Source organism: Mytilus trossulus, chromosome 9, assembly GCF_036588685.1.
Source record: "Mytilus trossulus isolate FHL-02 chromosome 9, PNRI_Mtr1.1.1.hap1, whole genome shotgun sequence".
Classification (NCBI taxonomy): domain Eukaryota; kingdom Metazoa; phylum Mollusca; class Bivalvia; order Mytilida; family Mytilidae; genus Mytilus; species Mytilus trossulus.
In genome coordinates, this window is record NC_086381.1 from 26,709,042 (window position 1) to 26,781,130 (window position 72,089).

At 31.6% G+C, this 72,089-nt stretch overlaps 2 protein-coding genes across 2 annotated transcripts; both read right to left on the reverse strand.

Moving 5' to 3' along the window:
• Positions 1 to 1,620: 1,620 nt before the first annotated feature.
• On the reverse strand, positions 1,621 to 7,996 carry LOC134684429 (coadhesin-like). Its single transcript, XM_063543714.1, has 6 exons — positions 7,924 to 7,996; positions 6,594 to 6,764; positions 5,720 to 5,890; positions 4,407 to 4,577; positions 3,090 to 3,260; positions 1,621 to 1,799 (listed from the first exon to the last, which is right to left on the reverse strand). The coding sequence occupies exons 1-6, from the start codon at positions 7,994 to 7,996 to the stop codon at positions 1,621 to 1,623; spliced, it is 936 nt and encodes a 311-aa protein (XP_063399784.1).
• Positions 7,997 to 34,134: 26,138 nt separating this feature from the next.
• Positions 34,135 to 43,934, reverse strand: LOC134683749 (17-beta-hydroxysteroid dehydrogenase 14-like). The gene is made up of 9 exons (XM_063543062.1): positions 43,767 to 43,934; positions 43,232 to 43,270; positions 42,806 to 42,903; positions 40,644 to 40,710; positions 40,131 to 40,222; positions 38,784 to 38,889; positions 38,115 to 38,181; positions 36,046 to 36,142; positions 34,135 to 34,463 (listed from the first exon to the last, which is right to left on the reverse strand). Exons 1-9 carry the CDS (start codon positions 43,852 to 43,854, stop codon positions 34,284 to 34,286), a joined length of 834 nt encoding a protein of 277 aa, XP_063399132.1. The 5' UTR covers positions 43,855 to 43,934; the 3' UTR covers positions 34,135 to 34,283.
• Positions 43,935 to 72,089: the final 28,155 nt, after the last annotated feature.

Below are 72,089 nucleotides of genomic sequence, written 5' to 3' on the forward strand. Positions count from 1 at the left end.
ATGATATTTTTGATAGGTTGTTTCCTATAAGGTAAACACCCAAACAATTGCGGAAACAAAGCATATGGCAATATTTGGAAACAATAGACTTGACACAATTCGATAGATATAACTTGAGCTAATTTCAACTTGTTTATAAAAGTATTGTCTGCTGCAATTATTTTAGAGTAAGTACAAACAAGGTAACTGTACAACTAATGACAACCCTTGTTTCAATGGTTCATAAAGAGTCCCCCCAAACAAATTCAATTATTATTCATTTTGAATTTAGTATATAGTGAAAAATTTACATCGATAAGGTTGTAAATTTTGTTCAATATGGACATTCTAAGATATCTTCTGTATCTTAAAACGACTCCTACTTTTTGTATAAAAACACCTATGGATTTGAATTTCAAAAAAATAAACTGGAAAATTCACACAGTTGTTGCGTTTCTATTTACACTAATTGTATGTCATGTTTCGCTTGGTCTGTACTTCATTTACCTCTAATCTTTATGATGAATTATCTTTCTTTTTTTAAAACATTAATTATAGTTAATCAACTGGAGCTTGAATCTGATGTATAAATTATTTTGTGTTGGTGTTACTTTCGATTTATGTTTATGATATTTTAAGTTATTGATTGAAATTTTCATCATTTTTGCTTATAGTGTTAATACAAATATACATGCGCAACGTCTGGTTCGCAAGATGTACTTTTCGTCGACATGAGATTCTCAGATTGCTCTTAAACTTAAAGAGATGGAGGATATAATTAACTTCAAAAATGAAGAAAATTGCAAACAAAAATCTGAAAAAGGTTATCTAAATGTATGTCAGGGAAAATAAACTATGTGTTTCCAAGAAAATTTAACGGAAAGCTACTTAACAACAAAATGGTAGCATCGACTGTACTGATTACCTTTTTAAAAAAATCTTTAATGCTGTTAAACAACGGAAAAGGTTAACAAAACCATGAAGTATCTTTCTTACATCAATTTACATTGTTTTCAAAATTAAATTCTTGAGAATAAACACTGTATATGAACGGAGGAAATTTAGGTGGTTCACCGTACCATGTTTATTAAATCTGAACAGATATAGCACATTCTATCAATAGAATTATTCTATTCGGACAGGGTATTGACGCTGTCAAGGCTTTACAGTGTGAAGTCAGGTTTTTCTGTGTGTCGGTAGGCTTTCTTTGATGTTGACTTACATTATATTTCTACGAACCTCGTTGACGTAGTGTCAATCTTTTTGTACATAATATGTATACTGCTTCCGTTTTAGAATTGAAATAAAAAATCCAAATTATCAAAACATAATTGCTCAACTGTTCAACTGTTGACAACCCTTGTTCCAATGGTTCATAAAGAATCCTCAAAAGTGAAAATAATGTAATTATTATTTATTTTGAATTAAGTATATACTGGAAACTTAACATCGACAAGGTTGTAAATAATACTCAATTTGGATATTCTAACAGATCTTCTCAATCAATCTAAAACGACTCGTAATTTTGGATAAAATCACCTATGGATTTGAATTTCAAAATAAACTGGAAAAATCACACAATGGTTGCATGTCTATTAGCACTTAGTTTATATCATATTAGGCCTAACCTTTACATCATGATCATTTACCTGGACATGCATTAGTAGCACAGCTACGGAACTTCTTAGAGTAACCACTACATGCTGATCCACCACCTGATGGAGAGGGGTCATTGCAAGCCCTGTTTGATATCTGTCGGCCACCACCACACGTAACTGGACAGCTATTCCACGCTCCCCATCCTCCCCAATTTCCATGAACTGAAAGTTTAAATCTTTATGATGAATTATCTTTCTTTTTTTAAAACGTTAATTATAGTCAATCAACTGAAGCTTGAATCTGATGTATAAATTATTTTGTTTTGGTGTTACCTTCGATTTATGTTTATGATATTTAAAGTTATTGATTGAAATTTTCATCATTATTGCTTATATTGTTAATACAAATATACATGCGCAACGGCTGGTTCGCAAGATGTACTTTTCATTGACAGGAGATTCTCAGGTAGCTCTCAAACTTAAAGAGATGGAGGATATAATAATTATTTATTTATAAACTTCAAACATGAAAAAAAATTGCAAACAAAAATCTGAAAAAGGTTATCTAAATGTATGTCAGGGAAAATAAACTATGTGTTTCCAAGAACATTTAACGGAAAGCTACTTAACAACAAAATGGTAGCATCGACTGTATCATTACCTTTTTAAATCAATCTTTAATGCCCTTAAACAACGGAGAAGGTTAACAAAACCATGAAGTATCTTTCTTACATCAATTTACATTGTTTTCAAAATTAAATTCAAGAGAATAAGCACTGTATATGAACGGAGGAAATTTACGTGGTTCACCGTACCATGTTTATTATAAAGATATCAAAAGTAGCAGGATTATAATTTTAAACGTCAGACGCGCGTTTCGTCTGCATAAGACTCATCAGAGACGCTCAGATCAAAATAGTTAAAAGTAAACACATACAAAGTTGAAGAGCATTATTAAATATGAACAGATATAGCACATTTTTTCAATAGAATTATTCTGTTCGGACAGGGTATTGACGCTGTCAAGGTCTTACAGTGTGAAGTCAGGTGTTTCTGTGTGTCGGTAGGCTTTCTTTGATGTTGACTTACATTATATTTCTACGAACCTCGTTGACGTAATGTCAATCTTTCTGTTCATAATATGTATACTGCTTCCGTTTTAGAATTGAAATATAAAATCCAAATTATCAAAATATAATTTCTCAACTGTTCAACTGTTGACAACCCTTGTTCCAATGGTTCATAAAGAATCCCCAAAAGTGAAAATGTAATCATTATTTATTTTGAATTAAGTACATACTGGAAACTTAACATCGATATGGTTGTAAATAATACTCAATTTGAATATTCTAACAGATCTTCTCAATCAATCTAAAACGACTCGTAATTTTGGTTAAAATCACCTATGGATTTGAAATTCAAAATAAACTGGAAATTCACACAATGGTTGCATTTCTATAATCACTTAGTTTATATCATATAAAGCTTGACCTTTACATCATGATCATTTACCTGGACATTCCTTAGTAGCACAGCTACGGAACTTCTTAGAGTTACCACCACATGCTGATCCACCACCTGATGGAGAGGGGTCATTGCATGCCCTGTTTGATATCTGTCGGCCACCACCACACGTAACTGAACACCTATTCCACGCTCCCCATCCTCCCCAATTTCCCTGAACTGAAAGTTTAAATCTTTATGATGAATTATCTTTCTTTTTGTAAAACGTCAATTATAGTCAATCAACTGAAGCTTGAATCTGATGTATAAATTATTTTGTTTTGGTGTTACTTTCGATTTATGTTTATGATATTTAAAGTTAATGATTGAAATACTCTATCATTATTGCTTATAGTGTTAATACAAATATACATGCGCAACGTCTGGTTCGCAAGATGTACTTTTCGTCGACATGAGATTCTCAGGTTACACTTAACTTAAAGAGATAGAGGATATAATTAACTTCAAACATGAAGAAAATTGCAAACAAAAATCTGAAAAAGGTTATCTAAATGTATGTCAGGGAAAATAAATCTATGTGTTTCCAAGAAAATTTAACGGAAAGCTAATTAACAACAAACTGGTAGCATCGACTGTATCATTACCTTTTTAAATCAATCTTCAATGCTGTTAAACAACGGAAAAGGTTAACAAAACCATGAAGTATCTTTCTTACATCAATTTACATTGTTTTCAAAATTTAATTCATGAGAACAAGCACTGTATATGAACGGAGGAAATTTAGGTGGTTCACCGTACCATGTTTATTAAATATGAACAGATATAGCACATTCTATCAATAGAATTATTCTATTCGGACAGGGTATTGACACTGTCAAGGTCTTACAGTGTGAAGTCAGGTTTTTCTGTGTGTTGGTAGGCTTTCTTTGATGTTGACTTACATTATATTTCTACAAACCTCGTTGACGTAGTTTCAAACTCTCCGTCCATTATATGCATATTGCTTCCGTTTTAGAATTGAAATATAAAATCCGAATTATCAAAATATAATTTCTCAACTGTTCAACTTTTGACAACCCTTGTTCCAATGGTTCATAAATAATCCCCAAAAGTGAAAATGTAATTATTATTTATTTTGAATTAAGTATATAATGGAAACTTAACATCAATAAGTTTGTAAATAATGCTCAATTTAGATAATCTAAAAGATCTTCTCAATCAATCTTAAACGACTCGTATTTTTTGTTTAAATCACCTATGGATTTGAATTTCAAAATAAACTAGAAAATTCACACAGTGTTTGCATTCCTATTAACACTTAGTTTATATCATATTAAGCTTGACCTTAACATCATGATCATTTACCTGGACATTCATCAGAAGCACAGCTACGGAACTTCTTAGAGTCAGTACCACATGCCGATCCACCACCTGATGGAGAGGGGTCATTGCATGCCCTGTTTGATATCTGTCGGCCACCACCACACGTAACTGGACACCTATTCCACGCTCCCCATCCTCCCCAGTTTCCATGAACTGAAAATTTAAATCTTTATGATGAATTATCTTTCTTTTTTTAAAACGTTAATTATAGTCAATCAACTGAAGCTTGAATCTGATGTATAAATTATTTTGTTTTGGTGTTACCTTCGATTTATGTTTATGATATTTAAAGTTATTGATTGAAATACTCTATCATTATTGCTTATAGTGTTAATATAAATATACATGCGCAACGTCTGGTTCGCAAGATGTACTTTTAGTCGACATGAGATTCTCAGGTTGCTCTTAAACTTAAAGAGATGGAGGATATAATTAACTTCAAAAATGAAGAAAATTGCAAGCAAAAATATGAAAAAGGGTATCTTAATGTATGTCAGGGAAAATAAATCTATGTGTTTCCAAACAAATTTAACGGAACGCTAATTAACAACAAAATGGTAGCATCGACTGTATCATTACCTTTTTAAATCAATCTTTAATGCTGTTAAACAACGGGAAAGGTTAACAAAACCATGAAGTATCTTTCTTACATCAATTTACATTGTTTTCAAAATTAAATTCATGAGAATAAGCACTATATATGAACGGAGGAAATTAAGGTGGTTCACCGTACCATGTCTATTAAATATGAACAGATATAGCACATTCGTTCAATATAATTATTCTGTTCGGACAAGGTATTGACGCTGTCAAGGCTTTAAAGTGTGAAGTCAGGTTTTTCTGTGTGTTGGTAGGCCTTCTTTGTTGTTGACTTACATTATATTTCTACGAACTCGTTGACGTAGTGTCAATCTTTCTGTTCATAATATGTATACTGCTTCCGTTTTAGAATTGAAATATAAAATCCAAATTATCAAAATATAATTTCTCAACTGTTCAACTGTTGACAACCCTTGTTCCAATGGTTCATAAAGAATCCCCAAACGTGAAAATGTAATTATTATTTATTTTGAATTAAGTATTTAATGGAAACTTAACATCAATAAGGTTGTAAATAATGCTCAATTAGGATAATCTAACAGATCTTCTCAATCAATCTAAAACGACTCGTATTTATTTTGATAAAATCACCTATGGATTTGAATTTCAAAATAAACTGCAAAATTCACATAGTTGTTGCATTTCTATTAGCACTTAGTTTATATCATATTTAGCTTGACATTTACATCATTTACCTGGACATTCATCAGAAGCACAGCTACGGAGCTTCTTAGAGTTACCACTACATGCTGATCCACCATTTGATGGGGAGGGGTCATTGCATGCCCTGTTTGATATCTGTCGGCCACCACCACACGTAACTGGACACCTATTCCACGCTCCCCATCTTTCCCAGTTTCCATGCACTGAAACTTGAATTTCATTATATATGTTCTTTATTTTCGGACAGCGTTAAATAATGGTTATGATATTAAATCTGATCATATAAGTGTTTTGTTGTAAATTATAATTACGATTATTGTGTATGACAATTAAAAGTATTGCAATTTTCTATCATTAATGTTCGAAAGTTCAATCAAAAATGTACATGCTATCTTTTTTATACGCCAGACGTAGTTTTCGTTTACACATCCTTGGCTGTGGTTCTTAAATCAAAAGAGACGAACATTTGCATTAACATCAAATATTCTAAGACTTAACTAACTTTAACGTTGGCATACAAAACAACAGTTCGAGCACCGTTGAATTAATTGTAATCTTTCTTTCAATATATTCTTAGTTCTGTTTCGGTATATCGAGACATCAGAATAATGTTCAGAATATAAAAGTTCAACTGTAAATTATGGACAACCTTTGCTCCAAAGGTTCATAAAGGGTCATCAAACGTGCAAATTCAATGATTATTTATTTTGCATTAGGTATATGTTTGGAATTTAAAATCAATAACTTTGGGAAATTGCTAAAAATGTTCAGTATGCATAATCTAAGTGATTTACCAAATCCTTATATGACTCGTACATTTTCTATAAATATCTACGGATTTAGTGCAAACATGTTGAAATTGCGTTTCGAATGGATCTGGGTATATTAAAAGACAACTTAAGTTACCTGGACAAGTATCAGTAGCGCAAACATCGGTCTTCAGATTAGAACCAATACAATTTGATCCACCAGCGGATGGAGGGGGATCATCACAAAACCTGTATGATATACGTTGGCCACCACCACACGTTACTGGACAACTATTCCACGCACCCCATTCTCCCCAATTTGCTGGAACTAAACAAATAATATTTATGTGATAAATTCTTTGTTTTCTGGCAGTGCTCGTTGTTGTTGTTGTAAAAAATAAAAAAAAATAAACCCTGATTTGAATATTATACGTTTTCTTGTATTTGCTTATGTGCTTTTTCTTAATGGCTTAATGGTTTTGTTTGTTGACATATTTATTTGTTTTTAAATTGATTAAGACATTAACACAATGTTGACTGCTTCCCCTTTTTATACATTTTTCCCTATTATTTCTGATTGTTTTGTACGCACATCGTTGTCAATATAAAGGAATTTTTGCGACTGTCATAAAAGTGAGTTGTTTATCTAGCTTTAAACCATGTTTAATCGGTTATTTTCTACATAAGAAATCCCTATACCAAGTCAGGAATATCAGAGCTTTTATCCAGCTTTTATTTGCCATTTGATAAAGAACTTTCGTTTTGAATTGTCCTTAGAGAGGTTTATTTTGTTATTTTTACGTTTTTCTTGATGTAAATTGTACATTTATGAATATGATACTACTTTATCATTATAACTCAAAAGGTCTTTACAAAAATATATAGGCTAATAGTTTAGTCCGCCAGACGTATTTTTTGTCTACAAATAATCCCAAGCAGTTGTACATGTATAATAATTAATAATAAGTTAGAATACAAATTCTTCAGAATGTTATTTTCATCAACATTCTCAGAGAATCTTTGAAGAATCAAAATAAAGCGGATTCGCTGAAAAAAAGTGAGTACAGAAGTACTAGATTTGCTGTTACCTAAAAATTGGGACTTTAAAAGATAACAAATTGGTATAAGTTATTGTCGCGTTAACTTCACAAGCTCAAATGAACCCATACAATATTTAAAAAAAAAAGAAAACCAACAAATAGTCCTGTTTATACTGAGTAATCGTATCAAATTTGAAAAATTATCACACACAAAAATTGAAATCATCGAAAGCTTAAAAGCCTACAAGACTTGCTATTGAGAGCCGATCAATCAGCTAAATCAGAATCTTCGACAGCTAGCTTTTTTATTGGGAATAAACGATATCCTACTTGCAAACAAAAAGTAAATATCCAGTCTTTTAAAGTCACTCAAATTGGGATATGGTACAAAATAAACCACATTTTGGAGTAGTACTTGCAAAACTACAGATACTATGTATCTCTTACAGTGTAAATGGGGTGAACAGTTTGTTGGTGAGTCAAACTTGCCATTCAACAAACTTAATGTTGAAACTTCCATCGTGGTGTCTTTGAATCTTGGACAGAATAGTGCATATGCATGTAACATTGGGTATCTATTTTATGTTATGAAACATTGTGTTTATATATTCATTGTGAATTTTGATCACACCACTCTCACCGCGATCTAAAAAAAATCAGATCGTGGTGAGCTCGCAGTTTGAGCGGCATGAAAGCAACGATCCCGCTACCATTATACCACGTTCTCATCACGCTTATTCTTCGACCTCACTACATTATCAAGATCTTTATACGCTCATCACGGTATCCCTTCGATAGTAGGGATGACACGGATGTGTCAAGAATGATTGATTCGTTGCAGATAAAGGACAAAAGAGATCCAAATTACATAAAGACAAACAAAAGTAAGAGAGCTTAATTATGATATATTAATATAAATCGTATATGACGATGACAATGAGCATGATGATCGTAGTATATATAATAATAATAATAATAATAATAATAATAATAATAATAATAATAATAATAATAATAATAATAATAATAATAATAATAATAATAATAATAATAATAATAATAATAATAATAATAATAATAATGATAATATCTGTATTTAGAGAGAGTAGCTTATTCGGATTACACTAATTTTCAATAAGGCTCCCTGAATACAATAATAATTACATTACAAATAAACAATGCATCAATTATAATTATAAATAAAGATTATATATAATTTAAAATACAATAAACACATATTGTATGGCAATACAGCACGAATATGATGGTAATATTAAAAGTACATAGATTTTAATTTATGTTTAAATTCTGATACTGTATTCGATTTTTTGATTGAATTAGGAAGAGTTTGTTAAAAAAAATTACTAGAATTGTTGATGTTTTGATCTATATTAAGATCATCAGTGATATTTGTGAAATAAGCATTAAAAACAGCAGCAATGCCTTTTGGTTCTAAAATTTCCTTTTTGTTACAATCACTTATGATTTTTATACTGGTATGATTATCGGTACTGCTGACAGTATGTAGGTGCTTCCATAATTTACTGCTGTTGCCCTTTTTGTGTTCTATGATATTGGTATAATAATTTTGTTTAGAGTTTTTAATGAGGTATTTGACTTTATTTCTCCAGAGTCTATAACTATACATATCTTTTTTCTTATGATAAACATAACGTTTTTTCATGCAAACTAGAATTTCATCATAAATCCACTCATTTTAATACAAACGTTTTACTCTTTTTGTTTTAATGAGAGGAGTATGATTTAATACATTAGTAAAAATATTCAAAAAAGACAACAGTGCTTCTCCGGGGTTATCGATTTCTAATACAAAATTAAATGAACACTGTGATAAAATCATTTTCATTACAATGATTAGTAGATCTGAATGTAATGTATTCATGAATTTTCATTTTCAATTTTAACCCACTTTTGTGAGAAATGCATACTGGATAATGGTCACTGATAGAATACTTCGGAACAGATATAACATGAATAGTATCTGGTTCATTGCTAAACATATGGTCTACCAAAATGGAAGATGTTTGTGTGACTCGAGAGGGAACTGAGACTATTTGAAACAAGTTAAAAATGTGTTTCAAATTTGACCATTTAGCTGGAATTTTTCTCAACGCCAAATTAATATTCAAGTAACCCAACATAATCATTTCCTTATCTTCAATATCGACATTTGTTAACATTAATTCAAATTTTGTAACCCACTCTGCATTACTATTTGGTGGTCTATAAATGTTTCCAAGTAATATAGGTTTTTGATGAACAAAAATATTTTCGATCCACATTGATTCTATATCATCGTTTTCTAAATTATATCGTCGTATTGTGGTTAACATGTTAGAAATATAAATTAAAAACCCACCGCCTGATTTTCCAATTCTGTCTTTTCTGTTTATCACATAACCCTTAATATCATTTCTTTATTTTGGACAGAATTTGACAAAAATGTTTTACTTAAACGCAGTACATCTGTGTTAGATTTTGATAGCAAATATTTAATTTCATAAAACTATTGCAATATATGATTTATGTTTAAGTGACATATATTAAGTGACTTATGTGGAAACATAAACATGATAAAAGGGTTTGTAAATGGGGATGATTTGGAATTAGATAATAGATATGTGTTGCAGTACATAAATACAAAATAACAATATTGACAAGATATCCTAAAAACAAATACATGTTGTGGTAGTAGAAAAGTTATTGATCAAATTCTTTACCTCCAGTTCGTTTGACTGGACACATTTTGTTGTTGAGTTGTTGTGTTGTTGAATGGTATAAATCTCCTCCCTGTTGACCTCACCGATTGAAAATTTGATTATTAAGTTTCTGATGTACAATTTGAGATTGCAAACAAAGTGTTCACGCACGTGATACTACTGTGGCTTACAACTTTAGCGCCAGCAACATTTGTGTGAACATGGTCTGCAAATAAAGAAAGATTGGGCTGGTCTTCATATAGAAAGTCTAAAGTGTTGTCCTAAATTTCCACATGTTGTTCCTCTAGAGAGAATAGATGATTGTTGACTTTGTAAATTGTAAGATTAGCTTGATAATTGGTTGGCCTTGATAGAATTGAGGAAAATACCAGCCTAGTTTTTGGTAAGCTTTGCCTGTGACTGTACAAATCAAATTTTTGAACTCGTCCATAATAGCATGAACATAGTCTCCATCTGATACATTGTTAGTGCCCTCATGAATAACAATAACATCAACACAATCAAGTCTGAAATGTACTAAATTAGGCAATCTTCAATGTCTCTGATCCGTCCTCCCCGGAGAGTCTTTACTTTGGTATTGATTTGTAGAGTTGACATTTTCCTAGGATACATCTTTTTTAGAGTTGAACTCCTAATAAGAAATAAGTTTTTCTTGTCAAAAGACCGATAAAAATGCGGATAAGAAGAGTTGACTTCACGGTCCGTGTATTTTGTAGTGATTGGTGACCTTTGTCTATCCACATAGGTAGGACTTTGAGCACCATGGTTTTTACCTAGATTTGTTCTATTTAAAGAAACTGGCTTATTAGAGCTTCTTTGTAATCAACTTCTTACAGCGTTGCTGTATGTTCCATGTGTTGATTTATTTGTAGCTGAAAGTCTTTTATCTCTCTTTCGATTTGGTAGTTCTGTCAACTTCTCAATCAATCTCAAACGACTCGTAATTTTGGTTAAAATCACCTATAGATTTGAATTTCAAAATAAACTGGAAAATTCACACAATGGTTGCATTTCTATTAGCACTTAGTTTATATCATATTAAGCTTGACCTTTACATCATTTACCTGGACATTCATTAGTAGCACAGCTACGGAACTAAAATTCGATGTATTATTCTGTATTGAAACCACTGCAATTTTGATTTTTTGTAATATAAAAAGACAATACATGGATATTTTTCCAATTGAAGTTTGCATTGAGAATTATTCCCATTTTAGTTCACTTTTTTGTTAAGAATTTGACTTTTTACCATTCAAAATATTATACATATCTTTTGAACCTTTCTGGAATTTAAAAAAAAAACCTTTAACACTGAGGAACAAACTGGACCGTTTTCTCTCTTTAAGTCATTTGGACATATTTGATATTTTTTTTAATACTTTTTTATTGACGAAATTATGCCTTGATATGTGCGAAAATTAGTTTTAATATTGTATGCATTATTTAAGTGATCAAAAGTCATAAAATTTCCATCTTCCTGTAACAAGTCATTGATCAGCCAAACCCCGTTTTTGTCCAATCTCTTTATAATACTGAATGGTTACCAATCTTTATTCCATCATTTTTCCCATCCAGGTTACTTAACAACCTTTTATGTAGTTTTCAGTATTTATCATGTTTAGTCCTCCTAAACAGTGCGGTTCGGATAAGGTGTCTCTTTGACTTTGTCTGGTTTGTTATCCCAAATAAAGGAAAATACTTTTAAAGTAAAATGTTGAAGCTTTGTGCTATTTGGGCTAGGTATGGACAGGAATAGATGTTTTAATTTTGATATTATAAGTGTTTTTATCACTGTTATTTTTCTAATTGGTGAGAGTATTTGATTAGTCCAAGTTTTTATAATGTTTTCAATTTCTTTCAACCTCGGGTTATAGTTTAAATTTTCAATTTCACTAATGTCCACTGAGAAATTTATCCCGTGAAGTGTAAATCTGCTGGAACCCCATTCCAATACCCACTTAACACACATAGCTATATATATATATATATATATATACGAGTCTAAATTGAAAACTACGTTCAAACCTATGACTGCGTTGGATAAAAACCGCAATTTTTATACGTGTGCATGTCAAACAAATTTCGTTGTAGAAGGGTCTAAAAACAGCACAAACAACATTTTCCAAAAGACCAAAAGAGTGAAAAGTATATTTAAACAAAACGCATTTGACTAACAGGTCGAACAACTGATGTTCTTTAACCCTGCTGACTGCCATTGGCGATTGCCAAATAAAATTGATCACAGGTTGTAACAAAATGGATCTTATTATAAATTTAATACGTCACAGAAAAAAAAAATTGTTAACTTGTGGACAGGATGTGGACAGGATATATGTAGTTTCTTTTTCTTTCCAATCGTAACAACATTGGTCTTGTATAAGTTTATACTAAGACCTGATAAATCTGCATATTTATCTAGAGTACGGAGAAATGCATCCAAAGATTCAAGTGATCTATCAAGTATAAGAGAGGTATCATCTGCATATTGTGAGATGAGATACTCTGAGTCATCTCTAGTGATTCCTTTAACTTTGTCATTATTTCGCATAAGTATACCAAGAATTTCTGCACATAGTACAAATATATAAGGTGATAGGGGATCCCCTTGTCGGCATCCCCTCTGAATCTAAAAAAATCTGAGAGATGGCAATTTTGAGTTACTGCAGAGTGAATTTTGGTATAAAAAGTAGTGATTTAATGTTTAATAAAAGGTCCAAAATTATAAAAGTCTAATACACTTTCAATAAAAGTCCAAGAAACTGAAACAAACGCCTTTTCAAAATCAATAAGAGGAGAATACCAGGTATATCATGTTCTTCTGTATACATTAAAATATCATAAATTAGTCTAGTATTTTCAAAAATATATCTTCCAGGAATGAACCCTGTTTGATCATTATTTATGAGAAGTGATAAAATAGACTTTAAACTCTCTGCGATAAAGCTAGACCCGAGTTTATATATTGTGTTTAATCGACTTATTGGTCGCCAGTTTTTCATATAATGGCTTGGGTTATCTCCCTTTGGTATACAATTAGTTATTCCTCTTTTTGGGGAAACTGACATTTCACCCATAGTTGGTTGATCTAAGAACAAATTTACCTAAATCTATCCAAAAGAATTTAAAAAAAACTCACTGGTGTACCCATTAGATCCTGGGCTTTTGTTACTTTTCATTCTTTTAATATCAGCTGTTAATTCTGAATAGACGATTTTTTCCTCAAGGGTATCCCGTATTTTCTTTGTAAACTTGGGAACGTCTAAAAATGGAATTTCCTTATTGAGATCAACACTATTTATATCTTTCTTTGAATATAAGTTCTTATAGAATGAGAAGTTTTTAGATGATTTGAGTAAAAATTTAAATACATATGTGTATCAGTGTCTTTTGAGAAGATATCTTTGACAATTTCATTGTCTTCCGTTATAATAACCAATTTATCCAAAAACGGCATTTCCCTGACATTTCTGTTAATAGTGAAACGAAAATATATGGATTTAAAGAATTTAAATCAGAATGAAAATCTGAGACAGATATATCCGAATTCCAAATTATAAAACAATCGTCAAGAAATCGTTTCCAGTTTTGACGTGTGTAAATGGCAAATTCATTTCCGTACTTGTGATTTGTTTGTTCGTATAATAATTGTTCCAAATATCCAAGTACCAAAGTGGCATATGAAGGCGCCATTTTAGTACCCATAGCTGTTCCTTTTTTCTGATGATAGTATGTTCCGTTAAAGTAAAAAAATATTTCTTTCTAGATATATATAAAGATCACTATTATAATTAAAAACCAATTGTTCAGAGAACAATTGAAGGTCTTTCCACCAATACAATGTATTTTAATATGAAAGGTGTAAAAATAGGTTTAAAATGTCATTTCAATCGTCAAATGATAGCTTATTGTACGCTGATTCCAAAAATATATGGTTTCTAAACAATATTTTTTTAGATAAGGGAGATAATTTCTTACTTCCGGTTTGAAAAACTCTATTTCCGATAATATTTGACTATTAACTTGACACTGATTCCAAAAATATCTAGTTTTTTTATACTTTTATTTAATAAAGTACAATAAATAGCTACTTCCGGTTTACACAATGTCACTTCCGGTTGTTTTTTTTAAGTTTAAATGGTTTGATACCGTTTGTCAAAAAGTCTCATAACTTTATTATGTATACACATGGGGTAAAAGCAAAGGTCAAAATCTAGAACGTCAAATTAAGCTATGACCTTGTGATCAATTTCAAGGTCATTAACCAAGAACCTCAAATCAAAAGACCATAGGTCTTAATTATCTTTAGTTAATGAGTTATATCACCATACGCGTATTTTTAAATACCAAAGGGGAGAAAACTCCCTTTCACATTCAATGTACCCTTGCAATCAAAATTTACGTGTTACGACATGTCACAACAAACGATTTAGAAAAAATAATTTGTCGATATCTTAAATGTTTTTTGGAAATGAGTGGAAATGAGCCATATTCAAAAATTAGAATATGACCTTGACCTTTGACCTTGACCTAATTTTCATTTTTTTGGACCAAGGATCTCAAATCAAAAGATCCTAGGTCTCTATCAATTATGGTTTACCAGTTAGAAATGCAATTCACTTATATCAAATGAATAAGGGGAAATAACTCTCATATGGAGCATTCATATCACTTCGGTCAAAATTGGACAAATCATGCAAAGGATATAACGAGCAATTTTGTAAAATAAATTTGTCATAATATTTTACGTTTGCGAATGAGATGCGCTCACAAGGAAAACAGTGTTTGGGGAGATAACTCCTACAAAGAAAAGTTTTCGGTTTCGCAGGGTAAATTTCAAAAGCGCATCAATTGTTCGACATCATATACCAAATATCTAAGCGACATATTGCAAAACAAATGTTTATCGCCATAACAAAATTAGGCGGAAGAAAAAAAAATAAATTCAGAGAACAATTGAAAGTCTTTCCATCCTTTTTGATATGAAAAGTTGTGAAACTAAGATTAAAATGTCATTTCAATTGTCAAATGATAGCTCCTAGTAAGCTGATTCCAAAAATATATTGTTTCCATACATTTTTTTTAAATAAGGGAGATAATTTGTTACTTCCGGTTTGAAAAATGTTACTTCCGATTATATTTAAATATTTACTTGAAACCGATTCCAAAAATATCTGGTTCTATATACTTTTATATTAATAAAGTACAAAAAATAGCTACTTCCGGTTTACAAAAGGTCACTTCCGGTAGTTTTTTTCAAGGTTAAATGGTTTGATACATTTTTCTAAAAGTTGTATATCTTGATCATGTATACATATAGAATAAAAGCAAAGGTCAAGATATAGAACGTCAATTTAAGCTATGACCTTGAGATCAATTTCAAGGTCATAAACCAAGGACCTCAAATCAAAAGACCATAGGTCTTTATTATATTTAGTTAATGAGTTATATCACCAAACGCGTATTTTTAAATACAAGAGGGGAGAAAACTCCCTTTTACATTCAACGTACGCTTGCAATCAAAATTTAAATCTTACGATATGTCGCAACTAACAATTTAGTAAAAATAATTTGTTGATATCTTATACAGTCTTTGGATATAAGTGAAAATAAGCCAAATTCAAATGTTAGAATATGACCTTGACCTTTGACCTTGACCTAATTTTCATTTTTTGGGACCAAGGACCTCAAATCAAAAGATCCTAGGTCTCTATCACTTATGATTTAAAAGATAGAAATTCATATCACTTATATCAGATGCATAAGGGGAAATAACTCTCATATGGAGCGGTCATATCGCTTCGGTCAAAATAGGACAAATCATGCGAAGGATATAACGAGCAATTTTGTAAAATAAATTTGTCATAATCTTTTACGGTTGCGAAGGAGATGCGCTAACAAGGAAAACAGTGTTTGGGGAGATAACTCCTACAAAGAAAAGTATTCGTTTACGCAGGGTAAATTTCAAAAGCGCATAAACTGTTCGATATCATATACCAAATATCTAAGCGACATATTGCGAAACAAATGTTTATCGCAAGAACAAAATTAGGCGGAAGAAAAAAAAAAAAAAAAAATAATCAGAAGAAAAACAATAGGTCTTTCCACAGAAAAGTGGAAAGACCTAATAAATGTTTTTGTGTATAGAAATATATATAGATTACTAATAAATCCAACATTTCCGATATACATAGTTTTAATCCACTAGTACTTTCATGTTTAAATAACAATCTACAGGTAAAACTATACATGATTAACGTAACTATGTTACGATAGGTATGTAACGTCATAGTTGTCGTTGAGTATATAAAGGGAGATAAATCGTTTTACACTTAGTCTATATGTAGAAGTATGGAACGTCATGATTACACAATAGAAAATGCAAAGTTGGCATTCAATCGTGATTTAAATTTTAAAATAAAATATTTTCCTTGACTTCTCGTGTAATGTCACAACCCATATTCATTTTATAAAATGGGAATAATTTAAAAAATCCCCCGCCACATTCGTTTTTATGTTTGCTAAGAGGGATTTTTCTGTTTTGTGGCTGCCGTATCTGTTGTCTATGAATGCGCACTCTTTCTGTTACACTGTTCCCTGTTTGACCGATATAAATTTCCTGGCAAACATTACATTTAATGCAATAAATTAAATTCTCGGATTTACAGGTGATGTCTTCGTTGGTAAAGAGTGATAGACCATTAGGTATGTCCATTCCCTTGCCGACATGGATGTACGGACATGCTCCACAACGACTATCTCGACAGTTCGACACACTGAATGTTCTTTTTTGGTCGAATCGTGTTCGGGTCAATAGTCGTTAAAGGTTTTGTGGTTGCCGTTTACTTTGTAGAAGTGTTTCTGAATTTATTAAACGGCGCATCTTTTCATCCTTACCAAGAATATATAAATTTGCTTTTGCAACGGGAATAATTTTAAAGTTCCGGGGATTATGTGTAATAACAAACGGTATTTTATCTTTGTTATTACTCTGCTCCTCTCTCTATATATATATAGAAGGCATGAACGCGCTATTGACAATAGTTCAACGAACTGTTGTTATTTGATTTGGAATGTAGTCTGCGAATTTTATATGAATTCTTTTTATATAGTTGGATCTCACAAAACATGTTTTAACCCGCATTTATTCGCCTGTCCCAAGTCAGAAGTCTTTCGCCTTTGTTAATATTGTAAATTGTTTTAAGTGAAGTTCATTTATATGGATTGGAGTTACAAACAATGTGATTGTGACTTCCATTTTCATTGAACTAGTACACATGTTTGAAACCCGCCTACGGTTTCGAGATTTGTTCGCTGCGTTGAAGACCCGTTGGTGGCCGTTAACTGTTTTCTGTTCCTTGGTTAGGTTTTTTGTCTTTTTGACTCATTTCTCATTTCCATATCTATTTTAGAGATACGTTATAGGGTGCACCTAAATTTGATTACTTAGTTCAAGACGAAAATTCTTGCAGTTTATGTGTGTAATATTCTGTAAACAATATTGGGCTGAAATAACAGAAAATTTAAATTTTCAATTATATGCAATGACAAAATAAATAGTTTGTGTGTGAATGTTTTCCCTTTGGTATACGCAACAATTTGAAAAACAAGTGACGTGTCTCTTTTATTTAGTATCTGCAGTTTTGGTAATATTGAACTGATTTTTTTGTATGAAAAATACCTGCCTACAGAAGGAGTCATAAATCGTGTGCATTTTTTGTATCAATTAAGTACATACCTGCAGAAGAAATGTAGACAATAAGACTTAATACGATAGAAAATCCCAAAATATGTTTTCCCTTCATTTCTGCTAATTGAACAAGGAAGTTTATAAGTAACGAAAGAATGTTTCACTACTTACTATGGGAAATGAATATAAATAAGTTGTATCATACAGGATATATATTTATTTGTCAGTTCAACTAGAAAATAAAATACATTTTATTTTATCAAAATCAGTTTTAACCATGCATAAACATGTATTCGCAATGATATTTGTTTTAAGATAAAAACTTTAAAGTAATGTTCAAATGAACATATTGATGTGTGGATTTCAAATACGTATGTGTAGCATAAATCTCTCTATCAAACATCGTTTTTGGATTATTCGCATGCAATTTTTCGGCTAGTTGTCTTTATAAACGTACATAAAATTTGAAATGTTAGGTTTAATATAGATTATTCAACTTAATTGAGTGTGATTCGATATTTCTCCACTTAAGACAGTAAATAATTGTTTATATATATCTGTCCTGCAATTGTCAGACGAATCAGATACCCCATTGTTGGGTTACTGTCCATGAATTAGTAAATTTAAGATAATCTTGCAGTTTTTGTTTATTTACATAAATATAATTATATATAGTGATAAACTGTAAGCAGCAGTATCGTTAAGCAAATTAAGATATACGAATAAGATAGCTTGACTCAAATTGTCGATTTACCCCTTAAGGATTTATAGTCATTTATAGTATTTTTTAACAATTCATGTAAAGTGGTGTAATCTTTTACAAAAGTTTCTCCTCTGAAACTACTGAGTCAAATAAAACCAATCTTGGTCACAATCATCATTTAGGTATCTTGTTTTTCAAATGATTCCAATGACCCTTCCTACCAAACAACCTGGCTAAAAATAGAACATATGGGTAAACTGCAAATTTGTGTTTATATCCCTGAAATAAAGCATTTAGAGCTAATCTGATATGTGGTAGAAATGTTCATCAGGTGTAGATACATCAGCCTTGAAATTTCCAGACAAATCATGACCGCCATTGATAAATATATAACATAGGGGTTTACTTTACAGAAGTGTATGGGAAAATTGTTAAAAAAACAATTCCAAATGGTCACAACTTGAACACTAATTACCAGAATGACAATGGGTATTCAGTTACTATTGTAAGACTACACTAGGTGACCTACTTTTAATTTAAATACTGGGCCTTATCCAATTAAATTATCGATCATAATAGGAGTATTTTATACTATTTATTATAATTTGAACCTTTTTTACAATGATTTCCAAAAAACACAGTAGATACAGGTGAGCGATGCATGCTCTTGAGAGCCATTTTGTGACCTATTTTTGCTATATTTTAATTCATTATTGAAGTCAATGAAAACTGTTTTTTTTAATGATTTTTAAAAGATTTAAAGACGAAACAAATACTTTATCTCATCATCATTCAATTTAAACATCATCAAATTGATTGTATAGGAAAAGTGATAAATTTTCAAAATAATGTTGTTGTTTTTTAAATCCCCGAAAATAGTAAACCGGAATTTTTAATGCACTCCCTTTTTAACACACGATAGACCAAACATTATTATTTACGGAAACTGACAAAAGTCGATAACGATTGTTCATTGTTATAAATCAAAAATGGAAGATTGTTATCGAGAAATCTTCGAAAACAGGAAACCAGTAAACACGTCAAATAAAGTAAAAAAATAAATATTGTCTTTATTTTAACATGACAAACAATAAGTTATGCAATGTTGTATAAGGTATTTTTTCCATTTATAATATTGTTTTATTCATAACTCCTTTGAAACAATAAACTTATATGGATTTAAAGAGAGAACACGTTTTTCCTTAGTTCCGGGGTCATGTATGTCACTTGCTTACATTAAAGTCAACAGTATTATATCGCTGTTGAAAAGTTATGATACATCGATTTAGAGAAAACAAATCTGGACAAGTTTGTGTTATTTTTTCTTCTGCTTTCTAGATTACCCACTTTTTATATCCAAAACATTAAAAACTCAAACTCTTTTTTTTTCAGACAGAATGTTCTCTTTGTTTTTAAATCTATATATCTTTCATTCAGGTTTCTCGTTTCTGATTTTACGAACTACGTTAATTTCCCTTTGTCAGTCTCGTGCAAATTACACTAATAGTAGATTCATGTATAGATATAGGAAGATGTGGTGTGAGTGCCCATGAGACAACTCTCCATTCAAATAACAATTTTTAAAAAGTAAACCATTATAGGTCAATGTACGTCCTTCAACACGGGGCCTTTGCTCACACCGAACAACAAGCTATGAAGGGCTCCAAATTTACTAGTTTTAAACCATTCAAACGGGGGAAAAAACCGGTTTAATCTATATACAAAAAAACGAGAAAAGAGAAAAACGTAAAAATTACATAAACGAACGACAAATTCTGTACATCAGATTCCTGACTTAGGACAGGTGATAACATTTGCAGCGGGATTAAACGTTTCAATGGTACCAAACCTTCTCCTTTTTTCTGAAACAAAAGCGTAATATCACAACATAGAAAAAAAGATAAAATATCAATTGGCAGGCTTGACTCAATCAAAAAACGTAAATTGATACACTTTGAACGAATAAATTTGATCTGCGATATTTGAATGCAAATGCACAGTTAATAAAATATAAGGGACAAACATTCAAGGCCAAACAGCAAACAAACAAGTACAAACAAACAAGTCCAAACAAAGCCATGACAAGACACCACGGCGAAATATTTAACCGTTCGAAAATTATCACTTTTGAAAAAAAACGGTTTTAATAAAACAGGTAAATCTTGAAGTTTTTACAAATGTAGTAAGTGAAAATTAGAAGATATTCCAAATAATCAAATCTGGTATATAGACAAGACATGATAGTAAGATAGTGATGAGCGACTTCTATAGAGATGAAAAATTAACGTGTCTGCGTCTCTATACATCCCGCCTCAAAAGAATATACAATTTAGTTATGTTTTAATTTGCTAATATATGATTGCCAATGTAAACTATATTCAGAGATCTAATTACAATATTGGTACAATACCCTTACTTATACGTTTGTTTAAAGGTTCGATAAGTTTACACGGATCACATAGTGATTTCCTCGCTTTAAGTAAATTATTACTAAAAAATTTAGAATGTGAATTACCATTTTTAATAAGTTTTCTACAAGTACAGCCAAATTTACTAATCAAATCTTTGTATCTATGAAAGATTTTAGTAAAAGTTATAAATAATTTATGGTATCGAAATCCCTGACACAACAATGTCCCAGTGATGCATTGATTACGTTCGTTAAAATCTATGACATCAGAACACACACGGGTAAACCGAACGAGTTGGGATATATGGAGCCAAAGGCACATCGCCGTCTAAAAAAGGAAAATTAACAATAGGAAATGAAAAACTATCTCTTTTGTCGTAAATTTTAGTAAGAAGTTTCCCGTTTGAAATTGAAATGCGTAAATCTAGAAACGGACAACTGTTGCTGTTTATGTTTGAATAAGTTAAAGTAAGTTCTTTTGGGTAAATTTCGGAAGTATATTTAGAGAATTCTGGATTATTCAACGAAAAATTTCATCCAAATAACGGTAGGTATTTTTGAATGTACCAACCACATTTCCAGTAATTGTATCTAGCATACTTTCCTTTTTCGTTACAGAAAAAGGCTTTAAACGAGTTACAGCAAATGAAATTACAATGAGATTTTTCGAAAGACCATTTTATCAAATACAAAAACATTTTCTTTATAGGATTGTGTGGAAGTGTAGTGCACAAAGTAGAAAAATCATAACTGTCAACAGAATTATAAGGACCACCAAAAGCATGTATTTTATCTAATACCTCTGATTTTTAACACTCCAAAAATAATTAATACAATTATTGTCATGAGCTTAATTACAAAAGTTAATAACCAGTTATTTGATAGTAGTAAGGGAGGTAGTAAGAAGCACTGATAGATTAGTAGTAGAACACTTACTCGATTAATCAATTGTTTACTACATTGAAACTGACATGTCATGGCATGATTTTATTTTGCACAGAATTACAAAGCAATTTGAATAGACCTAATAATGTTAGAGACACATATGTCTCTGATAATATGTATTTGATTTTGATCAAATGTTCTGTAACAAATTCAATTGTAAATCTCTGGCTTGTATTATTATTTTTATCTTGTGTATTTATGAAAAATGAATATTGTATATTATTGAAATATGTATATACATTTAGAAATATAATAACTATGAGATTACAAGAACATAATAAGGTAGGCTTAATAAACATTCAAGTAAATAAAATTCTTCAAACAAAATACTTATGACATAAAACAATTCATATATGTTTTTTTAAGTTGTCAAGGTCTCAGAGTAAAAGATAAAAGACAAAGATTATATTTGTGAATGAAATATCAAAAATGTAATATTTTGTTTGTTTAGGGAAGTCATTTCACTGACGATTTAGAGAAAGACTTAATTTCTGAAATTAAAGGTCAACAATATCATAGCTTTGGAACCTCAGAAGAGTTTCAATTTTTATTGATAATGATTTAGAATGCAAATGTATGAATATATTTAAAGATCAAGAGGACAAACTACTCTTAATAAATATTGAAATTGAAGACAGTATTTACACTTTAGTAAATGTCTATGCACCAAATATACCGATTTTTTTTAATATTTTTTTAAAGTGAAAGAAGTAATTACAAAAAATAGTTTAGATGGTTATAATTGGAGGAGATATGAATGATACTTTAACAAAAATAGATAAAAAAATAAATAAAGTGTCAACACAAAAATTTAAACAAACAAAACCAGTTTTTAGCCTCAAATCTTTAATTAAAACTAAAAAACTAAGTGATATTTGGAGAGAGATTCATGACAAGGAAATATAATTTACTTGGCGACTTAAAAATAATCTAAATGAAGCATCTAGAATAGATTGTTTCTTAACCTGTCCTGAAATAAGAACTAAAATAGAATCAACTGATATTAGGCCAGCTATTATAACTCATATAGACCATCAGGAATTTCTATAAAAATAAAAGGTCGATCAGACTAAAAAGGAAAAGGATATTTTAAAATTAATAATAGTATTTAATAAAAGAAAGAATATCAAAACCTTATTAAAATTCTGATCAAACAATATGAAAAGAAAGTTTTACTCACAAATGATATTGGGGTCAAGTGAGATCTTTGTAAAACCGAGGTTAGAGACCATACTATAGCATTCTGTAAAAGAAAAGCACAAAATAATGTAAAAGATATACATATTTTAGAACACAAATTAGAGAAATTAAATGAGGGTATACATACAAAATGTAAAATGGATGATATTAACTCTCTTAAAGAGGAAATTAATATTATAGAAGAAAAACTTGGTAAACTTTATGAACCAAAAACGAAAGGAGCACAAATAAGATCCAGAAATAAATGGGTGTATTTTAAAAAAAGAAACAATGTTTATATAAGATTGATACTTATAACACTTATTAATAAAGTTGTGTACCGAAATATTAAACTTGATATATGTATTTGTTATAAAAACACGTTACGTAGTCTTATCAACCTCTAATTAAGACTCATCCATCGTCATTGCCGAACACATAATTTAATTGAAAAGGTCTTCCCGAATCGATTGGACGTACACACTGACAGATATATTTTCCACTGGTCTTGATAATTAAACAACAATTCACTCATCAATGCATTCCTGAAAAAAGGGCGGGGTTAATTGTTTGTTTGTGTAGTCTCTCAGATCTGTGAAAATACAATTAGAAATATAAAAAAAAAACATTACCTCCTCCCATTGTAAAATACTACTTAGAGAAGAATACCATATTAAACAAACAGAAAAGATAGAAATGTAGTGATCCTTATACATCGCAATTCTTTTTTTCGTCTGTAAGCACGCTGATGGCGAGCCTACGTTTTTAATGCGTTATCGAAACATATTTACACTACTTTTAATCATCCAAAATGACTGTCTTAAAGGAGCAACCACTTTAATTAAAAAGAAATAAGTGGTGAGGGGGTGGGGGGTGGGAAGAATGGTTGGGTACTGAGTCAGATTTTTTTATTCGCGCGAAAGTTTATAATTAGTTTAGATTGCACCAATTAAATATTTAACACTATAATGTACGGGGAAAATTTGGATTCAGCATATTTGTTCATTATAATCATCTGAATGACCCTATTTTATTTTAATAAAAATGTGGAAAAAATCCTCCCCCTTTTTTAAAGTCAAAAGTCAAATGGTCGTTTCCTAACTGCTAGAAAAGTTGTTCGAAGATTTGAATTCGGTTCTACGTAATAAACATTTAAATGACATATAGTTTAGAAGTGTGAACAAATCGTATATACAGATAGCTAAACAAGGTGTATAGATGTGAACAAATTTAATGTGAAACTAGTGTACATTACATTAAATCAAATGTAAACATGTTTACTGTACACGGCGTTTGGTGTGAACACGGCCTAATTCAACGTAATTCGTTCTATTGCATTGAAGCATGACGGAGGGGGAGAATACACTACATGCATTTAAAAAAAAACTACCAAGACAGAATTTAGCATGAAAATATTAAAATAATGAATTCCGATGCGAGACGGTTGTCTTTTTGTTTTGCTCTTTACAAGTTTTAACTTTGAAAGTAGATCCCAACACACCCGAATGTAAAATTTGTACTCGACTATTTGTTTTAATATTATTTTGCTATAATTTAATTAAATATAATTTGATGCGGGCAGACATTCGTACCATTGATATATTTATCAAATAGTAATGTTCGTCTTTACAAATTCTGATTGATGGGACGAGGGTTGTGTTCTTTTATACCTAAACATGCATTCGAGGATACCGGGATAGAGGGCGTACACCCCCTTTCGATCACTAAATAATTTCGAAAATCTCATGGTTTCCACAATATCTATACAACTTTTTTAGCGTATAATCGTCCAATTTACTTTTTACAACGCTCCACTCGTCAGTATATATCCAATTATCGGGAACTACATCCTATATCTAGGATTTTTTATACTTAATGCGTGATATGTACAAAAAACAAGGTGTAGTATAATTGCCAATAAGACAACACATCACAAAAAACAAATGATATAGAAATTTTAACAACTGCAGGCTACTATACGGCTTTTAACAATGAGCAAAGCCCATACCGCATAGTCAGCAATAAAGGGCCACAGAATGAAAAATTAACGGCCAAATTAATGTTATAAAAAATGAACGAAGACACAACAAACGACAAGCACTGAATTACAGGCTCCTGAATTGAGACAGGCAATCCATACTAGGACAAAGGTGAAGCAGTACGACATAACTGATCAATATTATAAACTGGACAATTATTCTCTCTTCATTAGTTGTAGTTATTATCAAGATAGTGTTCAGCAGCTGTGGATACTGTCGGATCGGTACATGAGTTCATTTGGAAATACTAGAAATTGCTGTTTGTATGCTTCGTTTCAGTCTCACGAGTGTATCCCTTTATTACTTTTTTAATTGTGACATAATAATTTGATAAACATACTTCTATGATCTCTATTGAATTATTTGTTCATTTATAAAAACTATGTAGCATAGAAATGCATGCGTAAAATAAGTTCTCGACATAAATTGGCTAAAATATATGACAAGAATAGAGCATCAATCTATAAAATAATACTCACGACGAAGAAGCCTCACGCTATATATAATACATGTTCTTATAACGGAAAATGCGTAAGTATAAAATTTTAATCCTGGTTTCTATGATGAGTTTATTTGCAACCACTGGGTCGACGCCAATACTGGTGGAGATTTATTTACCCGAGGGTATCACCAGCCCAGTAGTCAGCACTTCTGCGGTGACTTGAGTTATTATTGATATGGTTATATTTATAAATTATCTGTATAAAAAACTTTAAATTTGGGAAAAACTAAGGCTTTTCTACCTCAGGAATATATTGCCTTATTTGGCAAGACTTTTAGGAATTTTCAGTCCTCAATGCTCTTCAACTTTGTACTTTATTTGGCCCTTTAAACATTTTTTAATTCAAGTCTTTTGTAGACGAAACGCGCGTCTGGCGTAAATATACAATTTTAATCCTAATTTCTATGATGAGTTTATTAGCCTCAAGCCATATTACTTATGATGATGATAATACTGATGTAACTCTTATATCCAGCGACAAACATTCCATATATATACTAAGAATGATGAAATGATAATGAAAAATGCATATACCTTTTTGTGCATGCCCAACACTTACAGTCGCATTTTCATATGCTAGGTAACAAGAAAGCGTCACCACTATTAAGGCATACTTTTCTTTCTACGAGTAAACCAAAACCTGCTCTGACTTATGAATACTTGGTAGAGACAGCGGAGCAGTCCACAGCTTTTTAGAAAGCTCACACTTGTAATTTTCTTAGTTTTCAAAGTGTATATCACTGATGCGTTTTAATTTTAATCTGTGTCAAAAAAGCGTTTAACAGAACTTAAAAGGTATTTACACACAACTTGATAGATGTTAGGAGATCACGTAATCGATGTTTTGGTAGCACTCCACAGTTAGAAAATAAAATTAAAAATGAACCGCAAAATGTGTGATCGTCTCCTATTCCTGGGTTTCTAATACATTAACCTAACTGTTTGTGTTGTACATGTGCATATAGATACAGGAAGATGTGGTGTGAGTGCCAATAAGACAACTCTCCATCCAAATAACAATTTAAAAATTAAACCATTATAGGTTAAAGTACGGCCTTCAACACGGAGCCTTGGCTCACACCGAACAACAAGCTATGAAGGGCCCCAAAATTACTAGTGTAAAACCATTCAAACGGGAAAACCAACGGTCTAATCTATATAAACAAAACGAGAAACGAGAAACACGTATATATTACATAAACAAACGACAACTACTGTACATCAGATTCCTGACTTAGGACAGGTGTAAACATTTGCAGCGGGATTAAACGTTTTAATGGGCCCAAACCTTCTCCCTTTTTCTGAAACAATAGCATAACATCACAACATATAAAAACATAAGATAAAATATCAATGATCGGACTTAACTCAATCAAAAAAAAAAAAAAAAAAAAAAAAAAAAAAAAAAAAATATATGTATGTAATCAGTATTTTCCATAGATTTGATTTTCAAGAGTTAAAAGGGTGAAAATTGATTGCTTTTATGTGTTTCCATGGCAACATTCTGCATTTATTTACCATAAATATTGCAAAAAGGGGGGTCAACATGGCACATATATCCCCAAAAATTTGGATCAAACAAGAATTTCAGTGATAGCTTTGAGTGATACCTTTTTAAGTAACTGTTTTCATAAATCTTCCTAATGATTAAATAAAAAATGGGTGTCTTTCGCCTAATTTTTTCGTAAAATCAAATCACAAAGTTCGTGCGATAAAAAAGATAAAAAAAAACATTACAATAATTGCCGGACCATTGTATGGTAGGGACATGCAAATACGAACTGTCATACAGAAAAGAGCATATATTACATGCATTACATTACATAACCTGGATGTTCATATAAACCCAATACAAAGGCTATTTTAATACTCAGCTATCCAAAAATAAATTTTATTGCACACTAGCTCTCATATTTGAAAAATCCACAGGGGCCAACACTACACACCTAACTGTGGGGTGCTACCTAATGTAGTAGTTATCAAATGTACCAGGATTATAATAAAGTACGCTAGACACGCGTTTCGTCTACATAAGACTCATCGGTGACGCTCAAATCGATATATTTATAAAGCAAACAAGTATAAAGTTGAAAAGCATTGAGGATAAAAAGTTGTGCCAAATATGGCTAAGGTAATCTTTGCCTTGAATAAAAAGAAAAGTGATTGGACATAATGCAATAGGCATTTACAAATAACGTAAAAGGGGCTTGCACATAATGCAATAGGTTTTTGTACATAACGTAGAGATGTTTGCACAAAACCTATAAGGTTTTTTAACGTAACATTATAAGTGTTTGCACATAAAACATTTGGTGTTTGAACATAATGTAATAGGCATTTGCACATGACGTAATGAATGCTTACAGAAAGTATCAATTGTTCGGCAAAACTCATATGAGCTATACCAAGATGTATAAATGAAACATTTAAAAAGTCATCTCGGGCAAAAACAAATTGATTTGTTTTGTTGATTTTGGTACTGTTTTATAAAGTAACAACTAATAGTGTAATAAAAAACATTTGTTATGAAAAAAAACCCAAATGTTTCAATTTTGCTAATTTTTTTTATAATCCTCGAATCATCCTTAAGTGTGCAAACTTCTTTCGTTTCATGAACAACTGAAAATCAGCCAAGAACCTTATTTCATTCACTTCTCGTTTAATAAAGATATGAGATAAATCTTACCAACCGAAAGTGTCAAAATGTATTTTATTCTTAGATGTACTTTTTTCCTAGAAATTAATTCTTTACAATTCAAATACATGTGATAGGATGAATTGAAACGATATACTAAAACGTTTTCATATCGTCTCAAGAAAATTCTAAATATATCATGTTTGTAGTGCAAACAAAATGTAATATAACAAAGTAGTAGTTATCGTAAAAGTCCTATTCGTAATAGGCAAGTACTGATGATTTTTTAAATCTCTACTCTAAAAGAATTATGTTAGACAAAAACAAGTTAATATTTTTCTGTGTGTTCTAATGTAAGAATGAGTAAACATTTGCACTACATCTAACCGGTTTGTGTTGGAAGAACTGTTACTAAACAAAAACAAGCATTCTATGTAACATAGGAAGTTTTTTTCTTATTAAAATGGTACATTATTTTTTAGTTAGATCATGGTTTGCACAAAGAAGGAATATATTTTTACAAAATATTTTCCAATTTTAGAATAAATGAGGTGTATCCATGATGTTTTTTATATTTGTAATTAATGTTTCTCTCTATTTTACCTTCTTGTTTTTGGTCACACGAGTCATCCTGTTAACAAATAACAAATCGAAGACATTGTATGTTTCTGAATTGCCAAACTAACATGTAGACATTTTTCTTAATAGGCCATATAGATATTAACTGTATGAATATGAAAAGAAATTATATACTTTAATACTATTTATTGTTATGTATTGAACATATCTTTTAAAGATTTACAAGTCTTGAGTTGTAATTTGTTTTTCAGTGTGAGGCACCACACGTCAGTAAGCATTGATTTGGTTCAGCCATTTCTGCTTTCACGAATTCAAACCAGTCAAACATGTATTTCAGTGTGAGGTAACACACGTCAGTAAGCATTGATTTGGTTCAGCCATTTCTTATTTCACGAATTCAAACCAGTCAAACATGTTTTTCAGTGTGAGGTAACCCACGTCAGTAAGCATTGATTTGGTTCAGGCATTTCTGCTTTCACGAATTCAAACCAGTCAAAAACATAGTTTATTTAGATACTGTGATTCGGATGTCGATTACGATGACTATTTGATGTTTGACGATTATTATGATAATTGGTGATACTATATCTAACAGTTGACTAAACAATTACATTATATTTGATGAATTATACATTGATTTGGTATGTTAAGTAGAAGTTATCTATTGATTTTATTTGATTGAAAGTTTAAAAAATTGTACCATTTTTACATAGAATGTAAAGCAAATAATATAGTTATGGCGTCAGTTACACCACCAGAACGTAGAAAATAATATCTGCGATCTATTGTAAAAGGTTTTGACAGATTCTACATTCATGTGCATGGAATTTGTACGTATGTGTTTTTGCTTATTGCATATTACATAGTATCATATAACACGAAGAAAACTCTTCTTAAACGTCATGTGCAAATTTATTTGAAACTATTTTTATCCAGTTGATTTATGACAATTTTGTTTAATGTTATGTTTAGTATTACTTTCATAATATGTCAATAAGTCTTTTATATTCCAGTTTCTAAGCCGTTTTGTCTTTAAATCTGCCAAATGATTCATTCCACAAGGCTATCTCTTTTATGTTGGTGTCACTAAATCATTGCGGAGTCGATCAATGATATCCCTTATTTATGAAAAGGTGAACATAGATCTACGACTAAAATCTACCAGTTGTCGAGGTTGTAACTCGCTATTTCATCAAAAACCATTCAGCTGATTTATAAAATGTTGCTTCATTGGTTTCCCGGAATCTCTATATTAAACAGACATGTTATCTAGTGAAAATTCAAGAGTTATAGTAATTGTTACCAAAGGTACCAGGAGTATAATTTATTACGCCAGACGCGCGTTTCGTTTACATAAGACTCATCAGTGACGCACATATCACAATATTTATCAAGCCAAACAAGAACAAAGTTGAGGACCAATAGTAGGTATAAATGACACACTTTGTTTGTTTTTTGTTACTTTAGAATGAGATTTTTGTATCAATATAATGATATTATGGTGCAAAGTGGTACACACATGTACAGTAGGGTAGAAACATCTAAATTTTAAACGATTCGAAACCAACAATAAAAGCATACAATTTACAAACGTATACCTTTGTACTAAAGATATAAGACACCCAAAACTTGTCTCTAGTGAGATACAAACACATATCCTCACCGAGACTAATTAGCGGTTGCATACCTTTATATAATGCCAATTTAACATTTTACATCTTTTGAAAGTCATTTGTATCAGTTAAAAAAATATGTTTTTCAATGAATCAAATCATACTTGAATATTTATTGTTGTAACGTTTAGAAAATAAAATCACCGCTAGTATAAATTTTGTATTTGCGCCGGACATGGGTCTCGTCTTCTAAAGAGTCATCAGTAACGCTCTAATAAACAAATTTAAAAAGGCCAAATAAAGTACGAAGTTAAAGGGAAAATTCACGATTTTTTACTTATGGTTTAAATATGTTCATTATGACATAATATATATATTCACAAAGTTTTATCGCTATATGTGCAGTAATAAAGGAGAAATTCAATATTTAATGAAAAAATATTAACTACTTCCTGTAGGTCGTGACGTTTTCTCCTGGTTTTTGCATGCCGGGATTTAAAAAAACAATCATTAAATGTCTTGGTTTTTAATCATATTTTAACGTAATCGTAAGCGCGCTGATGACTTATGCTTTATCTAATAACCATCCGATAATAAGAAGATAAAACGCACATACGTTCAATTGTACATATTCATGAGATAAATTTTCTATGTTAAACGTATATATTCGAATTATTTTTGTAGACAACACAAAAAGTTTTAAATTGATTTTTAATTAATGTATTTTCGGACTGATAAGGTGAACAAAGCAAAGTACAATAATCTGTAAAGACAATATGTTGGTGTTCTCTTATTGACCTTTTACTATCTCTGCTATGACTTGGTTGATACGATGTGTGTATTCACGGTTCTGTAGCAATACTCGTAGATGGCTTGTTGAAAGGTAAATTGTTATTTGCACTTCGGTATTTAAACACGCCTCTCGGGCACACCTTGTCAGGTGTGACTGTCTATTCGGATCAGTAAATTATAAGACAAGGGGAGCATCCAATACACATATTTAAAATATATATTCAAGTTGGTGACAAATAAAAATTGATCGCCGTGGAATTATTTAATTATGTTTGGTGCTATTATTTATTTGAATTCAAATAAGTTAATTTACTAAGAAATACACAATTTTTGGTTAAAGACGGGAAACTTAATTCATATGTCCGATTGAAATGATTTACACCTTTTGTCCTTGATTGATGTCTAATAAAAAGGAGAACTTAGAAATTATAAATAGCTTTACCAAAGTATTTTTATTTGTCTTTATTAGGCAAATAAATGAATGAGAACACTTAGATTTAGACTTTTTAAAAGCCACGTACAAATTAATAACTGGAACTCACTGAAGATAACTCTACCGAAGCGGAATATAATATGAACGAATAAAGAAAAAATACTTTTGTACTTGAGAAGTCTTAAAACATTGACAGCAAATTTAAGGTCTTCTTGGAATGGAATCGAAACATTACGAATAGATATTCTTTATCAAGTGTGAAAAACGTCAACCAAATTTAATCATAATCGGGGACGTCCTTATTAGAGTAGTCTTCGTCTCACAACGTATAATACTTAACAACTATTTGACCAAAGATGTTTAAAAACAAAAGACAACGAATTTAATGTCATCTTTCCCTATTTTTGAATGTAATTATAAGTCTGTTCAACTGGCAAGAATATCCCTAAAGCGGACAAATATCTGACAAGCAGTTTATTCTTTAAATTTGCTGTCATTGAATATCAAGAAAGAAAATAAATCCCGAAAATGATTTGAAACTTTAATACTCAATAGCTTTCCTAGAAAATATTCACATCCCTCGGGGATTATTAGTGTACGTCCAGTTGCATATGTCGGAACAGTTGTGGTGATGACGAATTTCTTTCTTTATTCGAGAACAATCTAATTGATATATAAATCTGTGATTTTACTATGTTCATAACTTCGATGAACCAAAGCAAGTTATAGATCGACCTGTATTTAAATCAAATTGGTCCTCTTCTTCTTCTTCTTCTTTTGGTATACAATAGTCTATCGAATTGGATGATTACATACTGTTGGTATACGTGGACTAGTCTATTTACAAAACTTTTACCCCAATTTGCACAAAATGTATGTTTCTTTCTTATGTTCAATGTATACATGTATATATTTTAAATTGCGCTGTAGTTCCGTAACTTTCTATCCGGGCGTATAAACGAATCGTCGACAAGTGCGCACATTTTTTTAATCAACATTTCTGGAATGATCCAACTATGTCCTTTACTATTGACAACAAGTAAATATTACATTGTCCCAGAGACATATGTCTCTGATTTCCCAAAATTAACCCTTGGAAAAAATACGTATATTTGTATATCTTCAATTTTTTTTTTAATTTTTTTTGGTATCATTTTTTTTTTTTTATAAATAATATTCTTTAAACCAGAAATTTTATTTATAAACAAGCGTATGAGTTAAGTAATGACTAGTATATTATATCACTTTCGGACACGCAAGACAGAGATGTATATTATACATGCACCTGATAGTTCAAAATGGAAAGTTATAAGTTATCGGCCGTGTACACTGATCAATACCTACAGAAGTGAAACGATGCATGAACTTACAGGCCCGAAAGGAAATCGCTTGAATACCTGGTCGTGTCACCTTACACCCCTCACAATACCTTTGGGAGTAATACCTTAAGCCATGCGGGTGATCAGTGGAGCGAAGATCCTAATTTATTTGAATAAAGTATATTACTTTAAAGAATTATGAACGAATTAGATTTTCGAAAACAATTTTCACGGAACTCTTATTTATGATTTGAACTTTGACTTTTTAACTAATTCCAATATTAACAGTTTAAAAATAACAGACTATATGGTTATTAAAAATATAAGAACATTTTCCGAATCAAGTTAGTTAGTCAGATAAAACAACCGTACGATTGACAAGATATCGAGACGTAATTACGACAACATCGGTTACTGTAGTTTTGTTTCTTTATGGTTTATAGACATATCGTCATTTTTATTTGGACAAGATAACAAAATGGCGGAACGCAAAGAACTGATACTCAAAATTTAAAATCGATGGTGATCTCTTATCTAGCGGAATAAAACTTTAATATTTATAAATTTGAGCATTTTTATACAGAATGGACATAATATGAATTTTTGATTTTTTGGCGAAGTTTCCCTTTAAAGAGCAATGAGGACCAAAAATTTCAAAAATGTTTTGCCGAATACAGCTTAGGTAATCTATTCCTGAGGTAGAAATGCCTTTGCATTTTAAAAATCCAAAGTTTTGTGGACAGTTACTTTATAATTATGACTATGTCAATGATAGTTGATGTCAAAATAAAAGTGCTGGCTACTGCTCTGGTGACCTTCTTGTGGGAACTCCTCCAGCAGTGATATCGACAAGGTGGTTGTTAACAAACTCCTCATAGAATATGAAGACGGATACGAATGATCCACTTGTAATAATTACCACGAGTAAGTCAATCCTTTTTTCCCCAAAATAATAAACTTAATGGGTGCCACATGTGAAACAAAATCTTCCACAACCAGGTAATCTGCACTTACTTGAACCAGATATGATTCGAGCGCCACTTATGAGTCTAATTTATCAAATTATCAGCCTGGTAGAACGAACATGGAGAAAATTTTATTTGATCCAATAAGAATAACTCCAGATTCTAAATATCTAATTTGAATGTAAAATCTATGATGTTTTACACTTTCAACAGAGTGAATCAAATATAACTTCGTCCAACACATTTGATAACTTAAGTAGCAATTTCATTGTTTCTTTAAGAATAAATTAGGCCAGAATTCTTTTGTTTTTACATTTTTACAACCATAGTTCAGTTCTGCACCACCCGAGACATGTATATCTATTCCTGTGCTGAATGTGGCATCTGATGCTAAATAAAGACATGTCATAGCACATTCCTCAACTGTTCCTCGCCTGCCTAATAACTGAAAAAGATAAAGACATGTCACATTACTCAGCAGTACGTCTCCCTATCAGCTGCAATAGAAAGAGACAAACCATACTACATTACTCAGCAGTACCTCGCATCCCTATCGGCTGACAAAAATTAAAAAACATGTCATACCATGTGCACATTCCTCAGTTGTACCCCACATCCCTAACAGGTAAAATATATGGAGTGGATCATAAAAAAAACGTAGCTGTACCCGTCGCCTCCCTATAAGGTTAAATAGATAGAGACATGTCATATCACATTTGTCAGTTGTACCTCGCATTCATATCAGCTGGAATAGAACGATACATGTCTGTCCACATTCCTCAGTTGTACTAAATGTTCGTCTCATTATTAGCTGAAATAGATAGACACATTTCACACCACATACTTTACTTGTACGTCGCCTCATTAACAGCTGAAATAGATAGAGAAATGTCATACCACATTCCTTAGCTGTACAACACCTCCGGAACATCTGCAATAGATAGAGACATGTCATACAAAATTCCACAGCTGCCCCTTGTCTCCCTAACAGCTGAAAGAGACTGTTTAATGACGTACCCTGTTCCTAAATTGACACTCGCCTTCAAAATATGTACAGGTGAAATAGATAGAAACTAGTCATACCACATTCCTTAGCTGAATATCGCTTCCCTAATATCTAAAATAGATAGAGACATACCACACCATAGTCTAAAGTTTACCTCTCTTCAAAAATCATGATAAAGTCAAACAACAAAAAAATGTAGCCCTAGCTTTCGAACTGATTTTATGTTCTTTTTAAGGAAGAGTTGAGTGATTTCACTCGTTTTTTCACTTCATAATTACATGACAAACATTTTGTTAAACACAATGACTCAAATCAGCTGTCGAATCAAAATAGGGTCACGCTTTCAAACGTATTATCATAAAAAAGAGGTCTATAACTTTCCTGTCCATAAATTTGAAGAAAAATTTTAACATATAATGCCATGTAATTACTTATCATGCTAATCTTGCGCAAAACTTGCAGAAAAAAAAAACAATCAGCATAATGGACAACAAATTATTAGAATTTTATTACTAAGTATAGCTATAGTGGAAATCACTTTTAACCTCTCATTAGAACTATCAGAATGATCTTTCATAGCACTGTTCTAAACTGACCTAGCACTATTTTTAGCAAAACTCAGAAAATCAGGCTCAGTTTTACTGTAGAACTTTTAAACCTGTTCAAGGTAAAACTGTCCAATTCAGTTTTAGTCGGAGACAAATGCATTTTCTTTTAGTTGGAATAATAACGTGCTTTATTATTACATTAACCCGTGAGGAAAAGAAGTAGACGTTTGAAACGAGATTCTCTGACGGTGCAACTAACATAATTTTGTAACTGTAAATATTGCATACTATTGTAGTCAATCGATAATAGCATTCGCCTCTTCAGACACCATTGACGATCTGTCGGTTTCTGACCATTGAATGTCTGTAATACAAATTGGTCCCTTTTTTAACGATGTACGTGAATACATGTCTATTTTGGAAATGTTGTCATACTCATCCTCACATTTCCTATGATACCTATATATACTTACTGAGATGTTGCTAAATATCTGTCCAGTCTCGTCGGGATTTGCTGTCGAATTGATGAATTGATTAGATAAGGGCGTATTGATATTTCCACCGGAAAATCTGAAGTTAAGATTGTTAAAAGCTTCAAAACAGTTTAAAATGCATTTTTAATTTGAATAAATGATACATATTTTGCAATTTTATGATGATACATGTCCCATTTATTATCATAACGAAAAAAAGTGCAAGCATTACACAGTACAAATTAAACCGAAACGTAAGAGCATCGCACTAGTAGGATAAAATGTATAAAATAAACAATACAAAATCATACTGATAGGAAATTCTAAATTGTATATTTTAAATATCTTATAACCATAACAAAAATATCGAACTCCAAATAAAATTTTAAAGGTCAATAAAAACTGACAAAATCAAATGCAAGACCCTTTTTCAGCTAAAAGGTTTTAACACCATGGCTTTATATAGTCAAAACTGTATTCATAGATTTATTAGTGTACAGTAGTAGCGTAGCTGTATGATTGTATTTTAGGTCCTTACAATATTGATCACCGACTAATAAACGCACAGAACATTCCAAAGTAACACCGACATTCAGATTGAAGTTATTCTGTAAGCTATACATTGTCTTTCCTAAATAAAAAATTTCTAGATTCCATCAATGCTAGTCAGACAACAACAAAAATGGCAAATGACTCTTCATCTTTAACTGTTTCGTCTACAATCCGGCTAAATTAAAGAAAGCTTAGCCACACACACTTTTGGAGTATTCATTAGAAGATTTATTCGATGCCTCCGGCTGCCAACCAAGATGGTTGTGATGACTTTAAATAAAACCTGGGAGTAAAATACAAGTTTTGCCTGTTTTTTTTGTGTTTTTTTAACCACTATAGATAGACAAAATCTGACAGGAAAAACATAACGTGATTAAAATATTCTACACTACCTGTAATATATTTATATCAAAACTATCAAACGATTGTTTATAGGAGTTATTGCGTTAAGGAACAAATATGATCAGGAAGGTAGGATCTACAAATAAGTTAATTGCCAAAAATCGTCAGTCGACTCCTTATTAGAGCCATTATCATATAATAAAGATTGAGAATGGAAATGAGGAATGTGTCAAAGAGACAACAACCCGACCATATAAATACACAGCAGGCCACCAACAGGTCTTCAATGTGGCGAGAAATTCCCGCACCCACTGTCCTTCAGCTGGCCCATAAACAAATATATACTAGTTCAGTGATAATGAAAGCCATACTAATTTCCAAGTTGTAAACAAGAAACTAAAATTAAAATAGTACAACACTAACAAAGGCTAGAGGCTCCTGACTTGGGACAGGCGCAAAAATGCGGCGAGACGATTTTTGCCAGTTTTTACCTTATTGCCTTATAAATGAAAAGTTACTTGAGATCAACAGAAACTTAAATAGAAAAAGCAATCAGCAAGACAAGATCTATAGATATTTCAAAATGACCGAAACTGTAAGTCTACTCTTTTATGAATTAATTGCCCTTTAATGCATTACATGTATCATTTATGTTTGCCTTTTTGAAACTATTAAATCAGATGGTAATCTACACGCGCAGAACATTTGGTTCTGCATTGAAAACCGTGAGAGGATTTTCCGGTTGTGCTTTAGTAGAGTAATTGTCACCGCTTCAAAAGGTACGAACATTTCTAAATCGCAATTTTCTTATTAAACGGATCAAAATATTTAAAATCGGAGAATGCTATGCTGTGGTGAATACTTTAACAAAGAGATACAGGTATCATTTACTAATAAAATTGAGAATGGAAATGAGGAATGTGTCAAAGAGACAACAACCCGACCAAAGAAAAAAACAACAGCAGAAGGTCACCAACAGGTCTTCAATATAGCTAAAAGGTAACTATTGTGTAAGATGCCGATGAGCGACATATGCTCTTTGGAGCCTTTAGTTTTATTTATTCTGTCTTAGAAATGTTTGTAGGCTGATGTTTATCAGTTTATCTAGGTAAAGCAACAGTGATGTAGTAAACATGAATTGATTCATTAGATGTTAAGCGCTAAATTATACTTACGAATTGACTCTGACGTTGAATTTAGCTTCGTCTATTGCCAGTGCCCTTGTCATAGCACTTACAGCCCCTTTAAACACGAAAGATAAGTCTAAATAGTCATGTCAGGTAAAACATATAATGTCAATCTAGAAAAAGTCACTGGAACTTCAAACTTTTATTTGAAATATACAAAAAGTATCAGACTGTATGTATGAATAATGGTTTGTAAGATATGTAAAATAATGTGAGTTGTTAATAGAATAATATAATGGCGTTTTTCTTACTATCCTGAAAGTGTGATGTTTTTTGTATCAGTTGAAAAGGTAGGAGTCACTTCCGAGTGAGGTGTATACTGTCTCGTCATATTGATGATTTTAAGTGTGTGATATCAATGCCTTGATAGAAAAAGTAAAATACCATTGTAGCCTGTTGGAGGACAATAGTGGAGGAAAACTCAATAATCAACTATTTCATTACTGATGAGTTTCTGTAAAAACGAACTGCATGCCTAAAAAAAATTACTTCTAACGATACAGTGTTCTATTTTTGCAAAGAATGATATTTACCTTAAAGTACATTATAGATATTCATGAAGTTTAGAAGATCAAATGATTATCAAAATTGTATTTTCAAGATTAGACCAAATCATTTAGTACTTTCACGAGTAGAAATCAATATTGTGCAATAATACCTTTGTAGCACAATACATTGAAGACCAACCAGCCGCCGTATAAGCAGTCATACTACTGTTATTGATAATGTTGCCTTCTGTCTTCCGTAAATGTGGGAGTGCATACTAAATCAAAAAAAGATATTATAGGTAAATGCTATATAAGGAAAAACTGGTTAATATATAACGCATTACTTGTGTGTTTCATTTATGTATCTTTTAAACGATGGGTGTTTCCCAACGTGCATTGGTTCTTTTGCAACAAAACAATTTCGTTAAAAACAATGAATGACGCCATTTGCAATGATAACAACAAATGTGTACTATTATGCTATTGTTTCAGAAAAAGGGAAAAGGTTTGGATCCATTAAAACGTTTAATCCCGTTTACACCTGTCCTAAGTCGGGAATCTGATAGTACAGTAGTTTATGTAATATATACGTGTTTCTCGTTTCTCGTTTTTTTATATATAGATTAGACCGTTGGTTTTCCCGTTTGAATGGTTTCACACTAGTAATTTTGGGACCCTTTATATCTTGTTGTTCGGTGTGAGCCAAGGTTCCGTGTTGAAGGCCGTACATTGACCTATAATGATTTACTTTTTTTTTAAATTGTTATTTGGATGGAGAGTTGTGTCATTGGCACTCACATCACATCTGCCTATATCTATTAACTTGTTTACCTGGTAATCATGGTAATGTTGCGAGCGTCTTTGTATGACATCCTAAATCATATATGACAACAGTGACAAGAGTAAATGTTGCATTTATTGTATCCTTTCTAATTTAAAATATATTTATGGGATTAAAGACATCAAATCTGAGTGATGTTAAAGGGGAACAACATAATTAACGTAAATTAAGAATGGTACAAGAAAAAGGAAATAATGTCTATTTTGTTTGAAAACGGAAACAAGATAATGAATACTAGCTTGGATGGAGAGTTCTCTCGTAAGCACTTATACCACATATTCTTATATCTTTTAAATAAACGAGATAAAAGCGCATAGACATTGACGCGTCTCGTTATATGTTATTAGTATATATTTATCAAAGATACCAGGACTAATTATTTTATGTTATAGATACATGATAGTATATATGGCGCATCACATGTTGCCTAAAATAAGCTTAATCATGTACGATCCAGACCAAAAATATGAATATATATTCATTTCACACATAAAACATGTGAAGGTGCGGATTGGTCTCGCTGTATTAAAGACCCATTGGTGACCATCGGCTGTATTCTACCTTTTGGTCGGGTTGTCGTCTGTTTGACACATTTTCCATGTTCATTGTCAATTTTACCTTCGTATTAAATAATTTAAAGATAGTTTCAGTTGATGATTGGTTGACGTTTGTTACCTTTGAAACTAGGAAGTATCCAAGAACATTAACTTCGAATAACTTTCTAAACTCTTCTGCTGTATAATCATCTATTGTTCTGTACTCAGGATCTATATTACAAAAACAAACATTTATGAATAATTTTTTTTCTTCATTTGATTCATTGAGTTTCCCAGCTTTCACTTACTTTTGTCTAGGAGAAGAACAACTGACAACGTTACGGTGAAAAACAAAAGATGAGGAAAAGGCAAACAAATCCAGAAAACAACATTTAGACTGAGCAAGACTCCACCAACAATTGGGGATAAACTCAAATTTCAGGTAAAACAGGTTATGCTCCATTAGTGGCACCTATCGTATGAACAATACCCCCATGACCAAACAGTATAGTACTTGGTCAAACACAAATGATATAATTACGCAAGTTTTCTATGGTTGGGTTGTTGTCTCTTTGAGCCATTCCACATTTTTATTCTCAATTTTATGTTTTAATAAATTCAACACATTCTATAAACTTTACTTAATACATACGTTGTCCAGCATTATTGATGACACAGTCAATTTGTCCATACTTTTCTACTGTTTTGTTTATAAGATTCTGTGGAAAAAACACTACTTTTAACTAGTAAATAAACTCATCATAGATACCAGGATAACAAAAACATATTTACGCCAGAGGCGCTTTTCGACTACAAAAGACTCATCAGTGACGCTGGAATCAATAAATGTTTGAAATGCCAAATAAAGTACGAAATTGAAGAGCATTTAGGACCAAAAGTTCCTATTAGTTTTGCCAAATACAGCTATATTACCTATTCCTGAGGTAGAAAAGCCTTATTTTGTTTCAAAAAATCAAAGTATTGTTAGCAGTTAATTTATATTATGTACATATCAATGATGACTCAAGTCAACACACAAGTGCTGACTACTGGGCTTGGGATACCCTCGGGAAAATGAATATCCACCAAAATTTGTATCGACCGAGTGGTTGCAAATAAACTCATCATAGATACCAGGATAAAAAATATATATTTACGCCAGACGTGTGTTTCCTCTACAAAAGACACATCAGTGACGCTGGAATCACAAAATGTTTAAAAAGGCCTAATAAAGTACGAAGTTGAAGAGCATTGAGGACCAAAAATTCCTAAAGGTTTTGCTCAGGTAATCTATTCCTGAGGTAGAAAAGCCTAAGTTAGGTTTTTTTGGAACTAAATGAAACAGGCTTTACGAAATAGATACTTATCTTACCACATACACATACACCAAATTAAGATATACAAAAAAGAAAACACAACAAAGACCACATTTACAGCAACACACACAACAACAACAAATGAAAACAAAACAAAACAAATCAAACAGAATGATAATTATCTAAATGTTTATTTTTCATATAATTTATTGTGTATACGGGTAGATCGTTGTTAGTTAGAACGTTTAGAACTTAAATTAGAACATTTATAATTCATGAAGTTTAGAGCATACTTATGATCATAATTCAGAACGAATCGAGGGAGATAATAATATAGACAGTAAACTTGACTTTTCACAAAAACATACACATTGTAGTTAGAATAAACAAAACAACGATTAATAAAAATTAATTGTTTTGTATGCTTTAAGTTAAACTGATTTAAAATGAAAACGAGTACATGGACTCCTCTGTTATAAAATGGCATTAAGCTTGATTATCTATGAAGATTATTTGTTAGAATTTTGATGAAAAAGTCAAAGTGGATAATACCGTAAAAGTGCCATTAATTTACTGAAACCTTGAAAATTTCTTAAAAAATCATTATTTCCATAGAATTGTTGTACATATTAAGAGCATATTTTTCAAAATGCTTTTACAAAAATCCGCATGCGTTTATCTGTTGAAATAATAAGTTATATCTGTCTATTCAAAGGAAAGAAATAACCTAAAAGAACAAATGTAGAGTGAAAGTCTAAAATTTCGATATCTTTTATCTCTATTAAAGGTTGCATTTTGTAAATACAGCTGTTTCTGAAAACCCTCCTCTTTTGTGGAGAAATTGAATATTCATAGAAAATCAATTTTGTTTACATACTGGTTCCCAGTTATGCTCTCTGTGTTCCATATCGCAGAGACAGAACTTGGAAATGTTACAGTAAATTAACACGTGCATATTGCTTACATTGAAATCTGTGGTAACCTTTCATTCGAGGTAGGGGTAGTTCAGAAAATTTGAGAAGTTCAGGGCATATAAACGTTGAAAATATGCCGCACAGCCCTATATTTTGACATTTGAAAAAAATTGTGGTGCCAATGGACTTTCAATTCTAGCATAAGATTTTTTTTAAAACTTCATAGTAAAAGTGGTACAGTTTTAGCCGTAAAAGGAGTTCCTATGGGCAATTGCATTGTCAATATTTACCAAAATATAACCTAAAGGTATATGTGTTATAACATATTTGAACTGCTTGTTTGGAAAAAAGCTTGTATGCAAGTTTTCGTAAAAACAAATCATTAAAGGAATCGAAACTGTATCGTATGCCTTATGGTATTATTTGTAATAAGATAATTTGGTTCCAAATTTGTTCTATTTGGTAACTATCAGAACCTGTACTAAATTCGTCTCGCTAACTGTTCTTATGATTAATTTAGGACAGTTTGTATATTTTTGACAGATATAAAATCGATCTCAGCTATTTTCTGATCTGCCACTTACTTTTATGTCATCTTCTTTTGTGACGTCAGCAAATATAAATAATGCTTCACCTGGTCCTATATCATTCAGCTCTCTTTCTGCTTCTCTGCCTTCCTTCTCTGTTTGATATTGAATTCAAAGATGAAATTCATTTATCCAGAGTAGTATTGCATATTGTTCTTTTGCATTATTTGAAATATTTTTCTATTACACAGCTTCTTTTGAATATAAAGATGATAAAGGTAAATGAACATGAAAATGCATGAATTTTATTGACTGATCAATTAACGTTAATTCAAAGGTTAACATTCATTCCGATTACTTTCAAATTCTATACTCTGAACGGGACTTATGGTGCTATGTGAAACACAAAGAGAGCGAGCGAGCGAGAGATTTTATAGATTAGTGTAATGAATGATTTATGTTATCAATGAAATTTATGCTTACCATTGTATGAACAAAATACTACTTTTGATCCCTGTTGAACTAAAAAAAAATAGTTATAACATCGAGAATGTAATTTATTCAAGCTGACTGTGTATAAATTGTTTAAAATTTTTACGATAACAGTTTCTTAACCATGAATTATATTGCAAATACACTTAAAAAGAATTCTTTATCAATACGTTAAATATGGGTTGACGTGTTTATAAATACAGAAGTGTGGTAGTTGCTATTCTATTTATAGCAGGGAATATATTAAAACTGTAACAAACAATACAAATTTTCTAAAATTCTTATTAAATCTCACTTGTTCAGATACTAACTGTAATATATATACGTACACCTGTGTGATATTAGTATATATATTTTGTATATACATTTAATCTTTTCATATGTAGACAGACTTAACTGTTGCATATGCATTTAACGACGTCATGGATGACCTACTTTAACTAATAATACATTAATCAAATCGTGAGAACATCATATCAACGTGTAATTTTGTATGTTGTTGGCTTCTCTTACTAATGTTACTTACCAAACACTGTTGCACAACCTTTCCCGATTCCACTAGATCCGCCCGTTATAACAGTAACTTTGTCTTTGTAACGTAGGTGACCTTCCATACTATATACATTGGTTTATCTAAATTACCTAGTACATGTATTAAAGTGATAATAAATTATGTAACAATGTTCACTGTGTATCATCAGAACCGGAAATAGGGAACTAACGAAGAGGAGAAAATTATAAAAATATAAACCAGATAATTCATTTTGATGAGGTTGTCGCTTTTTAAATCATTTGCTTTAATTTTGTGCGTAGCAAACAAAGACATGCATTTGGATTATATTTCAAAACTGTGCATTTAGTACCAGAAAATGTTTGTGATCGATAAGCCTCTGACGTCCTACTGTCTTTTCATTTCATGGCCACTATTTAGATTATGATAGTGTTACTTCTTAATCATGTTAATTACAGTAAGAATTTAACGTGGTTTAAACTGATAAAGCCTATAGTACGGCAACTTGGTCGTGTTTACAGATTTACAGTACGGCAACTAGTTGTCCCACTGTATGACAACTTGCTCTCGGATTGATCTCTCATTTGCCTTTTTTTCGTCCTTTTTGTGCAGCATTGTATGCTGCAGAATATTTGTTATTCATCCAGTCTTGTACTAAGTTTTTTCTTATTTGTTTGCTTCTTACCAGGCGAAATTATTCATTATTCGTAATCCTTCTGCAGATCATCACATGTTCATGATGTTCAATAATATCAAATGTCAATCTCGTAGGTTTCAAAATAAAGAGGGTGTGTTTGAAAGCAAGCTTCCATGAATATAGACGTTTTTATTAATTAGATTGAGATCATACAAAAAGGCTTGAACATCAAAGATTATATTGTTCTATCGTGAAAAGTAGTTGTTTTTATCCTCTCCGATTATACCTAAAACCAATATCAAGCTGTTTCTCAATAACAAACCGTAACTATAAAAAAAGTATTACTAAACGCTATGAATAGTTCATATTCCCCGTATTTCCAATGCAAACAAATATGTATTTACTTTCCTTCTAAACATGAAATTATATAAATAAACAATATCCTGTAATCCGACTCACAGTTAACGGTTTCTGGGAAGAAAATTCAAATAAGTCAAATATCTGACACGCGGGAGTTCGGGAGCGATTGGTACCAAGTGCATAATTTTGACGTATATCACCAAATTCTGTTTTTATTTGCAACTTATTTACTTTAAAAATAAAGCAAAACTAATAATGGCCAAGGCTGGTTATAATGGCCCGGAGGCAACGCAATGATTAGTTGGCAAAACGGAGTTACTTCACTTTCAAAACAAAACAAAAATCAACAGACGAAGACACTAATACATGTACAGATCGAACGATTGAAATAAATTCTTTAAACAAATTTAAAGCTAAAAACAGAAGATTTCTCTGTTGTTCTCAAATTTATAGGATTGTTTTGACATGAATTCGAAAAGGGCCGAGTTATCGTAAACATGTTATTCAGTGCACTGCATTGCCGTTTGTCGCTGTCAACAGCTAGTTTATGCACGTGCTAAAAATGCCGTTATAACTTTTAAGATATACCAGGTGTTTATAAGGGAAGTATCCTTATTTACAACATGCTATTCTGGTTAATGAAAAAAAAAATCTGCCGTAATATGAAGATGAGCTGGAGAACATCTGTGAAACCTTTTTACTTTTAAAACTTAATCTGTTTGGCCTATTTTAGTTGGTCGTTAACTAGATCTGATGTGCATTATCACGATCACGAGGTGTATTTGGAAGAAAAGGTTCAAAATTTGGTCTTATTAGTTTAATCCGCTGATAACAAAATAAATAATAAAACAATACATAACAAAGACAGTATATTGGAATTTTATTATTGGCATGAAGAATTTCTTCGAAAATGCATGAGAGCCTCTGGCAGCAGAGAATAAACAAAAAAATTGGGCATATTGAATTTCGTACTTTTCAATCCAACTGATATACGATTATATATAAGCATGGTTTTTTTCGGTCTGTAAAATGTTTTGATGAAAATTAAGGGCAACAGAAGCATGATATCAAAAAAATATACAAAAAGGTTAAAATATTTCTATGTCCTTCGTGCACCAATATTGAGAATTGATAAAAGGTTGCAGCGATATTTTCAATGTGTAAGTCGACGAGTTAAGTCTTTTGACTTTAAAGCAAATATTTGCGATCGGTCTTTCTATTCAAATATTAAGTGCCAGTCTTTGTAAGAATCAGGCAATTTAGGTAAAAATCAAAACATGATAAGAAAAAAAACACCGAGCTAATCATGCGATTTAATACTAACCATCATCCTGAGTTAAACAATATTAGTCTTTCGTTTGTGTGTGCCTGGTAATGTCAAATAACTTGGTTAAAAAATTGGTTAGAATGATAGCAAATTACAGAGTTATCTCCCCTTATTCGTTAATGTCTAGTGCATTTCAACCAAATTGTATCTTCTATTACCAGAACAGAAAACAGAAATGAATGTTATTTTTGTGCATAACTACATATAATGAACTGAAATCAATGTCAAATTGGGTTGGGGTTTTTGGTCATGTTTTCACCACTGCCTGATTCTTAGGCAGACTGGCACTTACGAAATGTAATTACTGTTGTTCTAATAACATAAAGTAGCTGGTAGTACAATGTGCATGTCCTGTAGAAAAATACTGTAGGTAGATAGTTTGTTATCTTTTTTGTGTGATGATACCAATTAAATGCACCAGATAATAGCCTGCTTGTAACCCTGACCTTGTTTCCATTTTCCTTTTATCTAGACAGTTCAAATTGTGGTGTCTTTTTCTAGGAACTCACATGTTATGATAAATGATTTTGAATTCATGCAAATTGTCAAACAAACACAATTCACGTGATAGGGTCTAGTCATAATTTTCGTTAACATTAAAATATGTTGATTAACTATAAAGTGTGTTCTTATTACCACTCACCTGGTTGGGATTACTAGTATCTACCTTCTGTTCGTGTCTTTATCCAAAGTCATGATTCGTGTCTTACATCAACATCAAAAGGTATAAAAAGTAAGATCACAAAAATAACGAACTCCGAGAAATATTCAAAATGAAAAGTCCCTAATCAAATGGCAAAATTAAATGACAAAACACTTCAAACGAATGGACAAAAAATGTCATATTCCTGATATCGAGAGTCGTATCTGATGTTTATTGTTTCATTGGCAATATACTAGGTCTTACATTTTTGTTTCCAATGTTAATATAATCAAAAGAGAGTAAAACATATGTTCAGCTAAATTTAGCATTGTGTTTTTGACATATCATATAGATGAAAATTATGGTAGCATTTTAACATTATGCGATGTCTTATAAAATGTGTCTTTTCTAAGGTATAATATCAAATGTTTATGACATCTCAATGAGCTCACTATTCATTTCTAGCTGTAGTGTCAGCTTAACAACCATAGTTTTAAAAATCTTGAAGAATTTTCTTATTTTAACTCCAAGGACCAATTTAACTTAAATTGTCTATTCTTTTGACAACATACATCGCCTTGGTAGTTCTATGCCTTCGCATTTATAATGTGGTCCCATGTTCAGAAATACGTCTTAATTTCTTAATATTTAAGTGTGTACCATGTTTATACATGACTTACACCCGCAACGATTTATCTTGTTCCTGCACAATTATTTTTGTATATAAAATAATGCTTGCCATAATAAAGACATTATTTTTCAATCCAAATAGTTTCTTTATTTTATACCATGATGACTACTTTAGTATCATTTATCGATGACGTTGAGGGTCTTTACTTTTTAGATTCATGTCTTTCAAAAAGTTCCCGTGCCATTTCTTAGAAGTTACATTAAATAGCTTAATTTAAGAATTGAATGCTTCTTTTTGGAAAATTAGTAAAAAAAATTTAGTTAATCGCTTTCCTGATAGTCAAAAAAAACTTCTTCCCTCATCGTCAGATCTTTCCCTATAATTTTCAAGCTATTATAATTTGAGTCATTTGATGCTGTGTGACTTAGCAGACAAACAAGATAGTTAATCTAAAATTAGTATTTATATAAGTGACATTCGAAATATCACATGTTTTACTTAGAAAGGAACAGACAGGTTTAAATTTAAGTTTCGGGTCTTATTTATTTTCTGATAACAAATCGTTACATAATACACTTGTAAACTAGTTAGTAGTCATTTGTTATAAGAATTTCTTGAACGATCCATGACAGCATTTCTCTACTGAGATCTAAACTAAGGGTAATGTATAAGTATATTTAAATATTGTATAATAAAAAATGTACAATAAGGACGATGACATATTGTATATGTCATCATATTGTATGTTACTTAAAATTGCTCTTATTATGACTCTTTTGTTCGGGGAAAATATAATTTTCTATTTTGCTGAGCAACGAAAAAGGGGTCGGATGGAAAACATATCGGCAAATTATTTACTGGAAGCAAACAATTTAAAACATATGTAAATTTCTACTAAATTTGGACAAATTATATAATGTTCTTGAGAAAAAAGTATATGAACATAAATTTTATAAATCAAACTAGCCTTTTAGTTATAAAACACACATGCATAACATACTATAAAGGATTGAATGTAATTTACCTGGACGTATATTAAGATATCTGCATGTTGATTTTAATCTTCGAATGAATTGTTTGTATGCTATAAAAAAAAATGCACTTGATTACTTTTGCTTTTTCTTTTGAATATCAAACATTAAAATAACAAAAATACTGAACTTTGAGGAATATCAATTCGGAAAGTCTATAATCACATGGCAAAATCAAATAACAAAATGCATCAAAAACGAATGGACAAGAACTGTCATATTCCTAAATAACTCCCACTTATATGTGAATATGTATTATAACTTCTTCTCACATCTTATATCTAGCTTAAATATCAAATGCAATGTATATATCTTTAAATTAAAAAATAACTATTATTAAGACTTATATATAAATGCAAAACTTATTGTATAATTTGAGATAACGTACCTCCTTGTCTTAAGCAAACAAATAGATTATATGGTCTATTAGGCTTAACTTTTGTTTTCAATATGCTACATTGTATTATATATGCAACTTAAACGATTTAGTCACTTTGCACCAGTAGTCCGTATTTTTGTAGCCGCCATCACGAGTTGGTTGATCGTTATTGAATATCCGTTTCACAAATAATATCAGATATGTTCCTTATGCCGTAAATACAAACCTGTTCACTTTTTACGAATTTTAACTACCGAATTAGCCTATTTAACGGGGTTTTATTAACATGACGAGTGCCACATGTAGAACAGGATCTGCTTACCCTTCCGGACCACCAGATTTTGGTGGGGTTCGTGTCACTAAGTCTTTTTCTATGTTTTGTCTTGTGTATTATTATTTGTCTGTTTGTAATTTTCTTTTTTAGCCCTGGCGTTGTCAGTTTATTTTCGATCAATGAATTTGGCTGTCCCTCTGGTATCTTTCGATCCTTTTTCAGATTATTTTCAATTGACAGTATTTTCATAGATAGCAATAACAGAGAAAGACATTGTTCCCGATACGCTGGCCAAGAAAATTTAATGAGCGAAAAATACTCATACTATCGTAGGTCACCTCAAAAGCTAACCAAACTTTTACACAGACCTTTTCGGAAGAAACATAGCTACGATACTGTTGTCAAGTCATTAAAGATGTCGTTTGTTAAGAAATTAATATTGATTCACCTGTATAGTATTTGCATCGGAAATAAAAACCTGCATTCTATAACCAGTTGTTGGTATTATACAGTTTATATTATTCTCGTATCTTTTATGATGGTACGATACGTAACCCTTAATGAAATGGATTGTGCAAGAGTTTCATATGATGAAGACATAATCTTTTTAATCAGTTGAATTGAGGTCTGGAGCTGTAATGTCAGTAACTGATAGGAGTCATTTGTTAATTTGTGTTGCGCCGTGCACCAGGTCATGAACCTCTGGCCTATGTTTCAGATTTTAGTGTGACTTTTTTTTCGAAGAATTAGTATACCTTATTGTTTAGGGGACAGCTCCGAGTAAGGACTGTTATTTCTTGCTGTATTGAAACCCTAATGTGTGGCCCTGTGCTGTTTTATTGTTGTTGTTTTTTTTTTGTCCATTTGTTGCCTCCTTAACACATCAATTTTGTACTGTAGTGAAAGAAGGATGAATCGACAGATAAAAGATTATAGTATCTTCATTATGATAATATTTAATAATAAGCATACTGTTAAAAGATAGTTGGCTATCTATATCAAGTGACGGATATTATACAATTTCACCAGATAACGACCTATTAGCTTCACGGACATTGATTTACATTTTCTAATTGTCTGATCAGTTCTAATTATAATATCGTTTTCTAGGAATGGAAATTATGACCGTGAATAATTGAATAATTTTTAATTCATAAACCTCAAATAAAAGTAGGGCTATCCAAGGAGGTTATATAAGAACCTCCTTGGGATAACTCAGTGCAGTGCTTGCATTTAATAGAAATCATGGTTATTTCTTTATTTTAGACGGTATTACTTATTTTCGACAGAATTATGCATTCTATTTGATTCAGTTTAGAAGACATTTCGGAATTAACTATCTTTTGATACTATGGTTCTTGTTTTTAAACATTTTTGGTCGTATTGCTTCTTTGGTTTCTACATAATTCACATCTCTGGCTTCCAAATATGCAACTCGCCAAAAGTAAAACAGTACCTGGTAATTTCAGAATGGTTTTTACCGATCTCATAACTAATCGAAATATCGAAACAACGAACAGAAAATGTGTTTTAATGAGATAACATGCATAATTGTAATTGAAAAGTGCAAGTTTGGAATGTTCTCAATCATGATTGAATTTTTGACTATTTATTTTTTGGACAAATTGTTGTAAAACGGCCCCAAAAAAAAGACAAGATAAAGTTTTTGACAAATTTGTTCTACACTATACACTAAATTCTTTTCAAATCTCGACTGTATCGCATACACTGACAAACCAGCATGTGAAACACCTTATATTTGTATCACAAAAAATATTGCATGCACCTTAAAAAACATGTTTTATAAGATACCTAGAAATAAAATCTACCTGCATTCTTACCTGTCGATTAAGAATAGAAAAAAAACGAAATGTGTAGAACAAAGAAGTACCAGATCAAATTTTAAAACAAAAAAAGAAGCATAAACATTTAGGTGTTGTTCAACTTTTGGAGAGGTGTATATGTAGATTTGAACCTTCCAGATGACGGTATATAAGAAAAGCATTTATAGGGAAAAGTCAGTATCCGAAATGATAGCTGTAAATTTGTGATGGTTTGAAAGAGAGTTTGTAACAGTGGTTTTCAAACATAAGTTTTACAGCGAATGACATTTTGAAAAGGGTGATGAAAACTCAACTGTATTGTATAAATGGCATCATGGTCGGAGAGTAGGTGATGAATAATGACGATGGCAAAAACTTTAAAGCTTTTCAAATAACGCCCAAATACTACGATAAAATGGAGATGATGAAATCATAACGATCGCCATTAAATGGTCGTTTGGTTTGAATAAAATTTAATCCACGCCCCAATCTAGCAATCTGTCAGACTATGTATAGGAACCTCAGTAGTATGTGTTTTGATGGATAATCTGTGGAAACTTTCTAAAACAACTTAAACTCGGTCAAATTCATTGAAATTTGTATTTTAGATTCGTGTCTTTATACAGTTTACATGATTGATCATATAGACAGTTATATAGACAATAATAGTGCATTGACTTGACATATCAACGATAATAGATTAAGGCTTAGAAACGGGGTAATGCAAGGCTGTGCCGAGTATTTTCCCCGTTTCGGACCGAATCATTATATCGTAGATATGTCAAGTCAATGCACTTTTATTGTCTTTATGTTGCAATCTAAAAAAAACATTTTCTATTGTTGTTTAGTGTGTTAATGTTATTTATTAGATGTGAATATTGGGGAAAATTCCCCTTTGAAAAGGCCTCATATCACACAGGCGGAGAAATTTACAACACGATGAAATGTACATCATTACCTGTTGAAAACCGCAATTCGTTTGTTTACAGACTAAAATATCAAATATCAACAATTAACATAAAACATAATGATTTATAAGTCGCAAACAAAAAATATAAATAAGTGAAACAAGTTTGAGACGTTAAACGCTTCGTTGTTTACATTGGAAACAAGGACAGGTTGAAGAGGTCGTATGAATAATTAAATATAATTTCGACAATTTCTATTTAAATATTCATGAGGAAAAGTGATATCAGGTCAGTGATTGTATATGACATTATTAGTTACACAGTGTGTAATTGTCCTAATACGAGAATTTATCGGGTCAATAAAATTCATATCGGGTGAGGCGAAGCTATCCCGATATGAATTTTATTGACCCGATAAATTCCGTATTAGGACAATTGAACACTGTGTAACGAATTTATCCTGATTTCGTTATATTACATATTATTATATTCAAGTTCAATTTTAGGACATCAACAAATTTATTTTAGATAGTAAATCTAAAACTGTGAAAAATAAAAAAATATTAGGACTACAAAGCAACTCAATTGTTTTTTGTTTTTTATTAGGTCAATGGTATAAGGGAGATAATTCTAATTGACGTAATAAATAAGGGAGATAATTCCAATTGACGTGATAAAAAATTGTACTGAAATTTATTAGGACAATATCAGCCAATCAAATTGCAAGAAATTACTCTAAATCATGATAAAGAAATATACGGTCAACGTATTTTGACTGCTCAAATAGAACGAGTGCAGTATAAATGTCGGTAACGACCTTGGGGTAGCTGTCCTGTTGATGATTGCTCTATCTCCTTTTGTTGTATAAATGCATGTAAAGTTGTGTTGACACCAGTATCAATGATATGGTTATAATTATGCATCTAATGCTAATAAATCAATGAAATTTACGAAATATTTATCATGTCTCTCCCATACGAAAAGAGTATCCTAGTTTTTTTTGACAAAATCATCCTGGTCTCCGATGCTCTTCAACTTAGTAATTTATTGGATATTTTTAATTCTGTGTTTTCATTCGAGCGTTCCTACATGCATTGGGAAATGTTGGGTGTTTAAAAGACGATGCACGTGTCTGTCGTAAATAATTGTTATCTTCATATCAATGATGAGTTTATTATACACTTGACAGTACATTTATTCAATGTAGAATGTAAAATTGCGTATGTATTTGTAATCGATTTATCTTTTTATCAAGAAAACGGCATTTCATTCAATTTGAATCGTGTGAAATAACACTATATATGCCCCACATTGGTCATTCTAAATAAATGTCCATCCTATAGGCTACCTTTCTAAATGAATCTAGGGTTGTAACCGTTTATTATGTGTATATATTGTAGATAGAATGAATGAATGAATGATCTTTATTCTCATAAACCAAATACATAGTATATCTTCCAGATCAGCTGTTTTTGTTTGTAATAAAAGATTATGATGTTATATGATATTATTACGTAAGTATTTCTGTATTAGCCCTGTTATTGGTCCGATGCTTGCTGTATTGGCCTGAGGCGAAGCCGAAGGCCTATACAGGCTGGCCGAAGACCAATAACAAGGCCAATACAGAAATACACGTAATAGTATCTTTATTAATTAACTACAGTGTATCGCAGTTTCTTTTTATTAGATGCAATATATAATGATCTGCTGCTGTTTCCAGGTGTCTTCACCATTTTCACATCTGATGAATTTTTCTACCCTTTCCAATCACTGTAAAGAGTTACAATTTAAAGGGTGGGTCCAGTAAGAGCACTTTTTGGCCTCAAAATATAGCAGTTTTACAAAATTGATAAAATGAAAACTTTTAGGTATTTATTGAACAATAGAGTGCTTCTGTTACATAAATATGGGCTACTTTTGACTATACAATGAACAAATATCGGGTACTGGCAACTTAAAGTCATGCTAAATTACTGAATTCTTCACAATTCTAGCATTTTAGTTAAATTTTAGACGGTTTTCGGGTAAAACGAAGTGGCCACATTCGCGTTCATCCTTAATATTAAAATGGAAGTTGTATTTGATGATAATACATAACATACATAAAGGTTGAGGATGAACACGGATACAGCCACTTTCATTTTTGACAAAAACCATCCGAAAAGTGACATTTTTCAGCATATTTGGTTGATTTTTCATATTTGAGCTTGAATCGGATCGTTTTTAATGACTAAAACAGTTCAAATCTTTCACATAAACTAATTGAATCAAATGAAATAGACACTTCAGTGTTTGAAAAGTGGTCAAAATCTTTTGTCAGATGAACCTGAAATTTGAGGCCAAAATCGGTCCTTACCGGACGTACTCCTTTAGACGCAACACATAAATATAAATTGGAAAGGTTCTGCCATTGCATGTGTTATCGGTTATGCAAAAACTAATTGAATAATTTATAAAAAAACATAATGTAGGAGTTGAAGATGATAAAACTATCCATAAGCCAAATAACCGAAGAACGAAGATTCGCATGATTACAGAATGCATATACCTGGTTTGGGTTTAAAAAAAAACCTGAAAGTAAACAGTTGATCGATTTGTACCACCGTGATATTATGAGGTCGTCAAGAAATGAACTTTGTGATAATCTACTCATTCCACAAACCTGAAATAATTCTATCGTCTGCTTTCATTGCTTTTTAATGATTGTAGCCGTCTTTAGCCTGAAATATTTGCCATACTGAACTTTCCAGCATGTTTCAAATTATAATGACTAAATGAAAACTGCGTCTTCCAAACAACTGTTTTCTTTCAGTTTGTGTTTAACGTGACTTTCGATATAAAAACTAGAGACGTTCCGAAATCCTATATTTGTTTCACCTCGGTCAATATACAATTACTCGGCAAATACAGAAAAACTCTGTATTGGCCGAGTTAGTCTGTATTAGCCGAGTTTACACCTTATATTGCATAGGCTGTTTTCATCATATTAAGTTCAATAACAGTGTAGTTAATTAATAACATAATTTTGTACTTCAAATGCGACATAAAAGGAAATAGATTGTTTACCATAGGCATCAGCTTCTTCTTCCTGTTTTCTTATATTATAATTAGTGGTCAAATATTTAAACGCATCGTCGAAAAGGAAATTATAACAAGTTGTATTTCTTTATTTGTAGGGCAAAGCCAAAATGACTGGAACAACATGTATCCCTTTGATTATGTTCACGTTTGCTATACTACCTAAACCGGTACAAGTACGTTCGATAGGTTATAGCAATACCTGTCCGGCAGATTATTTGCCAAATGAAAAAGATGCGAACAGCTGTTCTATCAAAATAGCTGATACTGAAAGTTTGTCAACTTTTTTGAAACAGAAAACAATATGGCAAGACGGATATATACAGCATGCTCGGATATCAATAGCTATAGTCGGGAACGTAACTGATAACACAGCTCCTGCTCCAAAAGATTGGATAATTTCTTACATTGACCCGTCTGGTCCATTTTATTATGTATCCTGGAGGTCCGACTTTAAAGTTCTATCGTTCGGTTTGCTTGACGATAAGCCCGACCAAAAGGTAGACATTGATATAGTTGAAAACGGTAACAACAATTGCACAATTCAGAGAAGTAACAAAGAAATAACAAGCCAAGTTGTTGAATATCTAACTAAAGAAATTCGTAAAGCAAACGTTACGGATAATGACCAAGATTACGCAAACATAGACTTGTGTTTTCTGGCCAGATTTACATGGTTTATTGAGAGTCCTTGGTATATCCTCAAAAAGTACTTTGGGGTACCCTTTCAGGAATTCGGATACCGATGTTGTAATTATTTCAATGAAACTGTATGTTGTGATGACAAACTTAAAGAAATGCAAGGATACAGAATTGTCCCTTATATAATTTCAGTCGTTATTTTTTGTTATATTCCTCTTTTGTTTGTTCGAATTGGTAATTTATTTACTGTTTTTCATCCAAGACATTGGTATACCGCTGACGAACAGGACCCAGTCGCTGATAAAGAAAAATATATTTCGATGTTTGGTAATGTTTTTTTTCCCGAGCATTCTACCAAGGATGCTCCCAAGGATGATCCCAAGAATTCTACCAAGGGCGCAAAGGACACCAAAACTAAGCCACTTACTTACCTGTCTGAATTGGTGGCCCAATTAATGGTTCGTAAGTTTCGAATTGTTTTCATATTCCTCTTACCGACAGCAATTTACATCGAACTATGTATATATGCATCAGCATATGAATGGAAAACACATATCCAAGATTTTGTTGAGGATGGTATGTTATTTGGTTTCACATCCATGTTAGGCGATCCGTTGGATGCATCGTTTTTAAGTCTATTAGGTGGACCTCTAAAGGCACTATTACTATATCATTGTTTAGGTGTATTGCTTTTGATTCTTCCAAAAAACTTTGAGACAGATGTTATTGAACGCGGAACTTGTCATTGTATTACAGGATTTATTTGTAAGATTGCTCCTCAAGGTTGCAACCTTCAAGGTTATAAAAAATTCGAACGCGTTTTAAAAACTGGCATTTATTTGTGGTTTAATAAAAATTTCTGGACAGATAACAGAGAAAATACTAAAAACGCAGAGAGGTTCGCCCGAGATAATAGTAAGAAAAATGGAGACTCAGAGACCATTAATGTATTTTGCCTCAATGTTTGGTGTAATTACAACAATCGTTTCAAAAATAACAAAACAGAAAATCAGATCAAGGAACAAAAAGATTCAGTTACATTCACAATTGGAAAACGAGTATTTTTGTTAATATTTTTACCTTTTCCTCTTTTTCCATTTTATTTTGTTATTTTGAACGGCTGGTGCAGATATATATTGTATGGTAGTTTAATGAAGTATTATATCAAGGATATGAACATAGAAGCTGACTCCGTAACAGAAAAAATAACAATGAATATGATCAGAAAATTACTGAAACTTATTTTTTCAGTTATAACTTTCTTCATAGTGGTCGTGTTTTTTTATATTTCGTCAGTAATTGTTTCATACTCAATTTATCTGTTTGTTTATATTATATATTTTATGTGTTTGGCACTCATAACGTCACCAAAACAAACATCGACGTACCTTATTTTTGTTTTCATGGGCATCGTTTTTGTAATTCAGATGTTCAAAGACACCTTGAAATTTTATAAGGACATATTTGATGAAACATTGCAAGTATGTTTAGACCATTTCAAGCCATATACCTTAGAGGACGGTAATTGTGTCGTTTACCTTAAAAAAGACGTTGCAAGGTTTGTACAAAAAAAGATTCGTCCGTTTTATGTCGAAGTTGGACAAATGTTTTTTAAAACTGTAATGGTAATTTTAGCATATTCAGCTGCATTAATATTTTTGACGAACTACTCATTGACTATTAGTGATGTACTTCAGAACATGACAGCACTAATAACAAGTGCTCTTCCAACGATTATCCAATCACAGCTCAAGCCTGAACTGCCGAAAACGGGTGTCATTAAATATATGATAAAATGTTACGAGAAAGAGAATACGAAAATGGATTCGTTACCGGTAGATTCGTTATGGTATTAAACAGTTTAATTTTTTTATGTGTACCATTGTAGTCATAATGTATTTGACCTTATCTTCTATACTATAAAACGAGAATACCCCATTGTGTGTGTCATTTCTCTTCCTTCCACAATAAATTAATCATCTTGCCTCTGTGTCCTATAGGTACCATGCATAGTCGCATTTGTCATCCTTGTTTGTGATTATTTAGATTGTGTTATTTTGGAGAAAATCGAAAAACAAGCGTTCAGAAATTGTTTCCGTCATCAGACCGATTTTTAGTCGTAGGTAAAACTTTCGGTTTTAAAATTGCACATGATTTTCATAAGTACATGTACTCGGAGAAACTACAGTTATTTTTCGCGTTTATCTACATATCTATATTATAGATATTATATTATATTAATCCTCTTCATTTTCTTGAACACATAAGGCATCAACAAGGGACTTCCAACTCGTTCTATCTTTCGCGATTCTTTCTATTTGATTCTAGGTGTATCCATGTCTTTTTATCTCTGCTGCTATATCTCTCCTCCGTGTGCCTTTTGGTCTTCCATGCTTTCTTGTCCCTTGCGGTGTCCATGTCAATACCTTTTTCACATGCCGGTTGTTGTCCATTCGCAGTATATGTCCAATATATTTCCACCGCCTTCTCATTATCTCATTCACTTTATTCTTCACACCTGTTCGTTTTGATAGTTCACTGTTTGAAATTACACTTGGCCATCTGATGTTAACTATTCATCTCAAACAGCGTCCTTCGAATCCCCTTATTCGACTTTCTACCTTTTTGATTGTTCTCCATGTTTCTGAACCGTACAACAGAACTGATCTTACATTGCTCACATACAATCTGATCTTTGTCTTTCTGGATATTTTGTTGTTTTTCCATAAGTTATTCAGGTTTTTGAATGCAGAAGCTGCTTTGCCAATACGGATGTTAACTTCTTCTTAAATATTTCCTTCTGCATTTACTCTACTACCAAGATAATTAAATGAGTTTACTTGTTCCAGTTCTTTTCCATTCACTGTTATTGCTTTAGTGTTCTTTGTACCTATCTTCATCACCTTAGTTTTCTTTGCATTTATCTTCAGTCCTACTTTTGCTGCCTCTGATGTTAATTTATCTGTCTTTTTCTGCATGTGTTCATGTGTATGAGAAAAGAGGCTGATATCATCATCAAAGTCCATGTCCATGTCCATATCTATACGTTGATTATACTACTATGATTTATACTCTCTGTATAATTATAGCAGTGATAGCTGTGGAGAACAAACTTTGAATTCGTAATTATATGGTATACAGAAAGCTTTAGACCACAATTAATTTCATTTGTTCGTGGTCTTGGATTATAGTTTCCAATTATTTTATTGAGTCATGCTTACCTACGTATTCTGTCTACTGTTTTCCTTGATATGTTTACTATTTAATTGGTCATATCAGTTGCACATATATTAAAATAAGTAAAAAAAAGTTGGTGAAATGAAAGTAGTGATTTGGCCAAAATGAAAGTAGGGTAGAAATAAGACTTAGCCATTTATAAAAGATTCAAATCCCATACCTACCAATGACATCTTTTCTCAAAAGAAAAAGCACTGATGGGTTGTCCTGGAAGCATATCGTATTAGAATAATAATGGTCTTTAAGAAGTTACATTTATTACTTAATGTTTGAAACGGTACAATTGTTTTTAATTTAAATCACTTATTTTAGTAACAAATTGGAAGTTTTGTCACAAATTGTGATTTTGTAGTTCTATCAAAATTTTAAACACATAGGTTTAAATAATTTCTTTTAATTGGTACAATTGAAAAAAAAAACTTTTTGCTTCTTTTAATTAGGAAGGTTTATGCCTTTGATGCTATTATTTAGCTGCAACTTCTATTTGAGTTGAAAAAATGCTATAATAATGGCTTTACATAATGAACTGATACTTTCGAAGATTTTTCGAACCAGTGGGAGTATTTTTCCTGTAAAAATCGAGGTTTCATCTTTCAGATTTTGTAATACAATTCTACTGTTCGCGATAAAAAAAAATCACTGTTCGGGGGTGTTGAAATTAGGAGGGGTTATTAAAATAATGATACTTAAAGAAGTGATTTTTAGGAAGGAAATTGAGGTATAATACTTAAACAAGTGATTTTATGTCCTTATCCTAGGTTCAGTACAAGGTCATCACCTGATATGACCTGGTCATCCTATCAACACAGATGTTGGTTCTGAATATTTTAGAAACATAATAAGTCCCCCTGGATCATATAAAGTATTGTCAATTTTCAATTTGCGGCAGGTTCTGCTTGCAATAATGTTACAGGTTAAAACTCACGGATTGACAAGTATGATAGATACATTGTTAATAATGTCAATCTTTTTTTCTTTTGTTCATTAACATCTGTCTAAGCTTTGGCAATACAGATTATCGACAGGTTAATACACTGTGTCTAAACCACACCGGCTAAAATGTTTGGACTCGATGACATCTAATATTCGGCACGGTGACGGAACATTATTGGCCAAAGAAAATGTTGATTTCTGTTTATTTATTTGTTATACTTATGATATCGAAGAATGTGTACACATATATAACTTTTTTCTATTGTGAGGTGTAATATTTTCTACAACCGTTCCTTGACTATATTAACAGAGAAATAAGAAAAAAATGCATGTCAAAATGGCGAATTGAGTGAACCTTGTCTCGAATTTGTTTAATATTTCGTTAAACTTGTCACATTGTAATGGAAGAAAGGTATGAAAAGTATGATATTGACACGGAGATTACAAAACTAGCCACATCGAGCACCTCAATACTTGTATTTTTGTGTATAGAATGAAAGAAACGGGTGATGTCAAGATGGAAGAGGCCGGTTTGGTCAATGTTTACAACCCGGTTTTGTCCTATAATTTTCTATGTAGAAACTCGTTTCTCTTAAGAATTAAATGCTTCTTTTTTTAACTTCATTGCTTATAAAGGGGTTGACCGAAGTACATTTTGAATGAAGCCCGGAAGCGCTCTATTCTAAAAATGTGCGCACGGTCAACGCTTTTACAACCATATGAAGTTACAAAAAGAAGCATTCAATACTTATAATTACATTTTTAGCTAGGATCATGAAAACACGAATTTAATCATTTTTTTTTTATTCTAATCACATGTGCACTTTGTTGGAGGACCTCGATCGTGATATCATGAATAATAAGTTTTATTGTATAATGCAATTGCTTAAGGAATAACACGTGATGTGCAGTTAGCCAATCAGAATAACGTATTATAATGAAACATACATCTTATGTAATTAAAAAGAAATAAAATGCATAATTGCATAATTGGCCTTCGGCGTTATAAAGGAGTCTGGTGGATCGATGGAAACGATTTCTTTCAGAGGACAACTTATTATTTTTTTTAGTTTTAAACACTTGAATTCCTACTTTATTTGAACCTATTCCCTATTCGTTACCTATTCGTTACCTATTCGTTACTTATTCCCTATTCCCTATCCGTTACCTATTCGTTACGTATTCCCTATTCCCTGTTCGATACTTTTTCGTTATTACCTATTCGTTGCCTATTCGTTACTTATTCCTTATTCCTTATTCGATTTTTGATATCCTTCCTCATTTTTAATTGTTTATATTCTAATCTCTGGTTATAGTTCTAAATTTGTTGAGGTAAAATGACCTTTTTATGTGCTCAACCGATCCTGTTGCTTTATGTTCGATACTTATTTGTTTCGTATATGGTTTTTATACGTTCTATCTTTTAAATGTTTTATATTCGTATGTTTGAAGATCTGGTTCTTGGTTCGAAGAGGTGAAATCACCTTTTAACGCTTGTATAAAAATGAAGATGTGTTATGATCGACAATGAGACAACTCCCCACAACAGATCAAAATGACACCGAAATTAACAACTATAGGTCACGATACGGTCTTCAACAATAAGCAAAGCCTATACCGCATGGTCAGCTATAAAACATGTTAGCGGGGTGTACATCGTTTTGGAGATTGACTAATACCTTGTTTATAACACGCGTATTATACGTTGCACTTTTTAGAAAATGATTTTCAATTGTGTTCTTGTCTCTGGTGGTAACTATGTGTTCTTAGAGGTAAAATAACCCTATTAGCGCGTATGTACCCGTTTCAGTGCTCGGTTTATACCCTGTTACTTATTCGTTCCTTAATCGCTTTTAATACGCGTGGTATACGTTGCACCTGTTAAAAAAGGATTTAAATTGTTTTCTTATTTCTAGTGGTAGATTTCGTTTCTAAGAGGTGATATAACCCTATCAGCGCGTATGTAGCAGTTTCAGTGCTCGACTGATAACCTGTTACTTATTCGCGTATAATACGTGTGTTATACGTTGCACATTTAAAAAAAATTATTTTCAATTGTTTTCTTGTCACTGGTAGTAAATTTGGGTTCTAATGGGTGATTAAACCCTATAAGCGCGTATGTACCCGGTTCAGCGCTCGACTGTTACCCTGCTACTTATTCATTTCTTATTCGCGTCTCATTAATTTGTTATACGTTGCACCTTTTTGAAAATGATTTTCAATTGTTTTCTTGTTTCTGGTGGTACCTATGTGTTCTAAGAGGGGCTAAACCCTAATAGCGCGTATGTACCCGTTCCAGCGCTACACTTTTATCCTGTTTTTTATTCGTTCCTTATTCGCTTATAAAACGTTTGTTATACGTTCCAATTTTAAAAAGAAATATTTTCGTGTCTCTGGTGGTTACTTCCGGTTCTAAGAGGTGAAATAACCCTAATACAACATATGTCTCGTTTCAGCGCTACACTGATACCCTGTTACTTATTCGTTCCTTATTCGCTTTTAATACGCGTGGTAAACTTTGCAATTTGAAATAAATCGATTATCGATTGCTTTCATGACTCTGGCGGTAATTATGTGTTCTCTGAGGTGAAAACCACTCTGTTACTTATTCGTTTTTCATTCGCTTATAAAACGTGTGTTATGCGTTGCACTTTATAAAAGAAATATTTTTGTGTCTCTGGTGGTAACTGTCAATTCTTATATACGTTGCACCTTGAAAAAAATCGATTTTCAATTGTGTTCATGTTTCTGGTGGTAACAATGTGTTCTTAGAGATAACATAACCCTATTAGTGCGTATGTACCCGTTCCAGCGCTTGGTTAATAACCTGTTACTTATTCGTTCCTTATTCGCTTTTTATCCGCGGGGTGTACGTTGCATCTCAAAATAAATAGTTTTTCAATTTTGTTCATGTTTCTGGTGGTAATTATGTGTTCCTAGAGATAACATAACCCTATTACCGCGTATGTACCCGTTCCAGCGCTCGGTTATTTCCCTGTTACCTATTCAATTATAATACGTTTGTTTTACATTGAACCTTTCAGAAAAGGATTTTCAATTGTGTTCATGTTTTTGTGGAAAAAATGTGTTCTCAGAGATTAAATAATCCTATTAGCGCGTATGTATCCGTTCCAGCGCTCGGTTAATACTCTGTTACATATTCGTTCCTTATTCGCTTTTAATACGCTGGGTATAATAGGTTGAACATTGAAATATATCGTTTTTCAATTGTGTGCATGTCTCTGGTTGTAATAATAAATTGTGTTGCACCAGATGCGCATTTCGACAAAATATGTCTCTTCAGTGATGCTCGTGGCCAAAATATTTGAAATCCAAAGCTTATATAAAAGATGAAGAGCTATAATCCAAAGGGTCCAAAAAGTAGTCAAATTCGTGAAAGGAATCAGAGCTTTGCCAGAGGGAGATACATTCCTTAATTTATAATAATTTCTAATATTTTGTAACAGCAAATTTAAATAACACAAAAAATGTGCTCTTAGAGATGAAATGACCCTTTTAGCGTGTATATGTCACATAATATTAACCGAGCGCTGGAACGGGTACATACGCGCTAATAGGGTTATTTCATCTCTAAGAACATATTATTACCACAAAAAACATGAACACAATTGAAAATCCTTTCCTGAAAGGGTAATGTATAACGAACGTATTATAATTGAATTAGTAACGAATAAGTAACGAATAAGTAACAGGGCATTAATCGAGCGCTGGAACGGGTACATACGTGCTAGTAGGGTTATTTCATCTCTAAGAACACATAGTTACCAACAGAGACATGCACATAATTCAAAATCGATTTATTTCAAGGTGCAACATATACCCCGCGTATTAAAAGCGAATAAGGAACGAATAAGTAACAGGTTATTAACCGAGCGCTGGAACGGGTACTTACGCGGTAATAGGGTTATGTTATTTCTAAGATCACATTGTTACCACCAGAGGCATGAACACAATTGAAAATCCTTTCCAAAAGGTGCAATGTATATAACAAACGTTTTATACTTAGATAAGTAACAGGGTATAAACCGAGCGCTGGAACGGGTACATACGCGCTAATAGGGTAATTTCATCCCTTAGAACACATAGTTACCGCCAGAGACAAGAACACAATTGAAAATCATTTTCTAAAAAGTGCAACGTATAATACGCGTGTTATAAACAAGGTATTAGTCAATCTCCAAAACGATGTACACCCCGCTAACATGTTTTATAGCTGATCATGCGGTATGGGCTTTGCTTATTGTTGAAGACCGTATCGGGACCTATAGTTGTTAATTTCGGTGTCATTTTGGTCTGTTGTGGGGAGTTGTCTCATTGTCGATCATAACACCTCTTCATTTTTATACAAGCGCTAAAAGGTGATTTCACCTCTTCGAACCAAGAACCAGATCTTCAAACATACGAATATAAAACATTTAAAAGGTAGAACGTATAAAAACCATATACGAAACAAATAAGTATCAAACATAAAGCAACAGGATCGGTTGAGCACATAAAAAGGTCATTTTACCTCAACAAATTTAGAACTATAACCAGAGATTACAAATGTAGAATATAAACAATCAAAAATGGGGAAGGATATCAAAAATAGAATAAGGAATAAGGAATAAGTAACGAATAGGCAACGAATAGGTAATAACGAAAAAGTATCGAACAGGGAATAGGGAATACGTAACGAATAGGTAACGGAGGTTTATTCCTTGAATGCCAACATCCTTTGATCTACCGACAATTTACCTGTAAAATTATGTTGGCGTTCAAGGAATAGGTGCAAGTAGTTATCACAACAAAAGTGCATGCTTGTCAAAGCAATCATACTAATTAAACAGAGGTAAATACAGGTAGCTAAATCTAGTTTATGTTTATTAAAAATCATATTTTGCTGCTCCTTCTTGATCAAATATGGATTCTCTTAAAACGAAACTTTCAACAGTGTTGCATCACAAATTCAATATGTGTTTATTGTCAGGACTGTAAGGAATTCCAGTTATAACAAATTTTACAATAGACTCTTTGGACTTTGAAGATTTTTTTCAATATTTCTATAGTTGTGTGTGCTTTAATATCCTACCATATTACTGATTAAATTTCTTGAAACTTTGTATCTCGTGTTGATTGCTTTTTTGTCTATTTCAGTTTGTTCAGGATATTTTTCTTGGTTATACAATTACACCCTTTTTTGTAAGTGATTCGTAAAATAACATTGTTTAATTATTTGTCATGTTCGCAACTCATCTGAATTCTTTTAACTATATTTCATGAATTTTCTTGAAACTTTTGTAGAGTTTCCAGCTTATATATATATATCTTTATTCTCATAAACCAAAGTACAATGGTACAGAGACATATACAAATAAATTAACATAGTATAAATTTTAAATACAAATGTAAAATAGAGACATAAAGTGATTACCCAGGAGATTCTAGGCATTTAATAATAATTCTTATAAACTTGCACAGATTGTTTAGTTCAGACGGGTTGCTACTATTCATTAGACTCTGAAATTTTAAAATATTTGGTCTGTTTATAAAATGATGCTTTAGTAGCTGTTGTCTACTATCGTTTATTGTCGAGCATTTTAAAATATAATGGAACTCGTCGCCAATGTCACCGGAATTGCACAAAGTACAAATACGATTTTCTCTTTGAATGTTTTGCCATCTACCAATTTCGATAGGAATTTTTGTGTTCAGCGTTCTAAATCTACAAAAAGAAGCAATATTTTTGTCATCTAAAATATCAAAGTAGGTTTCGAAATTTATACTATTTTTGAATAATTTATAATTTAGAGCTTTTGGAGAATTCTGTACAGTAGCATACCATGTCTGTCTGAACTGGTCAGTTAATCTTAATTTAACAGTATCATACAACCAGTTTTTACTTATAAAATATTTAGAGTTCCATATATTTGATAGTCCACAGTTATCAAGCACAGATTTTACATTCTTACACCAAGCTATATTTCCATTATAACTACCAGTAGCAAGATTGTAAAGAATTACAGGAAGTTTCTTATTTTCCCCAGTTACAAGCTTTTCCCAATAATTTATAGTACGTAATTTAATAAAAATATCAAGTGGGAATCGGCCAAGTTCCCCATATATCATATAATCAGGCGTGGATTTTTTAAGATTAAGCAGTAATTTACAACATTTTAGATGAACACGTTCTATAACAGAGGTGTTACCCATTCCCCAGACTTCACACCCGTATAATAATATAGGCTTAACTACTTTGTCAAATAATTCTAGTTGACATTTAATATTCAAATTATGTAATCTCCCCTTTTTTAGAATATCGTACATAGCCCTTGTTGCTTTATCAGCCTGTGCCTTTTTTGCTTTTGTGAAACTTCCTGTTCTAGAAAATAATACACCAAGATATGTAAATTCTTCAACAATATCTAACTCAATATCAGCATATTTAAAACTAACATTTTGTAGTGGTCTACCTTTAGAAAAAATTACTATTTTGCTTTTCGGAACATTGACTTTTAATTTCCATGTTTCACAATATTCCTTTAAAGCGTCTAATTGTTTTTGTAGATCTGCTTGCGTTTCTGACAAAAGTACAGTGTCGTCTGCGTACAATACAACAAACAGTTTTAAATACATACAAAGCTCGTTCTCTATTTGATCTGATAAAGATTTCAAACCATTTATATTTTTGTTCTGAAAAAAGCTTTCTAAATCATTTAAATAAATAGAAAAAAGTATGGGAGATAAATTTTCTCCCTGTCTTACACCTACATTACATGGAAAGTAGTCTGAATATTCCCCATCACTGAATATTCGTGATTTCACATTTTTATACATATTAAATATAGTGTTATACATCTTCCCATTCACTGTATGTAAAATGAGTTTTGACCAAAGACCGGATCTCCAAACTGTATCGAAAGCTTTAGCAAAATCAATAAAAGCACAAAAAAGTTTTTTCTTTTTTTGTCTCAGTAATTCAAATAAAATATGCAGAGTAAATATACTGTCTATAGTGGAATATCCCTTTCTGAAACCAAACTGGTTTTCATTTAACAACAAATATTCTTCCAAAAAGTTACTCAGTCTTAAATTCAAAATTGACGTAAAAAGTTTACCCATACAGCTTAATATAGTTATTGGTCTGTAGTTTTGGGGATCTGACTGGTCACCTTTGTTTTTATAAAAAGGTATAACATTACCAACTAGCCAAAGTTCAGGCACTTTTCCAGTATCAAATACAATATTAAACAGTTTTACATAGATTGGCATAAAAATCTGAGTGGTGCTCTTAATATATTCATTAGTGACGAAGTCATCGCCACAAGCTTTGCCATTCTTGAGATTTTTGATGCATTTAAAAATTTCATTTTCCGTAATAGGACTGTTTAATAACAAATTAAGTTCGTTATTTTCATCTATAATAGTTTCTTCACCAGCGTCAGGATCTGACGAATTTAAATTTTTGAAAAATTCAAAAAGTACATCAACAGGAATATTATTCCTTTTTTTTTCTTTATACGAGTTTAATATCTTCCAAAATTCTTTAGAATTACTATTTTTTAAATTATTCATCTTTTTTCTCATGGCTTTTTTATGCTTATTAATAGAAATGTTCATTTGCCTCTTATATTCACGTTCTGTATGCTTCATCTCTTCTCTTTTTAAACATGTTTTATTGTTTTTATATCTTCTTTTTGAAATTCGAAAGCACCGCCTTTTTTCCCAACATATTTGGTCAAACCAAGGTTTAATAACTTTTTTTCGACATTTGTTTTCATGTCGTTTATAAGTGAAAGATCCAAACACCTTTTCGGCTGAATCCAGCATTAAACCATTTACAGATTCAACTATTTTATTAATATTTTCTTGAGCCAGTATACTGGTATTCAACATAGTTAAATCATTATTTAATTGATCGATTTTATTTCTATCGATATTTCTCAAAAATTCGGCTTCTTTTTCACAATCCCATTTTTTGAAGCCTTTTCTTTCATGACATGCCAAATCGTTTATTAAAATGTCATCGCATTCGACGATGTTATCAATCGAGTTGAAGACTAGCTTACAGTTCAGAGGCGAATGAACATCGGAAAAAAGAGCAGAAAAATCAAGTACAGACATATTAACAACACATGATAACATATTATATGTACAAATAAAATAGTCAACCACACTAGACTGGCGACAAGTAAATAAGCCTTCTTTATCGCCATCAGCCCTTCCATTTAAAATAAACAGATTGTTATTTCTGCACATTTCTAAAAGTAGATTTCCAAAATGGTTTTTTGTCTTGTCGCAACTATTTCTAATACGTGACATATGAAACTTGTGTAAGTTGTTTGAAAAATCAATATTAAAATTATCTGAAGTGTCATGATTGGTATTTGTTATTTCATAGAAGTCTAAATTGGCAGCAGTTCTGCTGTTAAAATCACCAGCTTCGAAGTTATCAAATTAACTTAATTATTTTTTAGATTTAATTAATTGTACAACTGAAATCTTCATAAAGTTTATATTAACTAATAAGATATGTAAATTGATATAAAACTATAAAAAAAATCTCGTATATCCTTTATTTAGTTTGAAATAATTGTATAAAACTAAAATTTCATTAACATTTTTAATATTTCTTATGTTATTAATTCCAAACATACTTTTTTGATAAAAAGTTATAAATCATTTTAATTTTCTTTATTGCTTTAAAATTCATAATAATTCTACCCCTAAAATCTACTATTTTTCCTTATGAGAAAGTGGTGAAATGTTGCATTTCTATAAAGTTCATTAGTTATTTTTAACAGTCAAATACTTATTAAAACACCTATTGTTATTATATAAACATCTATTAAAATATTTTTGTTGGCATTCAAGGAATAGGTAACATATAAAATGTTGGCATTCGAGGGACACCGTAACGGATAGGGAATAGGGAATAAGTAACGAAACGGTAACGAATAGGTAACGAATAGGGAATAGGGAAGGAGTAACGAATAGGTAACGAATAGGGAATAGGGAATGAGTAACGAATAGGTAACGAATAGGGAATAGGGAATAAGTAACGAATAAGGAATAAGTAACCATCTTGACGTCCATGTTGAAGACACCATATGTGCATAATGGTTTAATTTTTGAATTGTTGTTTGGATGGAGAGTTGTCTCATTGGCACTCACACCACATCTTCCTATATCTATGTCGGAGAAAAGGTACCACTATAATTTGTTTGTATAATTGTCCATTAAATTCAAATTCATTGTTTCTTAGTATAAATTTAACAGATGCCGTTAAAACTTTTTTGATGGGAATATTTGAGGTATATTCTTGTGTGTCAATTGATTATAATGCATTTAACTGTTTCTTCTAAGTTATCAATGTTCATATTTGAGTACATAGACGTTACATCATAGGCAATAAGAATGCAATCCTTGATGTTAAATCACATATTAAAAAAACTGAAACGTATCAATATTTACCAATCACTAGTGCACATCCGAAAACACACATTCACAAGTATTACAGTTTGCAAGTGAATCTATACGTCATATTAGAAATAATAGTGACATCAAGGAGTTAGATAGACATTTAACTAACTAAGATAAGTTTATATTGAAAGATGATACTGACGTTGCGCACGATATTGGTGTCACTTTGGAAATATGGGTTAGATGGCGGGTTATTCAAATCCAAGCTCTTATCCTATACAATAAATAACCATGTTATGCATATCATTCGAAAGGAAATAAACCATAGAAATCAATGACATGGATGAATTTGTGCTTTGTCTTTTTTTTTAATGAAAAAAAATGCTCATTTCGATGCCTATAACGTCATTTTAAGGGTGTCCCGCTGTTACAATTTTGTTTTATGTACGTCTTTGAAATCCCAGTGCGGATTCATTCGTGAGTAGAATGGTTTAAAATTTTACAACTATATAGTATACATTTAACGTTATTTGAAGTGGTAGACGTTTTTGACTATAAGGGTAGGAAGATCGTCAAAAAAGTTTAAACAAAAAAGAGAAAAAATGTCCCAATTTGCTGCTCAACCCGTAAAAAACTTTCTGTCTTCAATTTCATAATAAGAACATACGAAAATGGCGTTGAATAATATCAGAAAAATTATACATATTCCGAAGAAACTTTCTGAAGTCATCATTATGTAACTGCGGTCTTATTTTAAAAACATCGTCATTTTTACCGTGTCCAATAAAATGTCCCGATGGTCGAAATAACACAAAGCATGATTCAGAGGCTTTTTGTCAATCGAAATTCTACTATATCTCAAATGTTTATCACCTGTTAACTGATATGAATGAAAAATACATTTAATTTCCTTTAAAATGATATGATATGTACTTTTGTTTGAGTTGCAGGTAGAAAATCCGAAACGATCTAAGATGTCCAATGAAATGTCCCCGTTACCGTAATTTGACGTTCGCGTTATAATAACGTTAAACTGGTATACGAATTTTCTGGCATATTGGCATAACATAACTTGATGAAATTGATTTGATCTATATAAAATAAAGTTCTTGTTTAATATGTATTAAAATGTAGATCTGCATTGTTTCAAGGATATAAGATGTCGAAATATTTAACTGGGATACTCCATAAAGACAAGGCCCCGGAGCTATAACAAAGAGAAAACTTACTAATGACCACACCCCAACTTTATAAAAGCAAGATACATTGCAAAGGGAAATGCAAACAAAAGTGAGATCTTCTTAATTATCCTTCTCAGCCAGATAGTATCTATGCACACGTACAAAAGAAATGTGTTGTTACGCATGCGGAAGAATATCACAAGAAAGTTTTGTGGGAAATTATGAATGTCTACTCAAATCCAATCTATTGGAAAATCGAATTGTTATTGAAGACCTGCACGTATACTGCACTTTTATTAGAATTGTAGAATAGAATGATAAACAATTGGATGAAAATTATACATACATGTAACTGCTATATATACAAATATTAATATATTATATAACAACACATCAGAGTATACTTATTTGTATCACCACAATATAATAGATATTAAAGCAGTGAGGTTGAATTCCCTGTAATTTATTCATCATCCACGCGTGAACTTTGCACAGAAAAAAAACACATAAATCTCATTTTAAGGTATAGAAATATGATTTTTTTCTGAGACAAGTGCGTGTGACCATCCACACGAACTTGCGCTCATCCGATGTTCAGTACTTCAGTACTTTGATTATACTTGAAAAACAATGTAAGCTCGAAACCCAAAATATGGAAACCGAAAACATAAAAATAATCAGTTTGGAAACTTTTTTTTTTGAAAAACAAAGAAGATTTGGTGTAAACCGATATACTCTGTTATATGTTGAAAATGGAAGCGCTGAACCAAAAGTAAGTTAACCAATAGTATATAAAAAGTGCATGGAATGCATTACTGGTCCATAGTTGTTCGCTTGAGAAAAACATTTATCCATGTGAACATGCATTCAGTCAGTTTAATTGAAGTCTGGAGCTGGCATGTCAGTTAACTGCCAGTAGTCTGTTGTTATTTATGTATTATTGTCATTTTGTTTATTTTCTTTGGTTACATCTTCTGACATCAGACTCGGACTTCTCTTGAACTGAATTTTAATGTGCGTAGTGTTATGCGTTTACTTTTCTACATTGGTTAGAGGTATAGGGGTAGGGTTGAGATCTCACAAACATGTTTAACCCCGCCGCATTTTTGCGCCTGTCCCAAGTCAGGAGCCTCTGGCCTTTGTTAGTCTTGTATTATTTTAATTTTAGTTTCTTGTGTACAATTTGGAAATTAGTATAGCGTTCATTATCACTGGACTAGTATATATTTGTTTAGGGGCCAGCTGAAGGACGCCTTCGGGTGCGGGAATTTCTCGCTACATTGAAGACCTGTTGGTGACCTTCTGCTGTTGTTTTTTATTTGGTCGGGTTGTTGTCTTTTTTGACACATTCCCCATTTCCATTCTCAATTTTTCATATAGTAATTACTTAAAAATACACATCTAGTAAAATGAAAATAATTGTATCATTCAAAATCGGATTTCGACCTGCTGGTAATCTGTGAGGTAGGTATTTAAAAATTGTAATCAATGAAAACATTAAATATTTTCTTTTTAAAAAAATAGTTAAGACCCCGACCATCTTTAAATCATTGAAAGTTGGCAACGGCAGCATAAGAGCTTGTGTTTCTTTTTCAAACTTGATGAACATTTTATAAAGCTTTTCGTTAGAGATTTTTGTCAAAAATATTCTGTTTTTAACCTTTTCCATAAAATCGTGGTTGATGTTAAAATTGTGGTCTTACTTAAACGTTTAAATGGATAATATGCATTATAATGTAAGTATAGGTAACTGTTAAGGTTATAATCAAAGGCAGTCAATGTGATATATGTTGTAAGCACGCTCGTCCTAAGAGTAAAGAGATTCGCCTCA

Coding starts and splice junctions, on each gene's coding strand:
- LOC134684429 (XM_063543714.1), bottom strand. CDS start 7,996: ATGGAAGTTTCAACATTAAGTTTGTTGAATGGCAAGTTTGACTCACCA. Junction 6,765..7,923: donor CTGTTCACCCCATTTACACT/GTAAGAGATACA, acceptor TTATTTGTTTAG/TTCCAGCAAATTGGGGAGAA. Junction 5,891..6,593: donor CGCTACTGATACTTGTCCAG/GTAACTTAAGTT, acceptor TTCAAGTTTCAG/TGCATGGAAACTGGGAAAGA.
- LOC134683749 (XM_063543062.1), bottom strand. CDS start 43,854: ATGGAAGGTCACCTACGTTACAAAGACAAAGTTACTGTTATAACGGGC. Junction 38,890..40,130: donor GATACTTCCTAGTTTCAAAG/GTAACAAACGTC, acceptor TTTTTGATTTAG/TATGCACTCCCACATTTACG. Junction 36,143..38,114: donor TTCAACGTCAGAGTCAATTC/GTAAGTATAATT, acceptor TCTTAACTTCAG/ATTTTCCGGTGGAAATATCA.